Consider the following 68,853-nt stretch of genomic DNA (forward strand, 5'->3'; position numbering starts at 1 on the left):
ATGGTGTTCCCTCTGCTTGAGGTCCCTCAGCCCTGCGCTCCCCTGGCGCCTGGTACTGCCCCTCTCTTCCACTTTGTCGTAATTGCTTGTTTTCCGTGGGTGCGGGGACCACATCTCTCCTGTTTGCCCCGGACTCCCTGTGACAGTTCCTGGCACAAAGTAGTGAGAGAAAACAGGCTCACCAAGTTAGATGTTACCAATTTGAATGATCTGTATGCTGCCTTTATTTTTTTTTTAAGTTTATTTATTTATTTTGAGAGAGAGAGAGAGAGAGTGCATGTGAGCGGGGGAGTGGCAGAGAGAGGGGGAGGGAGAGAATCCCAAGCAGGGTCCCTGCCGTCGGTGCAGAGTCTGACATGGGGCTGGATCCTACGAACCCGTGAGATCATGACCCGAGCCAAAATCAAAAGTCAGACACTTTACCCACTGAGCCACCCAGGCATCTCTGTATGCTGCCTTTAAAGCCTGGAATATACTGAGAAATGAAGACCAAAGAATAACAGGGCAGGAATGTGAGAGAGCCGCCTAAAAGGAGTGGAAATCTTACGCCCCTGCTTCCTTTCTCTTCAGCTTACCCAGCTCCCAAATTTATGAGCAAAATCCATGGATTTTTTTTTTTTTTTTGCTGACCACAGTAACAGAAGAGACTATAAAATCCAGCTTTCCATCTGGTTCTTCATGGTCCAAGAAAATAGAGCAATTCCAAACTCCAGGGAGACGAGCACTCAAATCACGACAGCTTAAACCAGCCTGTTACGCACTCCCCTAAAGAGTAGCATGAATTTGACTCTGGAAGAAAAGGAAAGAAAGCCTCATTTACTATGTAAGGATGGATTCCCTGGGGGCCCTCAAAGGGGGATGCGTGTGACGTTTCCCCATAGTAACATTCCCCTCTGGCCTTCAAAGCCAATGCGCTCAACCCAACAGCTGGTCCTGCTTTTCTCTCTCTACTCACGCCAATGTCCTTATCACGAGGCCAGTCATCAGTTAGCGCTTCGCAGACTGGGCCGAAAGTGGAAGCGGGCCTTCCAAAGGGAACGCTTTAACATCTGTCCTCATCCACTGTCCAATGCTGGCTGCTACTTCAATGCAAATATGATGCGTTTGCTTTTTCATGTTTTATGTTAGAACCAGGGTTAGCTGAGAATTGCTGATGAGGGACGAAATAAGAATCGGCACCTCGTTAATCTAAAAGCATCATGGGAGACACCGAGGCGTGCTCCATTCCCCTGGCCACGGGCACACCTCTGCTCCTGGCAGGAGGAAAATAGGGCAAAGGTTCAGAAAAGCCATCAGTGGGCCGGTCCCCCGGCATTTGGGGCCCTACTGGAGGAGGGAGTTTTCAGAACTATGCTGGACATGCCAGCTCCGGAGAGATGACAGCCAGTTTGAAGGCTTCAGGCAGTTTGGATGAGCATCTAGACTCTGGGTACATTTCTGAGCCTGCTCTGTGATCCCTTTGAAGTTTATCCAACTTAAATAAACCCTCCAGAAAGCTGGGACCAGTAAAAAGGCTTTCTTTAGAAGTCCCTCTGGACGTGCCCTGTTGCTTTCTCACAGGGCAGTCAGCCCATCAGCACAAGAGATGTGAAAAAGACAGAAGGAAGAGGCTTGAGATGGAATGTTTCCATAATATTCAACTTGCTCTCTCTCTCTCGCTCTCTTTTTTTTTTTTTTTGTCTTCTTTTCTTCCTGGCCTTTTTATATATTGAGAAGGAGACGGCAGATAGATCACCAAATTCCCAGCGGACTTTGAAGACCCTGCGCTTAGATCTGATCATGGCTTGCCCATGACCCCTGTGCCCTTTCCGCCGATGCAACCTGTTTCTGAAGGCCTCGGCTGAGACGTGTGGGAAAAGCACCACACGCGTTAGATGAACAAGGTTTAACAAAAGATGCCATTTGGGGTCCAGGAGAGCTGGTGACAGGGCCATGCACCGGTACAGGCAGAAGGTTCCATTTCATTTCCCGGAGAAGCGGTCCCTGGTTGCCTAGGCCGGGGGCTGCAGCCTAGCTTTCCGCGCTGGGTGGCATTTCCCCAGGGGCAACGTGGATTGGCTCTGGGCCGCGCTCAAGAAGTCAGAAGGGTGGGCAGAGGGTGGGTGGGGAACTGAGCACTGGTTTCTCTCAGAAGCAAACAGGGAGGGGCCTTTATGAGCCATAAGTTGGGCCTTCATATCTGCTTTTGGCTCATTGGTGAGGACAGGCTGAGTGATGCCCCCACTCTGACTTTGAGAGGTGCGCCACGAAGGGCAGGACCCGAAGTCCACAGAGGACCGAAGCATGACTCGAAGCATCTAGAGAGGAGAGCTGAGCTGGGGGCACCCTATACAGCAGCATCCCACAGCTCCACGACTCCACTGGTTGGCCACAGACACGTGGGAAATGCCCTTTTTTGACCCTGGGACCACACGACAGAAGGGGGATGACAGAGAGGCAGGGGCAGCACCAGAGAACCCCACTGGAAGTGGGGTTGCATGTAGTTTTATTTATTTATTGGTAAAAAAATATTAATAGCAATTAAGGAACACAAAACATTCACAACCCATCACAGAGTCCTGTACGTGTCGGCCATTTATTCCCAATGGAATCCTTCATCTGACGGAGGCCGTGATTTCAGCCGAAAGGCCCCTTCATGTTTTTCATGGGCGGGTACTGCTCCTCCATCGGCATGGCCCCAAAGCAGTCAGAGGGGTTACAGTGGCCAGCCTTGCCTGGCTGGCCCATGGGACCCGGAGGGCCAGGGATGCCCGGAATGCCTTGCTGGCCCATGGGTCCGGTCGCGCCCATCTTACCATACCCTGGAGGGCCTTGAGGACCTAGGGAGGGAAGAGTCAGAGAGGGGAGGTCAGGAGACCCAGGCGACAAAGAAGAAATCATGGTCACGGTACCTAACACCTTGCGTTTGATAAATATTTGTCAGGCTGTAACAGGTTTTCACGGACACCTGATCTGATCCTTCCGTTAATTTAACAGTAACAACATTACTGGCTGGTTTTATTGGGAGCTTCCACGTGCCAGGCACCAGGCGAGTGCTTCTGATGCATAATTCGATGAATCTTCACGACCATTCCGTGAGAAAGAAACGATTACCTCATTTCGTAGATGAGGACACCGGCTCAGAGAGATTGCACACTTGGGAGTTCGAGTGTTCAGGGAGGCCGGGTCTCAGAGCCAGGCCGTCGGGCTTTGGTCACTTCTCTTTTAGGCCATGCAGCCTGACTCAGCGACCTTCTCAAGGTTCGACAGCCAGCGTGGCGCCGAGCAGGACATGAACTCTCATTCGCTGGCCCCACCATATCTGGCTGTCTTCCCCTGTGTCCTGCTAGCCCAGTTTAGGACCTGGGGACGGGCCCTGGGCCTCCTGCTCCCCTCCCCCCCCCCCCGCCCCCGGCACACACTGGCATTACCGTGATAGACCTGTAGTTATTTGAGGTTCTACACAACTATATTGTGCTGTAGAAGGAACATAAGGAAAGCAGATACCAGCTGCTTGAGATTCATGCTCTCAGATTCTGGCTCTTCCTACCTGGGGGGCCGGGGAGACCATTTTCGCCAGCCATGCCAATACCAATGTCCCCCTTTTCACCTTTGGTACCGGGCAATCCTGAGACAAAAGGAATAAAATAAGTCCTATTCCTGAGCGGAGAAATGACACCCCAGTGAGATTATTTGAAACACACACATACACACAAATATCATATTCGCAATGGACCTCATGCAATGCTCTTGTCTGCCCCAAAGAGTCACATGTGCACCTCGGGGGCACCGGAGGGCAGAGCTACCTCTCATTCCTGGCACACCCTGGCGTCCTTCTCTGCCGATCTGACCAGGAAGTCCTGGTGATCCCGGAGCGCCTGGCCGGCCCGGAGCCCCATCCTTTCCTGGGGGTCCTGGTCGTCCCGGAGCTGCGGCCATCTCCATGGGGAACTGCATCCTGGAGGTGTAATAAGCCATCCTCTCTGTAAGAAAGCACAGGGACAGGTCCCAGGGTGTCCCAGGGACGCAGACGGATGCAGACGGGCCACCAGCATGGAGTCCAAAGCCGCCTTTCTTCAAAGGGCAGTCAGAGCAAGGAACACGCCTCCCGTGCCCTCGCCTTCACTATCCTTTGCACGCTGGTCTTTCGACAGCACAGACCTGATCAGGGCCTCCCTCTTCTCCAACACCCTCATCAGTCTACCGCTGGCTTCACAAGAAGGTCCGGACTCCTTGCTTTGCATTCAAGGTCTGCTTCCCAAGCAAGATGGCTAGCACCATCAGGACAGGGGCCACGTTCTCCCCAGGCCCTAGCACGGCCATGCCGGATGAACAAGTGCACGGGAAAAAAGCTTAGAAGCGAAACCACACCAGCTAGCCTATGGCTGCTGCTTGCCCCTCTATTTAGAGCTCGCTTCATGCAGACTCGTTTGATTTCAGCTTTCCTGTCTGTCTCCTCTGCTGCAGTGGGGGCTCGGGGAGGGCAGGGAGATTCATTGTATCTCAGGGCAGAGCAGGTGATAAGGAAGGTCTGAAGCCTGATTGAACATATGCCTGTAAGTGGGCGAGGAGGGGTCTGGGGCGGAGGATTGGGCTCTAAAGGAAAAGGAGGCCAAGGCAGGGCAGAGAAACAGTGGGGAAAAGCCAGCAGCACCCACCGCCGCCCAGCCAGCTGCCAATTACCATCAAACATTTTAATGATCTCTTGTCTGATGAACCTCTTGATTTCATCATAATTCACCATGTCTCCCTGAGGAAAAAAAAAAAAAAAAGAAAAGAAAAGAAAAGAAAAGAAAACCTGCCTCAATTATCCTTCCAAGCCTGATACTCTCCCCCTGGGAATAGACTTTGTGGAAAGAAAGGATGAGGAAGGGAACAAAGCTTCTAGGAGCGTCCCACAGATACTTAATCCAAGGTCCTAACCGCCACCCCCCCCCCCGCCCCGAATTGGTGCATGACATTTTGCGGATCAGTGCATTTTCCTGGGGAGAGGGTTCCCACGCCTCCCGGCTCTCCCAAGCAAGGTTCAGAACCACCTATGTGGGAGTCATGCTCTTTCCCTCGGGGGCTTCTACAATGGTCTCTGCTCCACCCTGGATGCCTGCTCTGTGCGGCGGGGCCCCTGGCTGCCAGCCGTTCCCCTTACCATGGAGCCAGGCACCCCGGGCAATCCAGGGCTCCCCGCAGGCCCCGGAGATCCAGGGTGGCCTCTCTCTCCTGCAGGACCCGGTGGCCCAACAGGCCCCATGGAGCCACTCTTGCCGGGCCCACCAGGCATGCCAGCTCTTCCCTTCTCTCCTGCCTGGCCCTTCTGTCCTGAAGGTCCCGGATCACCCTACAAGGACAGGAAGCCATAACGAGCATTGCCAAGGACAATCAAGTCCACCTTATTATGTCTCAGCAATCAGCCTCTCTCTCTGTCTCTCACCCTCTCTCTCTCTCCCCATCCCCCCAGCCGGCCCCTGGCATCTTCTTCTGACTGTGGTCACAGCATCCTACAAGCTTGCCTGGCCTCACAGCTCCCAGAGCAGTCCGGGTCCTTCGAAAAGACAGAGTTCTTCATGCTGTTACTCCCTGTTTAGAAATTCTGATGCCTCCCAGCTGCCCTCAGGCTAAAGAGTTGATTCCTTGGCCAGGCATTCAAGATCATTCACGATGTGGTTCCCATCACCTCTTTTCCAGGTTCATCTCCCTGCCCTCGAACCTACAGCCATGCCTCACTGCTTATAAGTCTCTGCTTCAGCCACGCTGTCTTAGCCTTCCTTGCGTGGAATGCCCTCTCCCTCCTTCTACCCGGCTCACTCCTCCTGCTCAGCTGAAATGCTCCTGTCCTATGCACAGCCTCCCTGACTCCCCGGGCTGACTTGGGTGCTATGTCTAATCTTCCGTAAAGCTTGCCATGCCCTAGCATAAGTGTGGCTGGACGAAGTGAGTGGCTACTGTTCAGAGACCTCTGTTTAGCCAAAGCTGGGACAGAGGACCTGGAACATGAGAGGGAGCAGGTGCCAGCAGCATGAATGAATCAATCAACTGGTCAATGAGTGAATGAACTTGAGATTTCCACCCTCCCGATCGTAGCTAAGAAATAGGCCCCCCCGTGAGAAACTTTCACAGGTGAGGTTGCTGCAAATTCTGAGTTCTGCCCACTTTTTTCTTCCTGCCCACTGGCCTTCCTGCGTCTCCTCTCCATGGCTAAAGTCGTAGCTTGGAGCTGGCCTTAATCACTCGTGAGTTTTTCATCTCAAAACCAGCCAGTGCCCACTCACCTTTGGACCGGGGGGTCCATAAAGTCCCTGTTTTCCAGGGGGTCCCTAGAGAAAAGCAAAAGTCAGGGGTCAAATCTAGGCAGCATCTCTGAGCCGTCCTGGGGAGGCAGGTGTCATGAAAGGAGCACCTGCCACAACCCTAGGGCCCAGGCTATGTCCAGCTGAGCTCTGGGTGAGGAAGGGCGACAGCCTCCCTTCTGTTGGCTGACAGCTAGAAGGTAGAATGATGTCCCCTAGGCCATCATCGTGTTGGTTGGGTCCCTTGTCACAGACAAAAAGAGGTGAGAAGTCAGAATGAAAGGGCCAGCGCATGGCATATTGGAAGGCGTTCAGGGAGTGATTACTGAGCGAAGGAAGCAGGGTGGGGGCAAGGCGAGGGGCAAGCAGCAGCATCCCCAAGGGAAGGAGAAACCCAACACAACAGTACCTCTTTGCCAGCTGCACCGTCCGCACCAGGCTCTCCCTGTGGAGTAGAGAGCGGTAAAAAGCCATCAGCACCACCCCAGCATGGCATCTGGCTCCCCTCACCCGCTACGCATGCCCAGCCCCTGTGCCACGAAGGAACCATGATCCTCTAGCCCTCACCCTCAGCCGCTCTGGACACAGGCCATGGAAACTTAGAACCCCACCCCACACTCCGGCCTGTCCCGGAGCCCCACGCTGGCAGCCCGGGCCGCCTCCCTGACTGCGCTATGCAAGGGACAAGCAGACCGCGCCTGCCTGGCTCCTGGCTTGAGGTCCCAGAATCTCGCGGGATCCCTAGCTGTGAGTTTCTGTTACACGTTTGCCAAACAAAGGCGGTAATTGTGAACCTCTGTCCTCAGTGAGGTCCCGGAGACAGGCCAGGGTGGCCTGAGCCTGCTCCCTCCTCAGGACAGGACAGGCCACACACCCTGGGCCCAGCCTGCTTCTGGTATGATTGTGGGGAAGAGGAATCTGGGATTGCAAGGCAACTGGCAGATTCAGCTAGGGACCCTGGAGGCTCCTGAGCCTACAGGCAGGGAGGGACAGAGGCTTGGAGGGACCCGCCTGCCCCGGGGCCCTGGCGAGAATCCGAGTGAGTAGGTGAGACTCGACCCTCTAGGCGGATGCACCAACCATCACCCCCCGCACGGGCAGGAGCCGTCCGCCCCATTGAGGCCACCGGCTCCAGGGTCATGGCCACTGCTCCCAGAAGAAAATCCCCCGACCCGGGGGCTAGGAGACCTGGGCTCCTGCCTCAATTTCCCCAGGAGAGTTCATCCCTGAGACTGGCAATCCATCCACCTGATGTGGGTCAACTGTCTGGAACCTTGGAAAGAGGGAGTATTGTAGAGTGGCTAAGGACGACGCAAGTTCAGGAATCCAGCAGGCTTTTCCACTCGCTAGCTATGTGACGGTGGGCAACCTATTTAACCTTGCTGAGCTTTGGTTTTCTCATCTGTAAAATGGGAACAATCAGACCTACTAAACGGGATTGCGGGACGGATTAAATGACCAAATGTCAAGCACTTGGCTCACCATTCAGTGCATTGTCGGTGACCAACATGTCATAGGTCTTAGTACTAAACACTAGCTGAGACCAAGGACCGGTTTGCGAGTTGCCGAGAGGGCTGTGATAACGGCTCTGCATTTCTGGCTCCTGACATGCACAGATTCTCTGCGGTTACCGGAGAGCTCCCCCAGGGAGGGGGCAGGGCAGGGGCAGAACAGGCGCCAAGTCTCCCCGGCCTGACCCCTAGGGTGATGCATGGTCAGAGGCAGCGGCCTGGGGTGCGCTTGGCAAGCGCTGGCTACAGGACTTGTCCTTTCTTCCGGATGTGATGTGATCTCGTCGGGCTGCCATCTTCCCTGCTAACCGCCTCTCCTCCCCTGGAGACCCCAGATGCGTGGGGCTGTGCTCGACTGACAAAGCCAAATGTCCCTTTCCCTCGGGGCTGTGCAGTAAGATGTGGGGTCTTACCGGGGGGCCAGGGTGTCCAGGGGTCCCAGGCTGGCCTGGAAGGCCTAGCATGCCCCTTTCTCCAGGGGCTCCCCGGTCTCCTTTTAGGCCCTGGAGAGAAGGGAGGTGGGTGGTGAGAGGGGACGGGAGAGACGGCAGTGAACCCCACAGAGCAGAGAGGCAGGCGTGATTGTATGCCAGGGACCATGCACCCACCCCCCAGACCCTGTGGGGCAGGGTGGCGTGGCCTGAACCTGAGGCTGGGGCCTGTGATGGCCTCCAGCCCTCTCCAAAGGCCTTTACTGCATGCCACCTGGGGAGACCCAGGAGGTGGGAGAGTCTGAAGGCAGGGAAGGAGGGGGACAGGCACAAATTGTTCTCACCACCCCCCTCTGTGAAAGAAGCCCCAGCCAGAGTCCTGGGAGGGAGGGAGGGAGGGAGGGACGAGGGGAGTAGATCACTCACCACTGCAGAGATCCCAGCTGGGCCCGGCTGGCCTGGAGGTCCCGGTGGCCCCTAAAGAAACATGAAGACAGCGGGATGGAAAGAGTCTCCGATAATAAGGCCCCCCCAGGAGGCAGCGAGGGACCAAAGGCAGTAACAGGCCCAGAACTTCAGCAACTCCATCCCTCTTCCCTCAACCCTCCTTCCCTTCCGGTCTTGCACTTGAGCTTCTCCCAAAAAACTTGTGCCAGAGCTGACACCCGGGGGGGGGGGGTCCCCGAGCTCACAGGAACTTCACGCCTGCCGTGCACTGAGTGGTTCATCTTGGGCTGTGCCAAAGGGATGATCTGGAAACCACAGCCAGAGCCGAGGGTGGGGGGCAAAGGCCTGAAGGTTAACTATGTGGGCCTGAGGTCTTCGGAGGCCCTCCTAGCTCCTCTCCTCCTGTTCTGTGGGAGAAGCAGGGGCTCAACTTGAACCCCAGAGACCCAGTGGGTAAGCCTGGCCTCAGGCCTTGGGTCTCCCACTCTGCTGTCCCTGGAGAGCAGTGGGACTCAACACACAGAGTGCTGTCACCCTGCTGGGCTGGGGCGGGGCTGGAATGCCATCCCCATCTCTGAGTCAAGTTCAAGTTCAAGTCAAGTTGAGCTCTGAGTCAGCTCAAGTGCCAGCTCCCTGGCCAGAGCTACTCCTCTGAAGCCCAGGGCACACAGGTCTCTCTCCCAGCATGTCCCTCCACACTCCCAGATGGAAAGTTCTGGAGGCACGGACTCTGTTCCGCTCATCACAAGTCTTCTGGGGGCGGGAATGCCCGGCACTGGGACTGGCACGGAGCAGGGGCTGAAGCTGGGCAGACGGAGGTGAGAGGAGGAAACTTGTACCCCCTCTCCCCAGCCCCCCGATGAGTCTTCAATGGGATCACAAATCAGTGTGTGGCTCCTTTCATCTGCAGTGTGAACAGGGACTAGGCTGGACCTGGGGTCCCTAATCCGGGGCCGCTAGACCCCTTGAGATCCATACACGCACTGATGAGGACCCGAGAGTTCCTCTTTTTGATCATGAGCTATTTTTAACACTTCCAGAAGCCTCCTGGAAACTGTACATCTGCCACAACAGGGCTGCAATCAAACGCCAGAGTGTTTCCTTTGCTCAGGAACCCCATCAGCTCTAGCTGTCACACTGATCAAAGGCGCCCATAGGCAGCCATCTATGTTACTGAGGAGTAAATTCAGATGGGAAACTCATTATTGCTTAATAACTGTCCTCTCCAAGTCGTCTTACCTTTGTAAGTGCACCACCCATGCACCCAGCCGCCCACCCACGCGCAGGAGTCATCCCTGGCTCCTCTCCCTCCACCGCTCCCCCCCCGCCCCTCCCCCATCCAAGTCGGCAGCAAGTACTCCAAACACAGCCCATCTGCCACCCCAGCTCCACCCGACCATCCACCATCCAGGGACACCTCGGCTGCCACCCGTGCCCCTCGCCTCCTGAGGTCCTCCAAGGTCCGAGGTCGTCACCAGGTCCTCTGGAAGCATAGCTTTCTGGCTCCCACTCATGCCTTTCTCAAACTCCATTCCAGCCACGCTGACCTTGGAGCTCCCCGGACACACCGGGCCCCTCCCTGCCTCGGGCTCCTTGCGTCAGCTGCCCTCCCCCGCCCCCGCCCCCCGACTCCTGCCTGGACGTTCTCCCCCCAGACTGCTGGACAGATGGCTCCTTCTTGTCATTCAGGCCTCGGCTCAAATGCCACTTCTGCAGTAAAGGTTCCTCTAAAGGCGCCTCCCAGGCCCTCCCGGTGACATCACATGGCTGCCTGAAGCTTTCGCATTAATTTGTTTGTTTGTTGGGCCTGCGTGGAAGCTCTGGGATCAGGGGACCTTGTCTGTCTCGCTCCCTGCCACAGCCCAATGCTTGGAACAGTGCCTGGCATGGAGCAGGTGCTCAATTATTGTTTGTCGAATAACTGAATGATCTTTGTTTGATCAGTAAACTCAAATGTGCCCAGAAAATAAGAAAATGGCAGAAAGCCTGGGGACCACTGGATTAGGTGAGCCCAAGGCCCCTTACTGCTCTGTAGGGCTGCCCCTGTGGTCAGTTCTTTCAGGCCATCACCGGCTTGCCCACCCCAGCCCCAAGAGGATCCTAACTCTAATAGAGGCAGAGGCAAAAATGGTTTAACTCACAATATGGCCAGGGGGGCCGGGTCTTCCCTGAGGTCCCATGGCACCAGGCTCACCCTATAGGAGCCAGAAAAAAAAAAAAAAAAAAAAAAAGGCAATACAGAAACAGACTTACACACACAGGGTTGTTAGTGGGAAGGAGGCTGAGCAGAGCAGGTAGGACACCGATAGAGGAGCTGAGCTGGGTCCTGGCCTCCAGGCCCACGCTTTCTGGGGCCTCAGGGACCAGCCCTGCCCACGAGTATTGTTGGAGACAGATGTCAGAGCCCCCAGCCTGAGAAGGCCAGGCCTTGGTTTTTTAGGTGAGTGATCCAACAGCCTGCAGGGAGGGGAACCAGTTGCAGGAGGAAGGAGGAGGTGAAGGTGTGTATCTTGGGGCAAAACCTCCCCCAGAAGGCCCAGGAGGGAAGGCAGCCCCTTGGCCAGTAAGTCTTGGACTCAGCAGAGCCCCAAAGGCTGCCCGAAGGTAGCACGTATGGACCTCAGCCCTTACCTCTGCTCCTGGCCGGCCACTGCTGCCTGGGGGCCCTGGTTTCCCACAGTCACCCTGCAAGAGAGAGGGCCAGCTGGAACTCGACAGACCTCTACTTGGCTCCCCCAGCCCCAAGGCGACCCCACATCCGAGGAGTCCTGCCCCCTGCCCAGACTCTGGCCAGCAGCCCTCGGATGCTCTCGGGCTGGTGGACGGCAGAGCCTGACCCGATCCGCTAGGCCCCCGTGGTCTCAGGAGGCTTGGATGCTGGAATGGCGTCTCAGCCCACTGGTGCCAGGCTGCCATGTCTGCCCGGGGTCAGGCCTTGGGTATGGCTGAGAACACCTGCTTGGCAGAAGTCGCCAGGCCCTTCCTTACCTTCGGTCCTGGGAGGCCAGGGTGTCCCGTTTTTCCCTTGAAGCCCTGGAAGGAAAAGTGGGAGGCTGCCACGGCCCTCGCCTCAAGCAGAGGCGACTTCCCTTGCCTCCTTCCTCAGGTTGAAGGAATCAGACCCATCCAAAGTCACAACCTGGTCCCCAGCGGATCTGGATTCGGGCTGCCCACCCTCTAAGGCAGAGCCCGCACCCGTCAGCTTTGGGACCTCCCCGCTCCCAACTCCTTCCTGCAGCTCAACTTACCGGGGGTCCCATGAGTCCAGGAGGGCCAGCGGGGCCAGGGTCCCCCTGTGGAAGAGACCAGGGGCATTGAGACAGGATGAGCACTCATTTCCCACTGTCTTCCCTCTCGGCAGCCCCTCCCCCGGCTATCCCAGGATGGAGGGAATGTCACGGGAGGCAGAGGGAAGAATCCAAGCTGGGCTTGGTCTCTGACTGGCTGTGGACCCTGAGTGAATCCCAGCCCTCTCTGAGCCCCGAGTTTCCTTCTTTTGGGTACAGAAGGGGGTTGACTCTGATGCTCTGCCCTTTGCCATGTCGCATCCCTTTCACATTCCCCAGCAGCACCAGACCCAGGGATCCAGGGCTGCTCAGGTCCTGCCAGGTCTGCGGCCTGTTTTTCTGACACCCGGCCTAGTATCTTTAGTATCCTGAATTTCTGGATATAAACCCACCCCCTTTCACTGCCTGCCTTTGGTGAGACCCGGCTCATCCAACCTGGTTAAGGCTACCAGAAGAACCAAGGAACCAAGGCCTCCGGTGCCATCAGAGAAGGGGGTGTGTGGCCAGGAGCAGGTGGAGGGAAGGCAGGGGTGTGGGGGAGGGGATTCCGTTTCCTTCATCGGGGTTCCATTGACTTTGGCTCTTGGAGGAGGAAAGAGAAGGGAAAGGGTGCCCATCCTCTCACCCTCAAGCCAGGCTTGCCGTCCTTCCCATCGAGACCATCCAGGCCGGCAGGGCCCTAGAAACAGGAAAAAGGAATGTGTGCATGCCTGCCGGAGCCCCAGGAGGTAAGATACCTGACCCAGCCCCTCCACCCCGTCCACCGCTCACCCAGCTCCCACCCGGATTAGACACACACACATGCAGGCATGCATACACACGCATGCACGCCGCACGTACCTGGCAGGCCAGGGGGACACACACTCACCTGGATCCCAGGCGACCCTGGTGGCCCAGGGGGACCAGGCATGCCTGGTGGGCCTCGGATGCCTTCACTGCCCTGGAAAGCAGCCGACCCCCACAACACAGTCAGCAGGGCCTTGCCCACCACCACCCCCCCCAAGCCCCCACCCCCGGGGGATGAGGCCCTAGGCGCCGGGTTCTGATGATTACTGAAAGTCAAGACCACTGGTTTCCAGCCCCAGTTCTGCTGGATGTATTCCACACCACTCCCCCAGAAGGATCTGTCTTTGTCTGCAAAGCATCCATCTTTCTGCACTGTGATATGAGGAAGGGACAGAGCCTGTTCGGTCTAGCACCTTCTTCAGGGTTGACCCAGGGACTGGCACAGTGGGTGTGCAGGAACGTGTACTGACTGAAGGCATACATTCAGCGCGCGACGGTCCCCACAAAGTGCCAAGCACTATATAGCCTCTGATTCTTCCCTGTCCTCAAGGAGCTCACGGTCCACCTCGGAAGAGGGGGCCGCTCACTCTGGCCAGGGGTCAGGGAGAGTGTCACAGAAGTGTCACCAGATGCTAGACTCTGAAGGATAGGTGGGATTCGGGCAAGCGGACAAGTAGAAAAGAGCCTGCCGGAGGGAACTTCAGAGAACGATGCAGATTTGGAAGTGGTCACATGCCTGGCCTGGCCAGGATGTCTGGGGAGCCAGTGTGACAGGAGGGGTGGGAGGCAAGCCTGGAGGCTCTAGGTAGAGCCTGACGGGGGGTGTGCCCGGAACACCGTGCCAGAGTCTATCCGACAGACCAGTGCTTTTCACACTGTACTCCTCAGAGCCCTGGGGGTTCCTGGAGGAGCGTCAGAGATGGGGGCACAAAGTGGGAGCCCAGAGGGTGGGACCCAAGACCCTTGCTCCCGCCTCAGTCAGAGCAGCTCCACTCATATCTGATTGAGAGTTCACGGGAGCTTCTGTGTGATGACAGGGCTCAGGAACTTCAACATAAAGTCTGGGAACCACTGCGACAGGCACTGGGGAGCCACTGATGGTTCAAAGCAGGGGAGTGATGAGAACCAAGGTGTGAGCTAGAATGTTCACCGGAGAAGGGAGGAGGCAAGCAGCTTGGTGTGGAGGGCTGCTGGGTACCCCAGGGGAGAGAGGGTAGCTGCCCCGGAGCAGTGGCTGTGGAGCTGGCCAAGGGGAAATGATCTAGCTAGAGACACCCCTCACCCTCCCATGGTGGGGGGGGGGGGGGGGGGGGGGGGGAAAGCCCCCCGTGGCATTGCAATGCCATCGGCTACCAGGAGGGGTCAGCACAGCCCCAGAAAATGTCAGTCCCACAGGGAGTCAGGACAGAGAACCGCTGGCCAGAGGTTTGGGGATTCTCTGCAGTGACCAGCCTAAGGAGAGCAGGCAGTGCTGGGGTACAGAGCCAGCACGGAGGGCTCTGGCAGGGGCTCCCACTGAGAAGGGAGGTGACACCCACCACTGCCTCTAACGCGGCTGATAGGCGCGCTGGCTCTGGGGAGGCGGGGAGGCTCCTGGGGGGCTCACCTGGGCTGGGAGAGAAGTCTCAGCTCTGTTCCTATTTTGCTGTGTGCCCCTGGGACGCCCCTAACCTCTCTGAGCCTCGTTTCCTCACCGGGACAGTGAGAAGTTAGACCAAGGTGGCCCTTTCAGCAGTCCCTTCTAGCTCTGAGAGCTGTGCGGCGTGTGTTTTCAGAGGAAAGAGGCTCTGTCTGAGGTTGTAGGCCTCTTGCCTCTCCCTTTGGGTCATAAACGCCCCACCCCCACCCCAAGCTTAGAAGTCAATTTGGGGCCTCATTACACTACCCGGCCATCACATTTGGGGAGCCCAAGGGTTGGGCGGAGACAGGAGTGCCAGCCCCCAGGCCACGGCAGAGCTAGTCTCCAAACCCAGGGCAGCCAGCGCAGGGGCTTCTCAGGCTGCTGTCCTTCTGACCCTTGTCATCAGCTCATAGGCCATGCCTGGCCCCCCTGGGCCCCTGGGGACAATCTGAGCATGCTTCCTTCCTGCTATTGTCAGACCCAGAAGGCAAATGGCCAAGCTGCTCTGGCTTCAGGACTGTGGGGTTTCCAGTCTGGATGTGCTCCCCTCCTTCGCTCAGCTCCTCCCCCTCCCCCTTGAGCCCCCGCCTCTGACTACGCCCCCTGCCTCATCCCCACCAGGCGGGGACTCTGGCAGCACAAAGGCCAGCGGGTATCTTGGGCTTGGGGGCCACTGGTCTGTTGCCTAGAGGCAGCTGATGAGCCGAGGCTGGAGATCTCTCTCCCCACCCTCGACGTAACTGAGCCACTCCTTGAATTTCCAAAGGGCCGGTAGTGGGGGTGGATCGGGGTGTGGGAGCTGCATGGCTCAGACCTGCGGCGGCGGCCACCTCACCTTGGGGTCCTGCTCACCTTCTCCGCTTGTGGGCCGGGGGGGCCAGGTGCTCCAGCTTTGCCCGGGAATCCAGGAGGACCCTGTATCAACAAAGGAGCAGGCGAGGATGAGAGTGGGGCTGGGGCGGGGGGGGAGCTCTCCTTCCTTCTTCCACCTGGGTCTGCTTCACTGTGGTTAATGCGATGCATTCTGACTTCCTAGAAACACCACCCAGGAGCAGTACTGCTGGCTGGCCTGCTGGTCCGGGGCCCACCCAGGAGGCTCTGCCCTCCAGGTCCCGGCTCCTGGAATCAGGCCTGGCCACCCAGGCCGTTCCTCCCGTGCCTCTTCCCTCCCCTCCCCAGGCCCATCCTCGCCCAGCCTGGCCTGGTCAGGCCTACCCCTCCCAAACAGGATCACATCAGACAGAACTGGCTTTGTGTCTCCACTCACCGGTGGGCCGGGAAAGCCTGGCTGGCCTTGAAATCCCTAGAGGAAGAAGCGAGGGACAGTTTGCTGAGCCGCCCACTCCCTCCCGCCTGGCTGCCCAAATGGAAAGAGTGACAGGGTGAGGCTGCCTCGAGCCATGGGGCCTTGCCCTCCACTCTGCCCAAGATGACCGGCAGGTGAAACTCGAGCCATGAGCTGGGAGGTTGCAACACAAGGGCGGGTGAGGGCTGGAGGCTAGAGCTGGTCACCCCTCCACACATGAGGGTGGCCATCAGGGAGAGGACCCAGCCTCTGGGACCCCTTCCCTGTGCCCACCCCCACCCCCCAAGCCATCCCTCATGGTCAGGACAGCCAGCCAGGTCCTGTGGTCACTCACCTGGTCGCCCTTCTCTCCCGAATTCCCTTGGGGTCCTCGCTCTCCTCGGGGACCCTGTCGCCACAGAGAACAATGAAGCTAGAACCCAGTCTTTCTGCCCTTAGACCCCAGGGCTGGACCAGGACCAGGGGGCCCCATGGCCACTCTCCCGTCTCCTCCTTTACTCACTGCTGGGCCTGGGGGACCTGGGAGGCCTTCAGATCCTGGTGGGCCCTGGGGACACAAAGGAGCGGAATCGGTCACTCTGACTAGGGTAAGTGGGAGATCAGGGGACGGGGCAGGGGACAGGGCAGAGAGTAGATGCAGGGGACGTGGTGGGAGGTCCCTCCAAGCTGTCGGGACACTTCCCCCTGGTTCGCCCCGACTTCCTTTCTCTTGCCTGAGCTATTGAACCAGTCTTCTAACTAGTCCTGCCACCTCCTGGCTCACGTCAATCCGGCCAGCAACTGGCTGCCATCTTTTCTTCTCCAACATAGTTCTGATTATAACACTCTACTTGCTCCAAAACCTTCCATGGCTCCCCTCTGTCCCACTGAATGAAGTGCCCAATTTCCACCAGTGCTGGGTTTTGAGGCATCCCGTGATCTGGCACCAACCACCCTTTCCTGCTTCACTTCCCTCTCCCTGTCTTATTTTCTGCCTTGCTTGGTCAGACCGCTGTTCTCTAAACATACTCTATACATTCATACCCCTGGGCCTTTGCACAGCTGTCTCCTCTACCTAGAATGCCTGCCATTACCCCCATCCTTTCCAGGGCCTTTAAAACCTTACCCAGGGATTAGATGGCTCCAATCTCTTTCCGACGTGCCCCCACCCAGGGCCTCCCACTGTGGGATTCTCCGGGACAGATAGCCACGTGTCTTCCCCGCCCTCAACTCTATTCAGGGCTGTGCTCAAACACCACCTCTTCGCACAGATCTCCCAATCCTCTGCCTACTGGCGCCCCATACACCAGTCCAGCCCCTTGCCCTGCTCTATCTTCTCTATTGCTTTCTCATCATTTATGTGTATTGGCTTATTCATCGGTTATCTGCCTCCCTCGCTGGAATGTGAGCTCCCTGCGGTGAAGGGACACGAGTGCCTGTTTTGTTCACGGCGGCACCCTCACAGCAGAGCCTAGCACCCAGAAGGCCCATGAGAAATGTCCGTTATTGCATAAATGCACGTGGGGTTTGCTGTATCCCACCGGGCCCCGATGTGTGAACAGAAGATAAGACTAAGGTTTGGCAGGTTGGCCACAAACAGACTTGGGTTCCAGCCCAGGCTCTGCCCTAACTCGCTAACTAGCTGCAGCATGCTGGGTGAGCCGTGCCACTTCCTGAGCCTCAGGGATACCCTCATGGATGTGATGTCGTCGCCTGATAACAGCCCCAGCTCCTGCCCTCACCCAGGCTGGGAAGGGTCGCTCAGGGCTTGCGGGGTCAGGCTAGGCTCCACGCTGGATCTGGGGTTCCAGGCCTGCCTCTCCCCAGGCTGTCCTGCCCGCCTGCCTGCCTTGGCGGGGCGGGGCGGGGTGGGGGGGAAGGAGATTCTCCTGCCCACCGACTCCAGGCTCCCTGCCCCTTGGCAGCCGCGGCCAGCCAGCCCCCAGCCCGTCTCCGCGAAACCTGCCGGGATCCTCCTTCCAGCCTCCCCTCCGCCTCCGCAGCAACCAGCCTGCGCTGCCTGCTTGAGCTGCAGCTGGAGGGACTCAGGGGGGCAGGGAAGCAGGGGTCCTGTCTCCCCCCTTCACAGGCTGCTGGGAAAGTCTCCTCGGGTGGAGGTGGAGGCGGGGCAGGGACTGCTCCCTTCGGATCCCTTCCTCCTGCCCTGAGCTGAGACTCACCGATTCTCCTTTCTCTCCCGGGGGCCCGACGTAGCCCCGCTCCCCCTTGATGCCCTGACAAGCAAGCAGAGAGAGAGCTGAATTAGCCCCGTGGCCCGCCCGTCATGGCGCTAATGCGAGGGGTGGAGACTGCAGCTGGCACAGGCTGGCACTTACAGGCAGGTGGCACCAATGACGACGGCGGGGGGAGGAGGAGGGGGGCTGCTTCCCACCCGCCGCTGTGGCCCCCAGTGGAAAGCGGGACCCACCCACCCAGCAGCCTCCTGCATGGGTTTGGCCTCCCCAGCTCTCCTGCCCCGCCCCCACCCCCCAGGGGCAGATCTCAGGGCTGGGGTCTGTGTGCTCTGAGAATCTGGCCTTCTGTGTGCAGCGGCTGCAGCAGACTCGCAAAGTGGAGGGGCAGGGCCAAGCTGCACTACCAATGGGACTTTGGGGACCTCTCCAGGGACAGCCTGGCAGAGGGACAGGCTGGTATGCTTGGAAGGGAGGGAGCTGCTGGGGGATGCCCCAGCCTGGTCCTGTCCTGACCACCATCCCCAGGCTCTGCTACCTCCAGAGCCAGCATCCCCTTACTCACAGGCAGTCCTGGGGGGCCCATGGCACCTGGGTAACCAGGCTGCCCTGGAGGACCCTACAAAGAAAGGTAGACGTTATGAACCCCTCCCCGGGCAAAAAGCGTAGCCGTAGCCAGGATGCCTGAGCTGCCAATTCGGGAGGCACACACACCCACCCCAGGACAGCCACCACCTCGGACCAGTTCCCAAAGGCCCAGGTTTCTTTGGTCGAGACCGCCACTGCAAGGCTGGGGCTGGATGACAGGTGCCAGCCTGGCCAGGACCCTGGGAGCTGAGGCAGAGGAAAAGGCCCAGAGCAGGGAGGATGAGGACAGGGTGGTGGGGGGGGGAGGGGGGGGAGTAGGGTATGGAAGGAACAGCTAAATGCTGCAGGAGGAGGGAGGGAGAAGAGCCCCCAGGATGCTGCTAGAAGCCAGGGGGCAAGTCTGTTTGCCCCTTCCGGGGGGAGTCAAGGTACAAGGAGATCAGCCTCCTTTGATCCCAGGGTGGGGGGTGTGAAAACCCCCCAATCTGAGGGATCAGGGGCAGAGAGTTTCAAAAGGAGACCCCTCCCCTCTTCCACTCATCCCTGGGGGCCCAACTTTTGTCTCCCCAGGGTTCCTGATCCGTCTCCTTCCCCTGTCAGCCCCCTCTTACCGGTTCCCCCTTCTCTCCTGTCAGGCCCCTGAGGCCTCGCTCTCCTTGAAGACCCTTGGGGAGAAAAATCATGAGAACCTACAGGGGAGGGCAGTCCCCACCCAGCCCCCGACTCCTTCTCCTTGCCCTGCAGCCTTCTGTCCCCGGTCCGGGCAGAGTTGGGCTTTCCTGATGCCCTTCCTAGGGTCCCTGGCAAGGTGACCATGGGGTGTACCCCAGAAGGGTAATTGTGAGAGGTATAAACTCCCACCTAGGGGTGCCTCTCAAGAGCATACCCCCAAGACAGGTAACTACAGAGATATGCACCCCCCCCCGGTAGGTGACCCTCAGGGGGTACCTGTCAGGCAGGTGACTGTCATCGGTATGCCCTATTTTGGTAACTGTCTGGGGTGTACCTTTAGGAGGCTGACACGTGTGTGCTCCCCGTGAGGGGCAGCTGTCGGGAGTGGCGTCCCTACAGTGACGTTCCTCTGCCAAAATGTATCACCGGATACCCAACACTTACCTGTACGCCCCCCAGCCCCAGCCCCAAATCACCTTCTTTGAGGGGTACAGGGGAGAGGCACGGGAAGGCCCCCCGAGCACACTGCTCCCTCCAGAGCAGTCCCTGTCACTTTTTAGGGTGGAAAGGGATGTCACTTTCAGTCAAAGCCAGAGCCCCCACCCCGACCCTTGTGGGTTCGCCACAGCCTTAAGGGGCTGCGTCTGCCCCTTCTCCCTCACGCCCTCGAGAGACGGTGCCCACACCTTTCCACAACACAAGACAGATGGCTAGACGGACAGATGGCCCCTTCACCCAAGCAAGCAGAAACAGACAAGGTCCGGCCAGGATGAGGACATGGGGACAGATGGAGCTGTGACAGGAGGGGCCCCGCTCCCTGAGCCTCCATCACCAGGCCCGGGAGGAGAGGAGCCAGGCCCCAGGAACACCAAATCTGACAAACAGGAGGTTAGTTTCCGTGACCCAGGAGGGAGCAACAGTGACGATGGGGACGATTTAAACACACTCGTGACGATGACGGAGGCAGGGCAATTAACGACACCTGGCGGGAGGGGCAGGCCAACGCACCGGGCACAGAGGGGCAGGGCCCCACGACACCCAGAAACCCAACCGGCTGGCGTCACCTGCCCAGCCTTGGAGCAGACCGGGCCCGGAGCCAAGGGAGAGGAAAGGAAGAGGAGGAAGCTGAGAGTTTCCTCTAGGACGCTGGGCGAGGTGCGAGCGTGGCTGCCTTCGGATCCCCGGGGCGCCTCTGGACGGCCCTGCCAAGCAGCGGGGTGGCAACCTGTGCCAGCCTGCGATGTGAAGCCCTAAAGCTTTGGCATCTCTGCCGGGCTCTGTGCCAGGCGCCTGGCAGGGCCCCAAGAACTACTTCCAGCAAATCTTCAGCCAACAGCAAAGGTGGGAGAAGCAGGAGGCAGAAGTGGGAAGGGAGGCGTAAAGAGGCCCCTGGAGGCACCGGCTTCAAATAAGAAGGTAAAGCAGGCCTGGGGGTGGGGGGTGGGGGGGCAGTGACGTGGGACTAGGGGAGAGAAAACGGAGACTGCAGGGGAGGCGGGTGGAAGAGAGAAGATGAAAGAAAGCAGGAGCAGGGGGAGAAGGGAAGAGGGAAAGGAGTCAGAGACTTGGGAGGATGTCCAAGCCGCTGGGACCTGGCGGGGGGGGGGGGGGGGGAACCTGTGTCGTTACGTGCCTGCAGGGGACGGAGACAAACATGGAGGAGGGGCAAGGCCTCAACAGGAAGGGACACAAGCAAAAGCCACAGAGACCTGGCTGGCGGGGGGAAGGGGAGGTCGAGCAGCGCTAGGTTCTTACAGGCAATCCGGGGGAGCCAACAGCACCAGGAAAACCTGGGGGGCCCTGGTGGGAGAAACAGGCAGGTCACAACTCACAAGCACAGTAACCCTGGACATAGTCGGGGGCAGGGGGTCATGGGGAGAGGAGGTCACAGGAATATTTCCAAGGCAGCTGGAAAAGAGACTCAGTGAAGGCAGCCGCTCCTCCCCTCGGCTCCAGGAAGAATGGCTCCGCCGTCGGCAGAGACGAGAAACAGCCCCCAGAGTCCCCCCGAGTCTAGCTGGACACCCTTGCTGGAGAGCAAGCCCATCATGCCTGCCACCTGACCTCCACAGGCCCCCCGCCGGGTGGCTCCCTGGTTCTAAGGTGGCTCCCACCAGCCACTTGTTCTCCAAAGAAAGCATTTTCGGTTCTTCCAGACTTTTCCTGGTCACTTCTATTTTCCTGCCATAGCGACACCAGACATCCCTGGTCTGGCCTTCGTAGACCTGTCCTAGAGATGGCCCCACAGAGCAATGCAGCGATGCTGGCCCCTGTAGTGACTGGTGTCACGGAGGCATGAAGAGATCTGGCCAGGTTGCCATACACTTTCCTGGCAGCCGAGACCATGAGCCAGAAGCTCATGCCAGGGCAGCCTGGGTCCGTGGTGCAGGACACTGCGGGGACGGGGACAGGGAGACACGAGTGTGCCCTTGAGGGCCTCCCCTAAGCAGGACCACAGGCAAAGTGGGACGGAGCAGGTCAGTTCCAGGGGATTCGATGGTGGGGGGGCCACAGTCCCCACAGATGCTCTGATGAGGGAAAGGAGTGGGCAGCAGAATCCCCCTCTTTCTGCCCTGCCCAGTTTCCCGGATACAAGGCAGTAGAATGGTGTCTGGGCGTGGTGACCCCTTTGAGAGCTTCTCAAGTGGGCCAGGAAACCACGGATACTTACAATAGGGCCTGGAGGACCCGGGGAGCCCCTCATGCCAGGCGGACCCTGCAAAGGAAGCCAAGGGAAATGGACGGAGAGGCCCGGGCCCCACCACAGAGCCCCAGGGTCTCTGCAGCCTTCCTCCCAGCTCACCACGGCCAGAGTCAACAGAGGCTGGTAGATTTCAAAGCGGGGCCATTCAGCTGACGTTAAACCTTTCGTTCAGTTCATTCAATCATCCAACACACACTTACTGAGCAGCTATTATGTCCCAGGCACTAGTCCAGGTGCTGGGGACACAGCAATAAAAGGAACATAAAAATCCCTGCCTTGTGGCACTGACAACTCTAGGGGAGAGGTAGGCAAGAACAAACAGAACAGGGGCTGACTCGTGCTCAGTGGATACGTGTGGACTGTTCCTAAACGAATGAAGCACACGGTATTCCGAGGGTGACACGTGCACTGCACGAAGGGGACTAGGGTTTCTAGGGACGGTGTGGGGCATGGTCAGCTTTTTGAGAGGGTGGTCAGGGAAGGTCTCCCTGCAAAAGTGATAGTTGAGCAGAGGGGGTCGGGGGGAAGGGACGAGCCCTGGAGAAGAGCTGCGGGCCGAGGAAGCGGCTGGCAGGGGCGGAAGGGTGTCCTACGGGCCAAGAGCAGCCAGCGTGCCACCAGGGCCAGGGGCTCAGAGCCGCAAGAGGCACCGGATGACCTGACGCTCGGAGACCCCTGAAGGAGCCACCGGAGGGCCCAGGAGGACATCTGGCAGGAATGAAACTGCCCCTAGGAACTGAGGGCCGCTTACATGGAGACGCCAGCCCCCTGGGGGCCCTGCCCAGATGAGGGCCTGGTCCTACCTCTTCTCCTCTCTGGCCGGGCAGTCCTGGAGGACCGGGCAGGCCAGGACTTCCAGCACAGCCAGGATCCCCCTCGCCGTTGTCTCCCTGGAGTGGGATGGGGACGGTGAGCTGAGCGGCCAGGGCCCTCCCTGTGGGGCCCGGGGCACGGGCAGGAAGCGGGCACGGGTGCACTCACCCGGGCCTCCTCGGCTCTGGGGCGCTCCCGCTCTGTGAAGCACTGAGGACAACAGGAGACCCTCCGTCAGGTGAGGTGGCCGGGCGCTCTCCCCTCACCAGGCCGCCCCTGAACCCGGCCTCCTACCCGGGCACAGCTGTCCAGGCCTGGCACGCCGGGAATGCCCTGGTCTCCCTTCTCCCCTTTTTCCAGGAGCGCCACCGGGTGGGCCGTCCGCCCCTGGACACAGTCCCCGCAGAGGCTCTGACAAGAGAGAGGAGAGGGCAGTGGGGCGTGGGTCCCAGAAGGCCAGGGCGGGCCGAACGGGGGAACCCCACCCTGAACTCAGCCAAGGCGCCCTGCCCGGCAGTCGTCCCCCACCCCCCCGCCCACACTCTCTCTTTCCCCAGCCACATCCCTGTGGCGGCTCTGTTCCATCCTCAGGGGACCCAATCCCAACACTGGCTTTGAGTTTTCTCCAGGAAGCAGCTCTGTGGGGCCAAGCCAAAGCCACTTTCCAGACAGGCGTGTGGGAGGAGGCGGAGGGGCCCGCAGAGGGACCATCTGTCCCGGCTGTTCCTGCAACCTGCACCCACTGTGAGGACACGCCGTGAGGATTCAGGCTGAAAAGGCCGGCCCCAAACACCAGCCTCTCTGCCCAAGGGAGCAAAGGAGCGGCTGCAGGAGCCAGGCCCTCTGCAGACACCCCGCGGGATGGGGTCTGCCCTCCTGCCCCAGCAGATCCCGACTGGCACGGGCTCCCCAGTTCGCCCACCCCTGGGGGGGGTGTCCCTGGACCCGTCGTCAGGAGCCCCCCGCTCCACCTTCACTGTTCGCTGCAAAGCCCGGGGATGATGGTTGTCACTGACTCAGCGCCCGTGATGCCAGCCATCGGAATAGGCCTGTGCACATTATCACATTCAACCCTGACAGTGCAATGAGGCAGGTAATCTTATAAGCATTCCGGAGATGAGAAAGCCGATGCTCAAAGAGACAGTGTGACTTGTCTCAGGTAAGTGGGAGCCTGTACTGGGCATTGCTGTGCTGAGGCCAGAGCTGGCACTCTGTCCACGGGCCTGGGTTTCCTCCGGGGTGGCATCTGAGCCCTTCTCCAGACCACACACGGTTCCGGTTTGGGGTCCTCCACAGAGCACGTTGACTAAGAAGCCGTCAGGTGACATGTTACACAGAGTCGTGCAATCACTTGCCCGGGGGGCAGGACTTGGGGGAACGCTGGGCTTGCCAGGAGCCTAAGGGAGAAGAACTGGGGTTTCGCTGCCACACTCCCCTGTGGTCAACCTATAGCTGCTGTCAGGAGGTTAACTGCAAGCTGCTTCTGGAGACATCTGCTGTCCAGAGCAAGGGCCGGCCAGGCAGTCCTCATGCTGTGGTCTGACCAGGACCCACGGGGGGAAGTGGGAGGTCCAGGGCACTGGGTAGTCAGTGCTAGAAGGGAGGGGCCCCAGAAGTTGCTGGGCTGGAGGAGAAAAGAGACCAGCCCTCATCTCCACAGGTGACTGAGCGAGGGAGGCCCGCGTCACCCTCGGTCCAGCCCAGCTTGGGAGGCCCGGCCAGAGCCCCCAGTGAGATCCTGATGGCCTGGCACAGGCCAACCCTGCCAGGACCCCAAGTCCCCTCTCTTGTGCCACTGGAATTGTTCCTGAAATCCCATCACCTCCCTGAATTCTTTCTGCATTGACCAGAGGACAGCTGAAGCCTTCTTCCAGGCCCTCAACCCAGTCCCGTCCAAACATATGCGACCTTTGCAGCTCGCTGCCTGATGACCCTTATAACTGCACTTGCACCCTCCTGCTGTGCTCTAGAAGCTGCTGGACCCTGCCCCGGTATGACCAGGGTGGCACAGGGCCTCACTGGTGGCTCCTGTGGGCAGGCTTTGCGGCAGGAACTACCCACAACATCCATCACGTGGGTACCTTCGCGGGATTCCTTCACACACTCATCCAGCAGGTAAAATGGAGGGTCTGGCAGCAGCCAGGCGCCGTGCTAGGCCCTCGGAGACGGGTGCTTGGAATGCACATTCCCCACAAACAGCTCCGTCTGTAGCTCCCCTGTGCTGTGCTGAGACTTCCTACGATAATCCCCTCAGGAGACTTCCCTGCCAATTCCTACCCCTCCCCGCCTACCCTCTTACCTTAAGGAGGTGCTGTTCAATTGGTAAGGATCCCTGCAAGAGAGGAGACAGGAGGGCTCCAGGGCTCAGGCAGGTGTGGGGAAGGGGGATGGAGACTTATGGGATCAGGTAGAACCTTGGGAAGCCCTGTGCCACCCCGGCTTCCCCCTGCCTGGCACAAGGGAGAGAAGAGGGTCCCCCTGCATCTAAGGGAGCTGGCATGACAAGTCAGCCCCGGGAGGGGCAGGGAAGGGCAGGGAGGGGGCTGCCCAGTGACGCCTGGCTGGGACCTACCAGTTCGGCCGTTAGCCCAGGCTGTCCGGGCAAACCGGTGTTTCCAGGCACTCCCTGCAGCCAAGAAGAGACACGAGTGAGCGGGCTCTTCTTTTGAGCCCGAGGGCCACCCTGCTTCGTGCCCGCCACCCCCACTGCCTCTTCTCTTCCCGCAGAACCGGGGGCCTGGCTGGCATAAGGCTGGCACCCATTCTTAGCTCAAAACCTCCAGACTGTTCGCAGGGAGAGCCGAGGAGGCCCAGAAGGGTGACCCCCAAAACCAGTCCGATGGGAGTTTTTCCTACATGTTAGAGGGGCATCAGAAATCAGGCAAAGGGGCTTCTGCACAGTAAGTAACGGCGTTTCTTTCTTGCACACGTGTCCTCTGTATTCTCCTTAATCACGGTCTTCCTGGCCAGCTAGGTGCTATCACCTCCAACTTGGAACCAGAGCAACGAATTCAGAGAGGGCAAGTAACTTGCCAAAGGCCACAAGACGAGCAAAATGCAGAGGTGAGGCTCAGAGTCAACCCCTCCCTTAAGCGTGATCCCAGCACCTTCCTCAAAAGACATTCCCTGGAACACAGCAAGGTGGAGGCTTGGGAGCCAGTTGGTGTGAACCCCAAAACCGCCTGGGTAATTTCTGGAGGGCTACTTGGGAAAAAGAAATCTCTGTGCCTCAGTTTCCTTAGCTGCGACACAGGGACAGTTTCTGGTGAGGCATAAAGGAGCTCACACGAGAGGTTTGCCGCCCAGACTCCCTGTCGCCCCTGCAGGCTCGCGGTGCACATTTGCATATTAAATACCCCGTGGAGGCCAGGAGAATGTTCCCTTTTCAATCCCCAGTGCCCGCCCGGCACAGAGGAGGCATGCATTAAATACGTGTCGAGTGAACGCACTGCTGCTCGCCCTGCTCTCCCCACACCGGGATTTCCTTGGCCCGTCCTGAGAGCTGGCCTGCCTTCAAGTCCCGGCTTCCGGTGACAGAATGCACCGCCTTCCCCGGCGAGCCCGCCCTATTTCAGCCCAGGCTCTAGCGAGGCCCGAGGCAGACTGGGGTCGGCCTACCTCCGGCAACCCCTGTGCCACTCGTTCTGCGTCCTGAGTGAGTTACCGGGGTCATGTGCTTAGGACAGGGCCTGGCGCGGGGGAAAACACCTCGAACCCATTCGTGATCATTATGCACCTAAATCATTCACCCCTGCTCCCCTCCCCACTGCCCGTGTGTTACTTCAAGCCGGATACTTGGTGATTTTCTTTCCTTGCCCTCCTGGAACCAAATGTCCCACCTGTTGTCCTACTGTTAGGAGCCAGAAGCTACGCACTCACTAGCTACTAACTGTATGGCCTCGGGCACATTGCTTGACCTCCCTGCCTCAGTTTCCCCCGCTGGGAAACGGATGGGGATTACGTGGGATTACATTACTTGGGCAAGTACATGCTGTCTATCTCTGGGCCCGCTTCTGGGCCTGAAGACAGGAGCTGCCGGGCCTCCCTTCCCTGAAAGGGCTGCAGGGCCAACCTGGCCAGGAAGACTTGCACCTTGCCTGGCACGGGGCAGGTGCCTATTAGTGGCAGCTTGGCTTGGTCTACGGCACTGGCACCAGACGAGGACTCCGGTGCCTGGGACCAGACTCTGCAGTCACTCTTTCTGCCTTGTTCCCCCAGCGTGGCTTGGCAGGGTTCACACTCCATCAGCGTGTTAATGGGTCACTTTGAAATGACTCTCATGCTTCCCCAAGCAAACTGCAAAAGACCCCTGCGGACAGATTCCTGTTTCCTGGTGGTGCCGCAGGATGCGGGGACACTTGGCAAATGTGTGGCTGGCCCGTGGGGGACTGAGAGTTGGCTCTGGTGCTGAGCTCTTGATGAGACAGAGAAAATTGGATCCCGGCAGAGACTCCCATCAGCCATGGGGACTCACCAGAACAGATTCTCACCCCAGGGTGGCAGCGGGGGATGTATAAAATCTCCAGGGCAGGGGGAGTCGTTTGTAAGAAGCTTCCATGGGATTCTGCTCTGCATCCTCAGCAGAAGCCTAGGACCTTCAGGAAACGTGACCTGGTGTGCAAACCCTTGGGGAACCGTCCTGCGGGGCAGCGGCAGGGGGAAGCAAATGTTCTGTCCTGGGAAGCCCTGTCCAGCGCGGCCGGTTCCTAGCTGGATGACCTCAGACAAGATATTTCACCTCTTGGAACCTGTTTGCCTCGCTGCGACTTGGGGATAACACCACTTGCCTGTTGGAGTTGATGTAAGACTCAAACGAACGAGACTACGGACGTAAAATAATAGAAGTCATGGTCCTAATGATGGCTAATGCCTTCTAAGCATTTACTATGTGCTAGGACATATGGTCCCACACATTTCGCGTGCATTAACTTGCTTCACGTTCACAAAAGCCCCATGAGGTACTTGCGGTAATTATCTCCACTTAACAGATGACGGAACTGAGACACAGAGAGGGTAAGGAATTTGCCCAGCATCACACCACAACTAGCACAGAGCAGGGCTGGCTTTCAAGGTCAGGTTCATTGGCTCTGGAATGCACGCTCTCATCGCAGTGCCACACGGATCTCCCCTCCCACTGCTCTCCCCTCACTGTCTCTGGCCTCCACGCGATTGTCAGGCACAGTCCCGCCTCCGAGCCTTTGCACCTGCTGCTCTCCGCTGTCAGGAACACTCTCCCTCACTCATTTCCGCTCAGTCTGGATGCCTTCCAACACGCCTCTCCAGCATCTTCCTTGCCCTCCTCCCATTTTCTGACCCCACTCCCTGCTTTATCTTTCTCCTTAGCACATACCGCTCTTTTAACATGCTATGTTGTGTTTTATTTTTATCTTGCTTATTGTCTGTGTCTCTTACTAGAATGCACACTCTAAAAGGGGAGGGGTTTTTATTTTTGCCCACTGCTATAGCACCAGCATCTAAAATAGTGTCTGGAAAACAGCAGAGGTGCAAAAAGATTTGTTGCATGAATGAATGTTGGACACCGTTCCTAAACAGGGGAGCTTCACACGATGTACGGAACTATTTGACCCGGATCCTGGGTTCCTGACAGCTGACCAAGGCCTGAGGTTGGCCCGGGTGTCCATAGGGTGTCTGGGTCAGCACAGAGCAGGGTATTCCCTCCTCAAGAAAGGTCCAGGACTGCCCACAGCCCGTGCTAAGGGCTCAGAGCCTCGCCCCCCCGCTCCATGCCGCACTGGGGAGCAGGAACACAGAGGAGCGAGGATGGCACGCGTCGGTGTCGGGCGGAGATGCGGCCCACTCAGGGGCCCACACAGACCCCGAGCCCTGCCACCCTGCCACCGCGCCTCCCAAACTCCCATTCTCTTCTCCCCCTTTACCTGCAGCCCCGGCATTCCAGGGGGTCCAGGGGGTCCAGGAACACCCGGGGGACCCTGAGGGAGAGGAGAAGCAATCAGACCCAAAAGAAAGCTCTGCCCCACCGCTGGGGGCAGCGGCATCACGGTGGGCAAGCCACAGGGCGCTGGCGGGCAAGTGGAGACACAGAGGAGACAAGCGACACACACCTGCGGGCCCGGCTGCCAGGAGCTGCCCATCCAAAGTCCCGGAGCACCCTGGGTGGGAGTGGGGGTCGCAAAAGAAGGGAGAGGTTATAGGCAACGTTCACACCAAGCGCAGGGCTGCGTGGGGAGGCAGCTGGCTGGGGCGCAAAGCCCTGCGGGGCCCTCGCATGTTGAGCCAACACAGGAAGCCAGGCCTCTCCCCCCCGGCCGGGGGGAGAGCTCTCAGCACCACTTACCGGCATGCCAGAGAAGATGGGGTCCCCTCGAGAAGGGCAGGAGCACTCCCCTGGCTCGCCCTGAAAAGATAAGAGCCTTTGTCAAAGGGGGGCAAGGATGGGGGACCTTTTGGAAACCAACATCCGGGAGGCAGCACGGGCTCTAAGATGGAGAGAAAGGGTTTAAATCCAGAATCTGCCTCTTACGACTGTGCCCTTGGACACCCTGTTCTCAAGCCTCAGTCTCCTCATCTGTAAAATGGGCAGCATAGCACCAAACACATAGGCCATCAGGGGGATGGAATGGATGAACGCATACAGAGTTCCTGCCCCATGGAAAGCACTCAGCCCTCAAGTTCTAAGCGCTACTGTTATTCCTGTTGGAATAGTAGCAAGGAGACCAAAATAACTCCTCAGCTCCTGTCTTCGAGTCCACCACCGGGTGCATACATTCCCCCGGGGGTGGGGTGGGGGGCTATAGGGGTTGTTAATTTCTCCACGGTATTGGCCACAGGGCCTGGGGACTTACCTTCTCTCCCTGAGGTCCCTTTTCACCCTGCAGGGAAGAAACACAGTGAGGTGAGTAGATAGGGGTGTGGAGGCGAGACCTGCTGGGGCTTCCTGCCGCCCTGAGGCACTGTACTCACTGGAATCCCTCTGGCTCCTGGAAGTCCTTGCTGCCCATCAGGGCCCTGAGGGGAGAGAGCCCATGGTCAGTGGTGAGCCAGGACAGCAGCCAGCCATGTGGCCCACCGGCAGGGGAGGGCAATGGGACAAGCAGAAGCCTGCACCCCAGTGCCTGTGTCCTAGAGGAGGGGACTCTGGCGTAGGAGACAAGGAGAGAAAGAAGGAGAAAGACTGGCATTTCCTGAGCACCTTCGGGGGGTCAGACACGGGGCCAAGCACCTGTCGGAGAACAGAGTGGGATCCCCACTCCCATCCCTGCAGGACGGTACCGTTCTGTCTTCCAGGTGAGAAAACTGAGGTTTAAAGAAACTTTGTAATAGACCCACCAGAATCACTGCACCCAGCTATATGCGGCCCAAAGTCCCTGCTGGCGCCCTCTCTCTCCCCCTTTAGTGCTCGCCACACGTTCCATCACAAAGGTCATCTCAACTGACTTAGCAGGAGATGGGAATTTCTGCCCTTAGTTTATCACCAAGGATTTGAAGACTCTGAAAGGCTGTCACTGGCCTAAGGTCACACAACTTGCACGGTGTGTGGGGCTGGGGGGGGGGGCTCCCGGCTGGGGTTCAGCCTGAGGGAAGAAGATCTGGAGACATCTGCCTGGCTGTTCAGGGGCATTCTGATGGCTGCCTTCCTGTGGGACATGCCACCTTCACACACGGGACTCGCAACTCCACGAGAATCGGGACTGTCTTCACTTTTACCTCCGCCTTTACCCAGGGGCTCCCTGGAACAGCCAGGGACCCTGTGTCTGGGCGACACAGACTGGTTGCATGGATGTGGGCGAGTCCCTGGCCCCTCTGGGCTTCAGGGCACCCTCAAGAGGACCCCATCAGTGATATTGCCAAACCGGAACTGGAATTTCTCTAGGGATCCATAAACACAGAAAAGATATCTTTCACTGGGCTGTTTTCAACATTCCCAGAAACCCAAGAGAAATTACACACTTGCCCACGACCTGGCTTGGCACAGCCTGGCTGCAAGGTAGCACTGCTTTGATTTAGGCTAGAATTATACCATCTCGTAAAATTCTAGTGGGTTCATGTGGAGTAGACGCTGACTATTATACAGGTATTTGATGAATGAAAATAAGGAAAGGCATTTATTATTACTTAATCTATGCAATTTGTTCAATAGGCACATCTTTTAAAACATGGGAATGAGGGGCGCCTGGGTGGCTCAGTCAGTTCAGCGTCCGACTTCGGCTCAGGTCGTGATCTCATGGTTCGTGAGTTCGAGCCCCGCGTCGCGCTCTGGGCTGACAGCTCGGAGCCTGGATCCTGCCTCGAATTCTGTGTCTCCCTCTTTCTCTGCCCCTCCCCTGCTCTCTCTCTCTCTCTCTCTCTCTCTCAGAAATAAATAAGCATTAAAAAAATAAATAAATAAAACATGGGAATCGTGGGTGGGACAGGAATAGAGAGGTCTTTGAGGGTAATGAGGTTGCTCTAGATAGATCTGTGCTGGCCAGTATGGTAGCCAATAGCCGCATGTGCTTATTTAAAATTTAAATGAATTGAAATGAAATGAAATGTAAAATTTAACTCCTCGGTCACACTAGCCACATTTCGAGGGCTTGAAAACCACGTGGCTACCGGCTACCCTCTCGGGCAGAGCAGAATAGAACATTTCTATCATTGTGGACAGCTCCATGGGGCAGCACCCATTTAGATGAGCCCCCAAGGACCAGGCTTTGAAGTGGGGTGGGTGAGTTAACATACGGGCTTTGAGTCAGACAGACCTGGGTTCAAGGCCTGACTCTGCCTGCTCATTCTCTGGCCTTCCGGGGGACAATGATAGCCAGTCCCTTACAGGGCTGTTGTGAGGTTTAAGTGAATCTCTGTTGCTTTAGAGCTCAGCACAAGGCCTCAGCGCAGTCACTGCTCCAGAAATGGTGGTGATCAGTGATGTCATTCAGGTGCCCTCCCCTCCAGACAGTGTGGCTTTCCTTCTCGGAGGCTGGGACTCTCTCCTCCCCTTCCCCACGCTGTGGGGCCCGGTCAGTCAGCCCTGTGCCCTCTTCCCAGCAGCACCAGCCCGGCCCCAACAGGGCCTCCAGCACAGAGCACAGACAGGACCCTTACCGGAGGCCCAGAGACACTGGCACCAGGGGGCCCCATCGGCCCGGCAGCTCCTTTCAGCCCCGGAGACCCCTGCAGAAGAGAGAGCACAGAGGCTAACGGCGTCAATCGGGCAGGTGAGACGCATCAGACCAGGTGTTGGGTGGCCCACCGTTGGGCATCACTCACTCCCATGTCCCCGTCCCCCCTGCCAGGGCACTCAGAAGCACCGCAGGTCTAGCGCCCTACGAAGCAGAGGCTCACCTTGGCACCTTTCTCTCCGGTGGGGCCAGGTGGTCCCCGAGGTCCCGGAAGCCCCTGCAGACAGAAGGAAGCACAGTTCCTTAACCCTTGGCCCGAAGTGGCCCCTTCCCCCGCCAGACTCCTCTAGGCCAAAAGCAGACGTACCTGAATGCCAGGCAAACCCTGGACTCCAGGTTCCCCCTGCAATTTAGAAAAGACAGACTGGGCCACAGGCCCTGCCCCACTGGCAGACCTGGTCTGGGGTGGGGTATCTGCCAGCCCAAATTCAAGAGAGCTCCCCGGCAAGACCGTGAGGGTCAGAGAGGCAGGGGTCAAAGCCAAGGTCCCCCGCAGGAGTGATGACAGGCCAGGGCTACAGCCCAGTTCTTCTTCCCAAAGCTGTGCCCTTGAGCACTGGAGGCCAGGCAGAGCCCCATAGTTTTGGGGACAGATAGGAGGGGGCAGATGGTTAATAGAAGTGTTGGGAGGCTGGGGGCAGGCAGGCCAAGGGAAGGCTAGAGACTCACCTGCGGCCCCTGGATTCCCCTTCCCGGAGGTCCAGGCTCTCCCTGAAGAGACAGAAGGACAAACCTTGGCTTGGGATTCCCCACTCACCCAATAGCCTCTTCCCCAGCCTCTTCTCCTTTACCCCCGCACCTCCACCTTCTCCCTTCTCTGGGGCTGATCTTCCCCACTCCAGGCCCATGCCCCCCCCCCCAACCCTCACCACACATACCTGCAGCCCAGGCTCCCCGTACACACACCTACCTGGGTGCCCTTCAGTCCTGGGGGCCCTTGAACTCCAGGTAGACCGGGCTGGCCCTAAAAGATACAGGTGGCCCATGGGTCCCACAGGGAAAAGGGTGCAGGTGGGAGAGAAGGCAAAGCTCAGGCAGGGAAAGACCAGAGGGCAGGTAGCCGCAACTCACCGGTTTCCCAGGCCGGCCCACACCTTCTGGGCCCGGCTCTCCTTTGGGGCCCGGCTTCCCAGGCAGTGCTGCCGTGCTCGGCACCGCCCCCTGCAGGCTGGGGCAGGCAGTGCAGCCATCACCCTGGTCAGAGAGAGGCGCAGCCAGCAGTCCTTGAGCCAGGGCTGACAGGCGGGCCAGGAAGAGGCACCGGAAAAAGGGGGGGGGGGTCCCTGCGCCCCTCTGAGAGCTCTGCCCCTCCACTGCCCCCACCTCGGTCTGGGAAATCAAGACACGCCCCGACCCTCCCTGCTCTTCCCCTCCCTGCCTTGCAGAAGAGCTGAGGCATCATCCAGCGATTCCGGTACCCCACGAGGCTTGCAGCCTGACTCCGCAGTCCTTCACCTCATTAGCTCTCAGCCCCATTTCTTTTTGTCCGGGCAACAAAGTCCCCCCTACCCGACTGACCTTTTCTCCTTTCGGGCCCATGGGGCCCCGCACGCCAGGCTCTCCCGACAGTCCCGGCCGCCCTGTGGTGCCTGGCACTCCGGGATCTCCAGGGTTCCCAGCATCACCCTGTAAGGAGCAGGCTTCAAGGAGGGCAGAGGTGGCCCAGCTTGGGGCAGACTGCCTCTTGGGAACTAAAGGCACTCAGAACCCTTTGCTGGGGCCTGGGGGCTGCCCAGGGAGTGGAGAGCGGGCACAGGGCGATCAGGAAAAGGAGGTGGAAAGCACCTCAGAGAGGCGGTGCCCGCCCGTGCCCACGAGGCTCTCTCACCTTGTTCCCCTTCGGTCCACGCTCTCCAGCCTTGCCCTGGGGAGAAAGCATTTCTAGTACCCACTCACTCATAGCGGACACCCCTAAGCGTCTGGCACTGTGTTAGACCCAGGGAACTCAACAGGGCACAAAAGAGTCCAAAATCTCTTCTCTCGTCCTAGCAAAGCAATGCTGGATAGATTAAGAGAGGAGCCGAGCCAGAGTCCTGTCTGGGTGACCCCCGGCAAGCTGCCTAACCTCTCTGTGACTCGGTTTCCTTACCTGTCAATGGGAAGGATAAGAATGGCGTTGGCTTCTACCCTGTAGAGTCCTTGTGACATTAGACGAGCTAACGTGTATGAAGCGGTGTGTGGCACCCAGCATACGCTATGGCAGTGCTCGCTGTGACCAGTAGAGCGAGGACAATAATAATCAGTCCCGTGGTAACCACGGGTCATCCTGAACACCTATCGTATGCCGCGAAGTGCTTCACACACACGATTCCTAGGCCCTAGGTGTCGGTGATTGCAACACCACCACGCAGAGGAAACAGAGGCACAGAGAGGAGAACAGTAACTTGTTCAAGTCAAAGCATGAGTGAAAGGCAGAGCTAGAATCTGAACCCAGGCCCTCCTGGTCCCGAGTTGGTGCTCTTTCTTTCATACGCCCTGCCAGGCCGGGTCCCAGGATGAAGGGCTGAGGCATCCTCTGGGGACAGAAGCACCGACCCTTCCATCGACTCCCACCTACTCCCCACCATCCAGGGAGCCAAAAGACCCGGGCAGGGTTCGCCCCTTCCTTTGCGCCTCTCCTGCAGCAACCTGGGAGCTCACCTGTTTCCCTGGCAAGCCAAAGCCCGGGGGCCCAGGCTCTCCCTTCTCTCCAGGAGGGCCGGGCAAGGCCACTGCGTAGCTGTCCCCATCCTGAGGCTCGGACAGGGCTGGGCATGGCCCACAAGGCTCCCCCTGCCAAGTGAGGACACAGGGTTGGGGGATACCAGGCCGGGCCTGTAATCGGGGGCTGGGGAACGGAGCCGGGCCTGACACAGCGTCCCTGCTGGGCGAGGGATAGCTCAGGTGAGATCGCGGGAGGACAGGCAAGAAATGAAGGTGGGGGCCAAGTCATCAAGGGTCTTGAATGCCATGCTAAGGAGTAAGATGTTACCTTCAGGCAGTGGGGAGCCTTGTGGGGATTGAATTAGAGCAAGATAAGTGTGTGTTTAGGAAGTTCACCCTGGCTGCAGAGGGGAGAGTGTCGCCAGACTCACCTTCTCCCCTTTGATGCCTGTGGATCCCACTGGCCCTGGTGGACCCTGTGTGATTAAAAAAAAAAAAAAAAAAAAGAGGCCACGTGTGAGGCCCAGCACCTGCCTGGGCTATGCTGGGGCACAGTCCAGGTCTGTCGTCCCCCCCCCCAGTAGTAGGTAGCACCTCCCGTCTTGCCCTTTTCCCAAGAGCTGTTGTGTCTAGAGTACTTACCGGCCGGCCAGCTGGCCCTGCCTCCCCAAAATTACCCTGTGCAAAGCAGAGAGCAAAGGGTCAAAGAGAGGGTGCTGGGTCAGTCCCCAGCCACAAACCACAAAAGTTGCCTCTTAGGACCTCTAGACTACCCCTCTCATCTCCTGGCTAGGGAAACTGAGGCCAGGGATTTCCCCCAAGGTCCCCAGGAGAGTCTGTGGCATGTTCCCCAGGCTCACTTCACAGAATCCTAGCCCCGCATGCAGCCCTCACCCAGCACACGAAGATCATTAGCTCATTCATTTGTTCACTGGATGCCTACATGGCTGTGCCCTGGGGCAAAGTACTGGTGGGTCGCAGTGAACAGCACACCCAAACACCTTGTGCAATTTACACACGTGTGGGGGACAAGAAGTAGTTTTTAAGTCACAGTAAGTGTAAACAGCCAGGAGGGCTATGAGGGGCACAGACACGAGGGAGGCCATTTTGGACAGGGTGGTCGGAGAAGTGTTGACCACAATTATTATCAGAAAGACGAGAAGAAGGCCATCCAGTGAAAGAATAGGGGGAGGGGGGGAAAAGAGGGAGAACGTACGAGATGGTGGGAGCCACGAGTACAGAATCTAAAAGGTGGGGACATTTCTGGTTCCAGAGCGGAAGGAGGCCAGCACATCCACAGCCCCGGAAACGGAAAGGGAAACGGAGGAGAGGAGAGCCGGAAGAACCGGGAAGGCAGGCAGGGTCCGGCCAGGGTCTTGTTAAGCACAGCAGGACTTTGCTACAGAGTCAATCATGAAGGATTTTAAGCAGGGAAATAATGAAACCCGAGTTCTTTTTGCAAGGGCACGTTATGTTAGCTGCTGGGTGGCAAACGGGCTGTGGATGAGCTACGGTGGCCACAGGCAGGCCAGACTGGGGGGCTGCCACCAGAGTCCAGGTGAGACTGGTCGGGACTCAGATGGCGGTGGCGCTCACAGAGGTGGAGAGGAGCGGGGGAAGCTGACAGAGATGCCTGTTGGCAGGACTGGGGGAGATGACTTGGGGGAAGGAAGGGATCCAGGCTGCTGCAGGTTTGGGATCTGAGGAGCCGGGGACGTGCCATTTACTGGGACAGAGACATCTAGAAGAGGAGGCAGCTGTGAAGTGAGGGTACAGGGGCCCCGTCTTGAGAAATGACGGGTGTGGTTTGCCTGACAGAGCAGAGTCCGAACATATATTTTGGTATTTCTCACGCTTGGACACGCATCCACCCGTGGAAGCCCTCATTTGGGTAACACCGCGTTATAAGTTCAATGCTGTCATTTGTCCCCAACACAATCATAAATACAAATGTGAACACGGGCCCTGAAATCGAGTAACCCAGCTGAGCAGCGAAGATTACAGACTCTGGAGCCAGATTCCTAGGCTCGGATCCCAGTTCTACACCCGAACACCCATGTGACCTTGGGTAACTGACTTGGCCTTCTATGCCTCTGATTCTTCATCCGTAAAATGACAATAATGGAGTAGCTCCCCGAAAAGGTTTTAGGGGGATGAAACAAGTTAATACGTGCCTAAGCACTTGGAACGGTGCCCGGCACATCGTAAGTGGTAAAGGAGAGGCAAATATTGTTATTTTATTAAAAGGTAGTCTTAAATGTGCTTAATTGTTTTAGATTATCAATAAAATAAACACACGGCACTAAGGAGTTCTCTTGGAGAAGGCAAGGGCTCTTCCAAATAAGCTCATTGACTCCAGTCTGCAAAGCACGGATGAATTCATTTCACTGTGGGTTTACAGTTTGATCTCTCGTCTGTATCGTCCCTATTCCCTGCCTCCCTGCCAAGAAACCGTGGTGTCACTGACAGCTAACCCAGAGCTCACCTTCTCTCCTTTCAGCCCTGTTGGCCCTGGAGCCCCAACTTTCCCCTGAAAAACAACCAAATCACAGTTAGAGCACCTTCCCACTCCCACACCTGCAAAACCCCATGGTTCCAGTGTCCCCCAGAAAGAGAAAGGCCAGCTTGGAATTACGAATGCCACAACTCCAGCGGTAGCTGGGCAGTTACTTCTTTTATGCAGCCGGGCACTTGGAGATTCTAAGAGGGAACTCCGGGGCAAGCAACCCGGGGGGGCACAGGGGTAGAGGGAGAGACCAGGCTGCAGGCCTGGGACACCTGCCTCAGGGCCTCCTTCCTGGTCTCTACCTTGAGACTCGGGGGCTGTGGGGCCAGGGAAGCCACCAGTGTGGCAAAGATGGGCTGGTCACTCACCGGAAGGCCGGGCAAACCGAAGCCAGGGAGGCCCATGTCTCCTTTGGCCCCTGTAGAGGGCCCAAGATGCTGGGCCCCTACTGCTAAGCTGCAGGACAAGCAGGAGTCCCCCTGGGGAAGGAAGTGAAAGAATTGGAAAGGTTCCCAGGAGTCAGAGGGGGGCAGCCAGGGGACCAGTGTTGCCTTACCTTCTCTCCTTTGGGACCTTGGATGCCAGGGTCTCCCTGCAGGGGAAAAAGGTTTATTGGCTGAGACTGGGCACGTTGGGGCACCCCAAACTTCCTAGCCATATGCGAGGACAGCAATGGTACATACCACAAACCCTTCAAATACCCAAGGGTCCTGTGGGGTTCAAGATTAGCACCCAGGGCCGGGGCTCATCAACCCATGTAATAGATGGAGGAAATCAGGCCAGGCTAAGCTACCTCACTGGAAAGTTCCTGTACCTACCCTATCACCTTTCCATCCAGCAGATCTCAGGCCCTCCTGAAAGAAAGTGTCAGTGAGGGAGTGGGATAGGGAGTCAAGGCCAGGACCCGAACCCGCCCCAGCCCACTGCCTTCCTCCACCCCCAACCAATCCCCAATCACCAGGAGGAGGGCCAGCCTCACTCACTATAAGGGTGGGCTCCACCCCAGCTTGCCCAAAGGGCATCTTAGAGCCTCCTCAAGAACCCCAGGAGGTAGCTGTGGAGACGTGGGTGACCTTCTAGCCCAGCCCTAAACTCTATGGTTCAGCCCCCCTCCCCTCAAGCTAAGAGCAGGGACCCTCTGCCCACAATCTCTCTATGGCCAAGAGATGTACCCAGTCCCTCTGCCAAGTACCCAACTCCTCTTCACAACCACGCCTGCAGGTTTTTGTGGTGCCCCTCAATGGCACCCCTCCCTGGGCACTCACCTTGGCTGGTGCAGGATCACCTGGTTCCCCCTTGGGCCCTGGTTTTCCAGGGAGCCCTACGAAACTCTGGAACCCTTCAGGCAGCGTTGGGCACACTTCACAGGGGTCACCCTTACAGAAGGGAGAGACCGTGAGCAGACAAGTTGAGGCCGAGACCCCGAGGAAGACAAGGAGCCCTAGACATTGGATGTGCCGGCACCCTACCCCCAACATCAAGGTGGACAGTGGGATCACTGGAGGGGCCTTCTGTTCAACTGACTCATTCACTCCACTTACGGCTCCTGGACATCACAAAACGATATCCTCACAATAAGCCACGAGAAGCCACTGTGTCCCATTTACAGATGTGGAAACTTAGGCGCAGAGGAGCTAATTGACTTGCCACATTCATAAACCATGTGAGCGGCTGAGGCAGGATTCAAACCCTGCTGTCCAACTCCCAAGCCAGGCTCTTGATTTAGTAATTATGCACACACCGTAGGAACAAAGATGGGGTCTGCTAGAGAAGGTCCAGTACCCCTGATGCTCAGAGTGTCGCCTTCAGAGAGGAGATCCCACTCCCACCATACCCTGGTGCAACCCGGCCTGGGACTCACCTTCTCTCCCTTCAGCCCCGGCACCCCTGGCTTCCCCTGTTGGAGAAGAAGCAGTGAACATCAGTGCCGGGCAGAGGGACTGATAGGCCAAGAGAGGGCCCAAGGACCTAGCCCCCCTCTCTCTGGAGGCCTTGGTAGAGCAGCCCTGGGCATGGTGGGCGACAGCACCCCTTCCCCACCGGACTGGGCTTACTTACAGGTTTCCCACCGGGACCTTCCTTTCCTGGCACCCCCGCGCTGCCCTGCGGTCAGAAGAAGTATTAAGGGGGAGGCTCCTGGCCATGACCTCAGCCCATTCACCCCTCCCCCACTTAGTCCTTTCTCAGACTCCCTCTGTATACCCCTGTATACCCCTTCCCTGGTACAGCAGGTCAAGAGGAATCTAGGTGACGCCAGAGGAACCATAGCACACAAGACAGTCAGACGTTTCCAGGGCACAAGATCCTAAAATAAGCCCGGGCCCTCTAGTTAAGGCCTCTCTGGTCATTACTAGACTTAGGCCTATCTGTCCCCATGTCTGGAACCCAGGCCAGGGCTCCCATGTCGGCAAGCACTGGGATGGGGACACTCCCCGCCGAGGGGCCTGGCTGAGTTGAGCCAGCCTCAGCTGAACGCCTGGCTCCTGCCCCCCATGGATGCCTGCTGCCCCTGGACCGCTCTCCTCTCTCCTTCCATCATGCAGGGAGCTCCCCCAAGCGCCCCTGACCCTGCCTGTGCTTACCTTGTCTCCCTTAGGGCCTGGCGGGCCACCCGGGTCCCCCTGAGGGCAGAAAGAGCATCAGCCAGGGGCTTCCTAGGGAGCCCCCACATCACAGTAAGACCAACTCTAGCCCCCTCCTTTCAACCAGGACCCCCAGGCCGAGCCTTATCTCCCCAGCCCTGGCCAGGCAGCAGAAGGGTCTCCGAGGAAAGAATAGCAGAAGGGGCAGGAAGTACTCACCGGGGTCCCAGGAAGTCCTATCCCAGGGGCCCCAGGGAGGCCAGGGGGCCCAGGCTCTCCTGCCAGTCCCTCAGGCCCAACAAAGCCAGGGTCTCCCTGGCAGAGAAACAAGGCAGGTATGAGAGAGCCGCCGCCCTAGCCCCACCTCCCACTCTCTATCGCACAGATACCCACAACTCACCTTCTGCCCTTTGGGTCCCATGACGCAGATCTCCCCTGGCCGGCCCTGTGGGGTCGGGGAAGGTGGAAGAAAAGCCTGAGGCCCTGAGGCAGCAGCCCTGCTGAGAAGAGGCCACACCTACCTGCCCACCCTCAGTGCCCCTCTCCAAAGCCAGACTCCATCCCTGTGTCCCAAGGTCATCAGAGGTCAACCTCTGGGCATTAGAGATCAGGGGCTGTTAGGCTCCTGGGTTCAGGTCCTTTTCTGTCCCCTCTTTGCTCTGCTTCCTGGGGCACAGCCTCCCCCTTTCTGGGGAGCAAGGCTAGCAGGCTGGGTTCTGATGGCAAAATCCAGCATTTCACTGAGAGACACGGGGTTGCGGTGAGGAAGGGTCCCCAGCATCGTACGTCTCGGCCTGGCTTTCCCGGCGAGCCTTTAATGCCTCCGTCTCCCTTCTCGCCTTTCTGGCCCTAGGGAAGGAAAAGGCAAAGTGACTGGGGTTGAAAGAAGGGGCCAGAAGAACCAGAGCAGCTCTAGCTGGAGGAAGGACAGTTGCCTTCTAGACCCCTGGTCTCTGCCTCCCCTGAGACCGAATGGCTTCAGTCACTACAGGAAAGTAGACGACAGAAAGAACTTTTGAACCAGCCAGGCCACTCTCGGGGAGTCTATGGCATTGCCCTCTGGGTCTGGTGGGAACTTGGACAGGACAGGGTGACTGGGAGGGAGAGTGAGTAGTGCCAGCTCTGTGCCTTCCATAGGGGTGGTGGCCTCCTTCCTCTGGGAAGATTCCAGACATCTCTTTCCTCAAGTCTACAAGGCCCACGCACCTCCTTGCCACCCACCCCTCCAAATCCACGCCCATTACCTTCTGGCCTGTAGAGCCCGGAAGTCCTGAGGGTCCCTGAGATAAGGCGGGGACACAAAAGAACGCGTGAGGGAAGGCGGGCGAGGCTGGGCCAGAACCCCACCGCCCTGCCCTATCCCTGGTCCCACACTCACCAAGGCTCCTGACTCTCCCTTCTCTCCCTTCGGGCCTTCTGCACACTGAGCAGGGAGATAAGGCGTTGAGAGGGTCCCGGGGTCACCCTGTGGCCTTCCCCGGGGGCTGACCCCATAGTGGTCTTGAAGTAGGCCTTGCCTCCAGGTCTTACCTGAAGCGGGGCATCCGGGGAGATCCGGACACAGTCACTGCCCTGTGGGTGGGGAGCAAGGGATCAGGGGTGGGACCCTGTTCTGAGAAGGTTGGGCTCAAGAATCCCGCAGTCCCAGCAGTCATTTTCTAAGGACCCCTAAAAACTAGACGTTTCCCCATACTAACTCCTAGAAAGACCCTACCCCTCCGCCCCCGTGTGGGCTGGGCTGCAGGGTTTTTTGGCTGAGCCGTTGGGACGGGTTCACACGCCAGCCCAGCCTCAGGGCACGGCCGGGGAGGGCCCCGGGGTGGGCCCGGCTGGGGCACTTACCCGGGCTCCCTTCTCTCCCTTGGGGCCTGATGGGCCAGGAAGGCCTCGCTCACCTCTCCCTCCCTGTGGACGAGATCAAATCAGGGGCTGGGACCAGAGGGACCACATGGGAGACTTGAGGAAGCTCTCCCAGTCTGAATTCTCTACACATCGACCACACAAGGGTGTTTAAGTGAGCACACTACCCCCCAACCCCCAACCGTGCACGCAGCATATGGATTCCATATGCATTCGTCCATATGGCCCTCCCACCCCAAGAGGCTATATTTGGCAAATCTAGAGTCTCACACAGAGGGTACTCCCCCCACGCCCCTACTCAAGCACGCAAGCTCGCACGCAGCCCGCCCGGGGCCACATGGACACATGTGCGTGGACACGCACACGTAGAATGACAGAGCCGGTGATGGCGAGAGTCAGGCCCCTTCGGTTCAAATCCTGCCCCCGCCACCTACTGGCACGTGACTCAGGGAGGGTCGCAAGTCACCTCTCTGAGCCTTAGGGTCTTTAACGACAAAAAGGGATTCAGGGGGCCGTGGCAAGGACGGAACATGACACCACAGGCCAGGTGCTCAGCGCGGGGCCTGGCACTCACCGGGCCCTCACACGAAGGCGGCCCCCGGAAGTTGTGCTACATACTCTCCGGCTCGCACCAGCACGCTGTCGCACCTTCACGCGTGCACAGCCTGTCCCGTCGCTCACAAGCCGCACGGGGCTGTCGGGCCCACGGGCACACGGGCTCGCTCTCCCCATCACAGCGGGCCATGCACAGGAGAACATGTGTCCCAGGAAGCACGTCGCCAGACCCCCACACGATCACTCTGACACCCCCAGTCCCACACAGGGGCACAGCTGGGTCTCACTCAGTGTTTTCTGAAGCAAAAGGATAGGACCTGTCCCCACTGGAAGCTTGAGGAGGCAGGAAGGCAACGTGTGCACAAGTGGGGCCCAAAGCCCGATGCCAGGAGGAGCCAGAAAAGGGGAGCTCATCACATCCTTACACACGTGCACAACCCCTTACTCTCTCCAACACACACACACACACAGACACACACACACACACACTCACCTCCCACACACATAAGGTTGGGTAGCCCTAATATAAACACACAGCCACAGGGTCACATGCTGTGAGACAGGCTGGGACTGCCAAAGAGGGCAAGAGTGTCCTGTTCTCCATCTTGGACTCACCTTGGGTCCAGAAGGACCAGTTGTGACCTGGATGGGGGGTGGGGAGGCAAAGAGAACATTATACCGCAGCGATGGAAAGAAGACTGAGGGCACAGAGAAGGCAAGCAATTAAGCCAGGGCCACACAGCATTGTGGCTGCACCAACAACAGCCTGAATTCCAGCCCCTGCTCTGCCTCCCAGGCCAAGCACCACGCCGACTTTATATCCCAAGGCTGTCAGACTTGCAGAGGGGTCTAACCTACCTTCTCTAAACTGCCTGACTTTGGCTAGCTCCACCCCCTAGTTGTTAGGATTGCACAGCTGCGCGGTTGCCATGGTAACTCCTGCATACCTGGGGACCATCAGCCTCACCAGATTTGGTGGGGGGCTAGATGGAAAGAAGACCAGGCAGCAGAGGGGGTACTTCCTGATGTCCCCCGAGATCAGGGGGCTTGGAGCCAAGGGCAGCCGGGATTATGCCATTCGTGGACCGACGTGGTACGTCAATTCAGGATGTCAGGCCGTGGGAAAGTAATGACTCACGCTACCCACAGAGGAAGCACAGTTGGGTACCAGCTGTGCTCTCACTGAGCCCCTCTCCCTTGTCTTTCTAGACCCCCAGAGGGAGGCTGGACCAGAGCCAGCTGGAGAGGGATAGGAGGGGGGTCCGGAGTCAACATGTGTTTGGGCACCAGTGCTGGGCTGTGTCACCCTGAGTCAGCCTTCCCCTTCTCGAGGCCTCCAAGGTGATGTAGGAAGCCTTCAAGCAGAACGGCCCTGAGTCCTCGTGGGGGAACGGAAAGCTGGGATCATCAACCAAGGTCCTGATCCCACCAGTCACCACCCTGTCCCCAGTGCATTGCCCAGATCACAAGCCGTGAGGCTTCCTTCCGTGCAGCCCTTGGAGGGGCTGGGGTGGGCGTCAAGGCCAGCTCTGGGGGATGGGCAGGGAGGCGGTGTGATAAGAGCACAAAGATCCCCTTGTGCTTAACCAGGAAGCTACCAGGCCAACCTCTAACCCACTCCCAGCCCCCGCCCACCCCACCCTGCACACGCTCTATTCACTCACATTGCTCTCCCGGGTACCATGGACACAGGGTGGGCACTGCAAGGGAAGAATGGGCCAGGAGGTCAGTTCTGAGAGCCTGGGACCAACCCTCACCACCCCATTCCCCCGCTTACACACAGCGAGCACACAGAACATCACGTGTGTCCTGTGTGAAGTCCAAGGGAGCAGGAAGACAAGCCTCGTCTCCCAACTCCCAGCAACCCAGAGCCATTTCTCACTGTAGCCCAGAGAGGAAGAGCAGTGCGATCTGGGTCACACCGCATGTGGGGGGCAGGGTGAGGCCCAGGATCTGGGGTCCCGCAGCCAAGGCCCGGACTCTTCCCGCGATGTGTATGGCCGCTTGCTGCCCACACAGCAGGAGTGTCCAGGACTAAGCCCAACCCTCCCCCCCACCCACCCACCCAAGGAGAGAGGCAGCAGGCGGACAGGGCCCAGCGTTGAGCCCCGAAGGAATGCTGGGAGCTATGTAGTCCTCCCAAACCCCTACGCCCAGCCTCCAGTGCCCCAGAGCCTTGTCCAAAGGGTTCATGCTGGCACCTCCTCTTTGCCAGTCTAGATGGGAGGCTTACCTCATCGGCCGCTGTCTCCTGACGGGCCTGGGAAGAGGGAGGGCATGGTAATGGGCAGGAAGCAGAGGGTACGAAGCACTGCTTCCAACACTCCTACCCAAGAACTGCCAGGAGCGGGTGCCCTACACAGTGCCAGTTACTGTCTGTCTCGCCCCCAGTCATCCTTCCTTCCCAGAGCTGGCTCCTATACATCCTAAGCTCTGTCCAGGAGTGGGGGCAGGTGGAAAGAATGTGGGAGTAGAGTGGCTTAGTCAAGGGGTTTACAGAGGGCGCGGAGAGCAGACCGAGGACACGGTGAACTCCTCCCCCTATACCCACTGTCTCTACCTTTGTTCCCCTTTCTGCCTTCTGGCTGATGCTTCCTGTCAGCTGGGCATCCACCTGGGCAGAGAGAGCAAACAGGAACTGTTGAAGAGGGGGCAGCGCAGGGGCCCATGCTGGAAAGGGGCACCCAGGTAGGGGCATGGGCCCCAGGTACCCCCTCAGTGGGCACGTCCCAAGGCATCAAGAGCCTGCTCAGGCCCCTGGCACTCCCACAGGCCCCCCCCCTCCTTTTCCCCCCACCCACGTGATGTCGGAGAAAACAAGACTATGAATCAATGGGATCCTGTGTTCCTGCAGCCAAAGGCTGGGCACGATGCCCAGCGGGCAGGGAGGCTGCCCAGCCTGGGGGTGGGGCTAAGGGAGGAACTGGGCTTCCCTGCCACCCTAAAGAACCTGAGAGTGGTAGGGCAGCTGGCCATGGTGCTGGGGTGTAGAACCAGCCTGGCAGTGGCTGGGGCTGGGCCCAGGACAGCGAGCAAGCCCCGAGGGAAGCAATATGGCCGGGCCTCTGATCCCAGGTACCCCTGTCCCGGAGAAACTGCCCCTCGGTGCAAGCCTGGTCCTGACCTCACCAGGAGGGTCTGGGGTGGCATCAGTGAGGGGTTGGGTAGTGGCAGAGCTAGATGGATACATCCCTCAGTGCCAAAAGGCAGGTAGGCACAAGTTCACGCAGTGGGCTCTCTGCTTCCTTGAATCCTATAGGGGGAGTTCATAGATAGGCGGGACTTCCGGTGCCCTCCCTACCCTGGGAACAACTGAACCCAGTGCTGGACCTCAGTCAGGTCAGGGGAGGAGAGTCCCACTTGTACCTACCTGTGGTAGGTGCCACAGGTACCTGTCCACCTACCTTGCTGTTTTGAGGCTCCTCCAGGCAGAAGCAGCGAGTGTAGACCTTGCCTTCGGTCTGTGGATTGATCTCAATGAGCTCATTGCTCTGGGTATCCCGGCGGGCCTTGGAGGTCTCTGGGGGACACTGGCCAGCACAGGGGAAGGGCTGGGGTCAGTACAGAAGTCAGATTGCCCCTCACCCTCTCATCCCAAGATTTCAACGCATCCCCTCGCTGGTTCCCCATCTGTAGCACACTAGCCCCTGGGAAGTGCCCCAAACCCTCCCAGCTGGGCTGGAGCTGGGCCACTCACCCCTCCGGGTAAAATCTCACAGCATCCCTCCTCCAGCACAAGCTCTGGGTCGCAGTAGATGTGTGCCTGCTGAAGGTCAAACTGCAGGGGACACACAAGTCAGTTTCACTTCATTTTACCAAATAGCTCAGTGTCCTGGCTGCCAGGGAGGCACAGAGATGGCTCCACCCCAGGATTAGCCCTCAGAGACCTTCCGGTCTCACCTGGGGAGACCATCAAGAATATGGCGGTCACCAAAAGCAAAACGGAACCGCACACGCAGGAAAGAGGGAGAGGAAGGAGGAAAGTTCACTTTGGCCCAGAGGAACAAGGCGGAGGAGGTTCCATTTAAGCTGGGCCTTGGGGCGCCTGGGTGGCTCAGTCGGTTGGGCGTCCGACTTCGGCTCAGGTCACGATCTCGCGGTCTGTGAGTTCGAGCCCCGCGTCGGGCTCTGGGCTGACAGCTCAGAGCCTGGACCCTGTTTCAGATTCTGTGTCTCCCTCTCTCTCTGCCCCTCCCCCGTTCATGCTCTGTCTCTCTGTCTCAAAAATAAATAAACGTTAAAAAAAAAAAAATTTAAGCTGGGCCTCGAAGGACCAGTAGATATTCCACAGATGGGTCTGCACGGAAAAGCATTCCAGGGGGAGGTGACAGCAAAGACAAAGATGTGGGGGTGGGGAAGTAATAGGTGACATGTCCAGCTAGGAAGGAACTGACCAGAGCAAACAGTATGGAGAGATGTAAAGGAAGGTAATACCATAGACATTTCTAGGGACCAGATCATGAAGGGCCTTGCATGCGAGGTTAATATGTTTAGGCTGCATCTGGAGGGCAGTGGGGAACCACGAGAGGATTCTGGGCAAGGGAAGGACCTGGTCAGATGCAGATTCCCGGGAGCTCACTCAGGCTCCCAGAAGGCGGGAGCAGAGGCCAGAGCCCGACCTCGCACTCACCGAAACGGGTTTCCCCTGCTCGGCATCCAAGCCCAGAAAGACATGGCCCACAGGCCGCATGGGTCGCCGGGGCCCCAGAGGCCGAGAGGAGGCTGACGTGCAGTCCACATGCACGGAGGCCACGCGTCCAGCCACACTCAGCACCAGCTTGTGCCAGCGCAGGTCAAAGAGCTGGGGCACCGGGAAGATGCAGGACACAAAGTCACCATCTTGGCCGCGGGCCCGGAGCTCCAGGCTCCGCTCTTGGCTGTTGACTTCCAGGGAAATCTGTGCGGAATTGAACAAGGAAAGGACAGAGAATCAGAGCCCCAGAGCCCCCGGTATGGCAAAGTTCGGGGCCCTCGAGGTCATTTCACAGGAGGGGAAACTGAAGCCCAGAGAGAGAAGGAAGCTGGTGGGGGTCACAGAGCAGTTCGCCCTGAAAGAAAGGCATAGGTGTCGCTGGGGCAGGGCTAGCCTGGAGGGTGGGCGCCGGGATGGAGCAGAGAGGCCCCAGAATTCACAAGCTGGGTCAGAGGCTGGGCCGGACTGGCATGCTAGATGCCCCAAGATCCATGGGGGGGGGCGGGGCGGGGGGTCCGGCTCACCTGTGGGTACCCGTCTCCATCGGTCACTTGAAATAAATACCACGTGTTCTGGCGGGTGTGTTTCTTCAGCAATAGTGTCAGCACCAGGGCAAACTCATCAGGGAGGCCCCGAGGGAATACTCGTCTGGGGGGAGAGCAGGGAGGGGACCCTGAGGCTCAGGTGAGAGGCCAGCTGCTGCCCACCCTGGGCCCTCAGGACCGCCGAACCTGCGTGGGACACGCACCGGCCCCCTCCTCCAAACCGACAGCCATGGGCATGTCACTCTACCGACAGCTATTGGGTGCCTACTATGTGCCAGGTGGGTCTGGCTGCCGGGGATAACAGTGGTGAAAACACAGAGAAGGTGCCTGCCCTCGCGGAGCCTTCAAGTCTGATGACGGGGTGGGGAGAGGTAGGGCCCTAAACACAGACTCCCCAGGATGGCCATGCCACCATTTCATTACAGTTGTACTTAAGTTCTTCCAAAGAATCCAGGATGCCCTGGAATCCAGAATAACCGGGGCTGGCCTAGGAGAAGAGGTTTTGGAAAAAGCTAAAAAGCATGCAGCCCGACGAGAGCAGGAAGAAAGAAAGAGGGCCATTTTGGAAGATAAGGCTGAAGAGGGAAGGAGGGGCCAGACCTCCCTGAGACTTGTAGGAATTTGAACTTCACATGTGGGCACATGTAGGTGTGTGTGGGCACACACACACACACACACACACACACACACACACACACACAGCTCTTGCCAGGTTCCCACACACATCCTGGAGTCCTCACAGTGCCCTTAGGGTACAGACCTGTCCCCCGACTGCTAGCCAGAAAGAGGGGAGGGACAAGAGGAGAGGGTGGGCCTGCCAGGCATCTCCTCTGTGCCTATCCTGTAAGCCCCCGGGGGGGGAGACCAGGTCGACCCCTGGCAAAGGGTGGGATAAAATGACCCACAGGGGCCTCTGGGTTCAGGCCCTCACGTCCAGAGTTGCTGGGGAGCATTGATTCCCAGTGGTCATACTGGGGCCTTTACCGCATGGGCTGGGTGAGGGGGGCTGCCCCCAGTCGCAGGATGAGGGGCCCCTTGGGGTTGCGGATCTTCTTGATGGCAGATGCTTTCATGAGGTTGAGTCGGCGGATGAGATTAAAGCCTTTGGGGGGAGACACCAGATGAAGAGCTCAGCTGGGCAGGTGAGGAAGGGGTAATAGCCACTCCAGGAAGACGTAGAGGAGGGACGGCTGAACGAGATGGGCACTCACCAGTCACGTTAGTCGATACATGGCTTCTGTGTTCTAACCTGAGTCCCTCCTGGTGTGAAGGTGGGCATTGCTCACCTGGAAGAGAGTTGGCAGTGGGGCACTCAGTAAGCTCTGGCTGAGGTCGCTGTACAGCCAGGCCCTTGGGAAAGCTGGAGAGAAGCAAGTGTGTATTCCCCATTCTGGACCTTTAACCAGGCCCCGCCTTGGGGCTGTTTTCACCTCTTGCCTTCTGACCCTGGCCATCCCGGGAGCCAGGAGGACCCCCAGTATACAGATGGGAAGACCGAGGCCCAGAGATTGAGGCTGCGCTCAGGGCCGCTGATTTCACAGCAGAGCAGGACGAGAACTCCCGGAACCCAAACCCCCGAGATTTCAGGAGGCAGGTCAGCAAGAGAGAGAGCAAAAGAAACTCGGGGCAGCCCTAGAACTCAGACGGAATGGGGGCTGGATATATACATGTGCTCCCTCCTTGATATACCCTAGTCGGTGTGCGTGGGGAGGGGGGGGTGCAGAGAAACACTTCGGGGGTAAAGAAAGCTCACATTATGCATGCCTGTGTTATATACGAGTACATTTGCATGTCTGCACACGTGTGACTTGGGGATACCCGTGCCACCAGAGATGCCACGTGCAGCTGGTACACGTGTTCTCAGCAATGGCTGGGGTTTGCTTCCTACATCTAAAGCAGAAAGGCAGGCCAGACAGAAGACTTGAGTCAACAGAATGACTTTTCACCTAGATAATAACTACCTTATGAAACAGTAAGAAGAGACTGAGGGCCTCAAGAGACCACAAGCTAAAGGGAACCACTAGGACCTTGGGGGTCCAGACGGGGTATGGTAAGTGGGTAGAGGCTCCTAGAGAAGGAGATAGCTTAATTAGGGTCTTCAGAACCCTGAAGGGACAGATGGGCAACGATGAGGCTGCCTCCTCTCCAGGCTGACTGAGCAAAATGTTAAGAAAGGTGCTATAACAGGAGTTAGAGGCGAGACTCCAAAAGGCCTTCCCATCAGTGCAGTTGCGGTAGCTGGGACAGGATAATGAGGACAACTCCTAGAAGCTGGGCACTGGACTCCCTGGCTGCCTAACTGGAGGAAGGAATCCTGGATCTCTAGGCCCAGTGACCCCACTGGAGTCTCCCTCCCCCAGGTCTGGCCAGAAGGACTATCACTGTCTTGAGCATCGGCAGCAGCAATGGGTGACTCACCCTTGGCCATGGGCCCAGATTCCTTACAGATGTTGAAACTCTCTGCCCCATCCCCCAGGCGACCCGGTAAGGGAGAGAGCAAGGCACTCGCGCATACATGCAGAAACACACATGTACGCACACAGCCCTGCAGGCAGTCACGTGCACCCTGGGGGCACACCCCTCTCACATCTGCACCTTGGTTTTTCTGCCGCCCTCAGCTAGATGAGGGTTCTAGGAGTTCTATTTCTGCTCAGCGAGGCAGCTAAGCTACGAAGCCCAGAGGGCACCCAGCAGGGCAGGGCAAGTTGCCCGGTCAACTTCCTCTGGCTTTGGGCCCTGGAAAGCTGCACCCTCTGTCCCATCCAGCGTCTGGGCCTCGAGGCGGGCTCTTTATCCAGGATCCAGGGCCAGCCGTGTGGAGGAGGAACACGTGGGCTGGAGGACGGATTCTCCTCCATGAAAGGCACTGGAAGGGCTTGGGCCTCTCTCAAGATGCAGCTTCCTTCTGCAGGAACCTCACCGGCCCTGCCAACACTCTGTGCACACGGTGAGTTTATGTGCCGGGAGGAGAGTTGTTCTCTCGTACACGGAGACAGAGGGATATGTACAGATGCACAGAGAGACTCTGCGATGCTCAGAGATACACAAACATGCAGACAGAAACACACATACATACACTCTAGCTCACACTGCACAGGCTCACGGGTGCAAACACCTCAGACCACCCTGAGCCCAGCCTGGGACTCTTATAAATGCCCACGTGATCGAGGCACGGGGTCACATATGTACACAGGGCTCCTGTATCTCAAGGAGCCGGTCATAAGCCTATGGCACCCTGAGCCTCCTGTGTCATCTCACCTGTATCTGCCCCATGGCTGCAGGCGGCCCAGAGACTGAGCAGCCACAAGCCAGAAACCCAAGGTGCCCACATCCTGATCCAGAGAGGTCGGCCACAGCTGCAGCACCTGAAAACCACAGAGACTGTGAACACGGATTCCTGAGTTCACGCAGCATCATACATAGGCGAGTAGCAGCCGGCCCATGGGGCCCAGGCCCTAGTACTGGGGTGGCAGGAGGTCTGGCCAGGCATCCATCCCTCTCAGAGGCCCGACCACAGGCCTTGGGCTAGGCTTTTCGCCAGGGTGATATTCAAAATATTTAACCACCGGTATGGCACGGACACCGACCAGCCAGAGCAGAATGCTGGCCGGAGCATTGAGACTGGGTCCAGGCGGTATCTGATGGCGCCAGTGGATAGTTGCTGCATAAAGGAGAAATCTAGAGGGTCCTAGAAGGCCAGGTGAGTTGGGATAGGGAGGGGCCTCGAGACAGAGACTATTTGCGAAGCCACTTGGAAGTATTTCAAGATCTTAACCGCCTGTGCATATACTAGCCTGGTACCTGGCTAGCTGCACCCAGCTCAGCCAGGCAGCCCTGCCAGGCACCCACAAGGTCAGAGGCCAAGTCTCCTGGAAGGTATCACAGAGTTGTGTGCTGGCCAAGGAAGCTTCCCCCCTGGGTACAGTGGGTGGGAGAGCAGGTCGCCGGGCTCAGGACCTTGTTGCCAACCTCCCCTGCTGATGGATGCTCGTCTCTTAGTTTTATTAAACCCTGATGGATGGGCCCAGATAAATCAATGCAGGCTCAGCGAGCGGCCAGGAGAGCCATACATCATCCGGCCTCCCCTGAGACGGGCAGCTCGCGCGGGCACACCCGGAGTCATTCGTGTGTCAGTATGACACATGCTGGCACACGGGCACATACACACACACACACACACACACACACACACAGACACATCTGTGCCAGTGCACGCATGCATCCAAACCTACCTGCACACCGGCATCCTCCCCGAGACACATGTTCACGGATACACCCTGACATACGCATGTGCCCATAGCCAGCCTGTGACCGTCCCTCCGGTCGGCCCTCCTGCCGGGAAGTTCTTGTGCAAGTCTGACCTCGTCCCCCCCCCCCCCCGCCCCAGCTGTTATGGAATTCTATCACCCTTCCTGAATAGGGAGTGAGCACAGGAAGAACCCCTCACCTCAATACTTTTGGAGATAGGACCCCAGACCCCTTGTTCCTGGGGCAGAACTGTTTCTCCGCCCTACTCATCCTTCCTCCTAGTGGGGTGCACATCCCATCGCTGAACCCTGTTCCGGCCTCCTAGTCTCGCCAGTCAGTGGAAGAGCTACCAACCGCGGGAGGCATGTGAACGCATGTGGAGGCGGGAATATCAGTGTGCCTGTGTCCCCCTCCGACTCCTCCTCTCTAGCCTCCACTCCCCTGGGCCCCAGCCACGGCAGGGGCTGCGGGGACAGGAGAGAAGCTTCCTGAGGATGTGATCCCATCCCAATACAGAGGCGCAGGTTTGGGGGCAGGGAGCGAGCAAGCGAGCGCAGACCTGGGATGGAGTTTAGAGCTCCCCTACAGAGAAGGCGACTGAGGTCCAGAGAGGGGATGCCATTTGGCCCAGGTCACACAGCACGTTGGGGGCCGCCGAGTCCCCAGCCCCCCACCGGAGGCAGCCCACTCCACCCCCACTTACCGTGGCTGGGGATCCCCCACCTCACTGAGTAATGCAGGCAGCCCAGGGCAGCCAGCCAGGGGAAAAAGGGCCTGGGATCCTCAGGCCCGCTGCGAGGGTCCTCGGTCACTTCTGGCGGCGCGGGGCCCCGGCTTCCCAGGTCGCAAGCTCCTGGGGCTGAAGGCTGCCCCGCGGGCCAGCGCGCGCCTGTCTGCCGGGGACCGCCGGCCACTCCGGGTGGGGGAAGAGGGGCGGTTCCAGGGGGCTGGGGACTTGCCAGGGCCGCTAATGGAACACAGCTGGACCCGCCCGCCGCGCGGGAGGCGGGAGGGAGGGCCGGGAGGGGGCTCCGGCGGTGGCAGAGGCGGCCGGCGGGACGCAGAGCCCCGCTCCCGGCCTGGCCCCGCGCCCAGGCCCGCCCCGCCCGCCTCCCCGCCAGGTGAGCGAGCGAGCGAGCGAGCGGGGCGGGGACCCTGCGTGCCCGGAGCTGCCCGGCGAGGGGGGCTCCGCAGCTGGCGGGGGCTGGCGGGTGGGCGGGGAGTCCGGCCCTTTAAGGGCCCGGCTGGACGTGAAGGTCCTCCCCGGTGCCACCCCCTTCGCCTCTCCTGGCCGGCCGGGCCTTCAGAAGGCTGGGGCGGGCGGGGGGAGGGGAGGGGAGGAGTGTTGCGGGAGGGGGGGGCGGGGGGGTGTTGGAGACCCTCCTCCCCAGTTCCGTGGCAGCGGTGACGTGGCTGCTGCCCATGCCTCCTCGGTCAGCTTTTTCCAGCTTTTCAGCCTCACAGTCCCAGTTAGTCGGTTTCTCTCGGTTGGAACTGGGGGGAGGGCCCCTTCGGGTGTGGGAGTGGGCGCTTCATTAACCCCTTCTGCTCTAGCTCGTCCCCGTCCCCGGGGAAGTGGGACCCAGCCAGCTCCCTTATTCTTCCTGACTCTGTGAGGTTAGAAGGGCTCCAGTCTCTGTCCTCGGCTCTAGCTTTGTGGCTTGGAACTTACTATTTGACTCCCTATTTTCATCTGTATGATGAGATAATGACCTGTATACCGTTAGTCTGTGAAAGTGCTTATACAGGGTCTGGCACAAAAGAGCCCAGTATAGGGCGCCTGGCTGGCTGCGTCGCTGGAGCATGGGACTGTTGATCTTGGGGTGGTGAGTTCGAGCCCCACCTTGGGGGTAGAGTTTACTTAAAAATAATAAAAAAATAAACAAACATGCAAGAATAGCTATAACCCCCCCCCCAAAAAAAGAAGAGCTGTAAGAAACTAGGTTTGTCAGCTAATAAAAATGGTATCATACAAAAAAAAAAAAAAGAAGAACTCAATAAATAATTCACTGTTATTATGACTGTGAACACCAGCCAGGGTGGGAGTAGCGGGAGAGAAGGAGGTCGGGATTCAAGCATCTACACAAGCGATGGGACTTCTGAGCAGAAAGGAGCAGGTACAGTGTCCCTTTCCATCCAGAGGCAGGGATGATCAAACCCTCCCAAGGGTCCCCTGCCCAAGGCAGCAACCAAATTTCTGGGCACCAAGGCTGAGGAACTACCCAGAATTGGGTTCAAAAGACACATGAGTGGGGCGCCTGGGTGGCTCAGTTGGTTATGCGGCCAACTCTTGATTTTGGCTCAAGTCGTGATCTCACGGTTTGTAAGGTCAAGCCCCCGCATCGGGCTCTTGGGGTCTGTGCTGACAGTGCAAAGCCTGCTTGGGATTCTGTCTCCCCCTCTCTCTGCCCCTCGGTTCCCGAGTCCTAGGAATGGATATGGGGGGAGGAGGGAGCAACTGGGGTGTCCTGACCAGGGGAGACTTCCTGTAGACACAACATGGTTGAATGGTAGCCCTGTGGCCCCATCTAACCCGGGAGAGCGGGGAGCAGGCCTGGGATTTCCCGCCTTAAGAGCCAGAGGTGCTGAGTCAGCGGAAACCCCAACCAAGGCCACAAGAGGAGCCCCACTGTGGTCCCAGCCCAGGGAGCCGTCCCAGATGTGGCTACGACAGTGGTGGGGCCTGGGAAATGCTGAGCGCAGCAGGCGGGAAGTGGAGGGGTGGGGCTTTCTGGGCACTCCCCGCCTGAGGGGTGGGTAAGCTCTGGCTCTGCCTCCGGGTAGGGTGCTGTCCCAGAGCGGGGCACTTGGGAACTAACAGGCAACACAAATAGGTCAGGGTCTGTGCCAACTGAACTTCACAGAGGCTAACTCCTTGACTCCTCACAACCACCCCAGGAGGGAGAATTCTATTCTTGTTTTTCTTTTTTTTAAATGTTTTCAAGTTTATTTATGGGGCGCCTGGGTGGCTCAGTCGGTTGAGTGTCCGACTTCAGCCTAGGTCATGATCTCGCCGTTCCCGAGTTCCAGCCCCGCACTGGGCTCTGTGCTGACAGCTCAGAGCCCGGAGCCTGTTTCAGGTTCTGTCTCGCTCTCTCTCCCTGCCCCTTCTCCACTCACGCTCTGTCTCTCTCAAAAATAAACATTAAAAATAAATAAATAAATAAATAAATAAATAAATAAATAAAGTTTATTTATTATGAGAGAAGGAGGTAGGGGAGAGGCAGAGAAAGAGAAAGAAAGAGAGAGAGAGAGAGAGCAAGTCCCAAGCAGGCTCCGGAGCGGCCAGCGCAGAGCCTGACATGGGGCTTGACCTCACGAAACCGTGAGATCATGACCTGAGCCTAAATGAAGGGGCGGGTGCCTAACTGACTGAGCCCGCAGGTGCCCGGGGAGAATTCTATTCTTATCCCCATGGTACAGATGGGGAAACCTGGAGCATAGGAACAGCACAACTTGCCCAAGATCACATGGCTAGTAGGTGGTGGAACGGGGACCCACACCCAGCAGCTAGTCTGGACTCCCAGCACACGTTCTTAACTACTGTGCCATCCCGGGCAACTCCCAACTTTCCCCCATTCAGAGTCGACTCTCCCAGGCAGGAAGGGAGGGCTGGACCCAGATCAGCCAGAGCTGGAGGGACCAGAGAAGGTGGAATGCACATAACCCCTCGTGGCACCCCAAGGCACTCGCAAGAACAGCCAAGCCTGGAGATACTACAGGCACAGTCTGGAAACGTACCTATGCCCCTCCCTCCCTCTGATGCGTACGTGCACATATCCGGGAACATACAGATACGCTGTCTCACAACACACGTGTAGACGTCGCACGCAGATGTGGGCACTTATGTTTACACAGCCACATGCACACACATACTCCACATAAACAGACACACAGAGACGCGTACGTGAGCACGTACGAACCCACAGAAATGTATCCCTGGACGTACTCGAGCACAGGTGCGTGCGCACGGCCCTGTATGTACTTGAACGTACAGATACATGCAGGTACGCACAGATATGTATGCACATACACAGAGAAACACAAACCCGTGCCCACAGGTATCACGACTCACGTATGCAAGCCGAGAAGCCCGAGGATCTACGGGGCACACACACATGTGCACACGGACACGGGCAGCTCCCACAGAAACCCCCCACTCACACACCGACACATGTACACACATACAGGCACACAAGCGTTGCTGACACATTTATATGCTTCAGCCCCAGAAAGCTCTACACGCCAGCAAGCAGGGTATCCTGTGGGGCTGGGCTCAGTGCCCTCACCCCAGATGGCATCGCCACGAGATAATCAACGCTGCTAATCGCCACCAGCTGCCCTGGAGCCTGCCTGCCGCTGCCGGGTGGGGCTACCAAGGCCTCCTGGGCCCCGGGTAGGATGCCCAGATGTCAGCTTGTACCCAAGGGCCACCCATCCCACTGTCCCAGCTGGCCGTTGGGGAATCCCCATCTGGCAGGGGCAGTACATGAAGCCGGAGGAAAGTGAGAAGCCAAGATGGGGCCTGGTCCCAGGACAGGCCCCAGAGGCTCCCACAGCCAAGCAGAGGTGGTCTGAGCTCCACAGGCACAGGTGCACACACGTGCGCGCACACATGGCCACAACAGACCAAGCCACGCGCTCTTCTGCCTGGACTGTTGCGGGAGACTCCCAACCCCTACTTCCCACCCAGCAGCCATCCAGGCCGTTCCAGATCTGTACCTGTTGGGTTGACGCTCCCGCTCCAATTTTCCGGTTCTCATTTCACCTAGAGTAAAACCTCAGATCTTTTCCTTAGCCTCACCCCAGAAGCTGTGGACCCCACCGGCTTCCGTTCTCAGTCTTGAATTCGCCAGGTTGATTTTCCCTTGTACCAACCCTTCCCTCTGCCTGAGTTTGCCCCTGATCTTTAACTGGGCTGGCTCTTTGACAGGCCTCACCTCGAAGTCACCTCCTAGAATGGCCTTCCCCGTCCACCAGATCCAGAGGAATCCCAAGGCGCTCCTAATCCTGAGTCTGTTTCAAATCTCTGCATAGCTGCGGTATTTGTGTGTGTGTGTATGCATGTGTGCGTACCGTCTTTCTCTACTAATAAGCAAGAAGCTCCACGAGGGGTCATATCCACTGGTACCCTTCACCGACAGCTGAGCCTGGCACCCCAGAGGCATCCACTGGGGAAGTAGCGGGTAAATGCACACGGGCACCCTCCAGGCACTCAGACACAGACGCGCACCCACAGGAGGTATCCCCCACAAGCGTAGGCATGCAGGTACACGTGTGCAGAAATACCCACACGCACGCAGCTTCTGGGCCGTAGAGGAGAAACTGAGACCAGAGCGCCAAGGTCACTCTCTGCCTCCCTTGGTTTCTCTGGGTGTCTCTGTCCCATCTCCTTATGACGCTGGCTGTCTCCCCCTCTCTCTGTCCTCTTTTCTCTGTGTCTCTGTCAACCTCTGGTTCTCTAGCCTGCCTTCTTCCCTGTGACTCTGGCCCTTCTGTGGCTCTCTGGCTCTCTCTTCTTGCCTTTGCCTCGTTGCTTCTAACTGTCCTGTGTCCCTCTGTTTGGGGAGCTGCCTCCCTAACTCCGAATCTCCGTCTCTCTGTGTCTCTGGTCTCTGTCCTTTTCCTTACACTTTCTGTATCTTTATGTCCCTCTCTCCTGTCTCTCTTTATCTCAGAGTTGCCCTGTTCTCTGCTTCTCTTCACCCAGCCGCTGTCTCTGTCTCTCCCTGTCTCTATCTACCTGCGTCTCTGTTTCTGGCTCTGTATCTCTGACTCTCTGATTCTGGTTTTCGTTCTCCCTCCCTCCGTCTTAAATCAGCCCTGCCTCCACATCTCCACGGCTGTCCACATCCCTGTGGCAGAGAGACCCATCTTTCACCTCTGGTGGCAGCTTTATGGCCCCAGCGGCTGGGCCAGTGCTCTACTCTGCCGATGCCCACCTCCCCTGCAGGGCCGCGGCAACCTCCACACAGACAGCCCTGGCCCTGGCAGCATTTACAGATGCCCAACCAGGGGGCCTTATTTCAACAGCGCATAGCACCAGGCACCTGCTTGGTCTGACCACCCTGGAGCTTCTGGAGAAGTACCTGTACCTGTACCTGGAGAAGTACCTGTTACACAGGTACTGACGGGCACTGATGCAGATGTGGCAACGGCCAGGCAGGTGGACACCTGAGGGAGGAAGGGAGAACATGCCAGGCAGTCCTGGGCCCCAACTCGGTTGTCCCCTGGGCTCAGCGCACCTGTTCCGAGGGATCTTTGGGGAGGCAACAGGCACACAAGAGCCCTGGATTCCGGTCCTATCTTGACCCAGACCCTAGGCTCCTGCCTCCCCAGCGTAGCACTGTAGGATCCCCCATCAACCCACCTAACCTGGTGTGCAACAGCACCTCAAAGCACCTCGCCTGACTACTCTACCTCAGTCGTTCTCTACCGAGCCAGTTTTGCTCCCCAATTTTGCCATGTCTGGAGACGTTTTTTGGTGGTCACAACTTGGGGCCGTAGAGGCCAGGGATGCCGCTGAACATCCTACAAACACGCAGGGCGGTCCCTTCGTAATAAGAGACTTATCCGGCCAGAATGTCAGCAGTGCCGAGGTGGAGGACCTCTGCTCTACGCCACGGGGAAAATTCTGCTTCTCAGAATTCCCGCGCTCTCTGACCGCCCGCGAACTCTTCGTGCTCTGACCAGGGGTGGGGGCCGTGAGAAGACACCAGCGTTGATCCCGGCTCGGCCTTTAGTGGCGGCAGCTAAGATTTATTGAGCCTTTCTAAAGCACTGGGTGGCACCAAACGTAGAGAAACTCATCTCAGTCTCACAATCATCCACAGGAGGCCCAGGCACTATTGCGCTGCCCGTTCTAAGTGTGGGGACGCAGGCAGAGAGCAGTGAGTCATCAGCTCAAGGTCACATAGCTGGCAAGGGCAGAGATGGATTCGAACTGGTCATTTGGGGACAGACCCACAGGACAGAGCCCTCGCTGGGAACACTCCTGGGCAAGTCCTTTTCCATCTCTGAGCCTCCCCTCCCTTCTTTTTCCACCTAGCACGTGGGATCTCACTTAACCCAGCCAGCAGCCGTTGCAGGAGGTAAGGCACTGTCCTTACCTCTTCGTGGGCTAGAAAGCCAAGGGTTCGAGATTGAAGTCTCAAGGTCCTGGGGCTGGGAAGTGGTGGAGCAGAGATTTGAACTCAGCTCTGCCTGACCCCAGGGCTACTGATCCTAATCAGTCACCTGCAATCTCCCCAGGGCTACAAAGCGGGAGGGCAGAGGTCCTTCCAGCTTGGAGGACTCGTCAAAGACAGCAGCCCCCCAGGGTTTCTGATTCAGTGGAGTTTGCTTTTTGAGTAAGTTCCCAGGCCATGCAGATGCTGCTGGCCCAGAAACCGTATAGAGAACTCCTGCAGGAGAGCCTGGGATTAGATCTCCTGTCCCTGGGTTCAAATCCTGGCTCTGGCTGTTGCTTGCTTTGTAACCAGGGGATGTCGCCTAACCTCTTCCTCTGCAAAGCAGAGATAACGGCAATATCTATCACTTAGAGTTTGCCGAAAGGATTAGGGAGATAATGACAAAGAGAAAGGCACTTTTATGGTGCCGGCTATCTAGTAAATGCTCATAGATGTTCACTGGTAAAAGGATCCCCAAGCCAGGCAACTCCCCGCCTCCCCAGACAGACTGGAAGCTCCCGGAAGGTGAAGGACACTTCTTCTCCTGACTACCAGCCACCGCCCCAGGCCTGCGTGGAGGGGACGTTTCAGAACAAGCACCGAAGGGGCGGTAGACGTAGCTTTCATTGATCGAGGCACCCCAGGGGCACCCGGGTGGCTCAGTTGGTTAAGCGTCCGACGTCGACTCAGGTCGTGATCTCGCGGCTTGAGACGCGAGTTCGAGCCCCACGTCGAGCCCCACGTCGAGCTCTGTGCTGACAGCTTAGAGCCTGGAGCCTGCTTTCCGATTCTGTGTCTCCCTCTCTCTCTCTCTCTCTCTCTCTCTCTCTGCCCCTCCCCCACTCGTGCTCTGTCTGCCTCTCGCAAAAATAAACAAACATTAAAAAAAAAATTTTTTTAAACAAAGAAAAGGCACCCCAAAGGGCCTCTACCCCACAGCACAGGGCCTCCAGGAACATGGTGAGGATAGGGCACAGGCAGCATTGAGGACCCCAGGCCCACCTGGCCCCCAGCCTTCCTCCGAGCTCTGCCCCACCCCCAGTAATCCCTTTCAGGGAGGGTGGTGGGGGGAGAACGTTGGCCTCCCAAGACCCTGGTGGGAGACAGTTTGGACCAGTACCCGAGCCTCCCTTTGGCCACCAACCAAGGCAAGTCAATCGTGCTGTGCTGTGTGACTCTTAGCCAATCCCTAGTCCCCTCTGGATCTTAGTTTCTTCACTTAAAAATCAAACAAGAACTCAGCATAGTAGGTGAGGATGGGGTCTCCAGCCCCAGAATAATTGGGCTCAAACCCCGCCTCACCACTTACCAGCTTTGTGACTTGTGGCAAATCACCCCACCCCTTGCGGGGAGCTTCGGTTTCCTTGTCGGTAAAACAGAATTGTTGGCAGCTCACAAGGGGGCACTGAAAGCTATGTGAGACGACGCGTCGCGTCGAAAGTGCCGAGCTCGGTTCCCGTACCTCCGTAGATGACAGCTATTCTGTACACACGATGAGAAAGGGTAACCCTCACCACCACGACACGCGCGAGCTCTTGGCAGGCTCTCCCCCCACCCCGCCCCCCAGCCCTCTACACTCTTCTTGAGACTGTCTTCACCTTCTTGCCCACTCTGGGGTGGGGGCCGGTCTTTCAGAAGAGGCACATCTCAACAGAAGCTTGGAAGAGGGAGCGGTGTCATCAGTTATCCGCCACCGATTTATCTGAGTGTCTTTGTGCCCTTCGAGACTATAAGCCATACAAAGAGCTGCTTTGCTACCATTTTATCCCCCAGAGCCTATGACAGACTAAGCCGCCTTATAAATATTTGCCGCATGAATGAAAGAAGGGGCCCAGCCCCTCTAAAGGACAAACTCCCCGCCCTGGAGGGCAGGCCAAGGAGTCTCCTGGGGGAGGTGCGGTGAGGAGGAGAGCATCCAGGGACTCCCAGATTCTTCCTTTCCATGCAAAAGCCTCAGACATTTGGACTCGTAAATTCCTTGAATCCTGGAATCTCTGGGTGGAGAGAAGCTTTGCTGTTTTCCAGCCCCACCTCCTTCCAGTGGTGCCCAGGGCTGGGCTGGGGGGGGGCTGGGAGGGGGGCGGTGCCTGTCAACCCTGGCAACTGGGCCAGGAAGGGAACCTAAGGGATTGGGCAGGGGCAGGGGAAGTTCAGGGTGAAAATTCAACTTTTTCATCAAGGCAGAAAATAAAATCAAAGGTTGGAGAGGGTTTGATCCTGACTCTGCTACTTCCTGGCTTTGTTCTCTTAGGCAAATTCCTTCACCTCTCTGAGCCCTTGGTTTCCATATTTATGAAATGGGGTTTTAATGATAACCCTAACCACATGGAATTGGGGGGCGGATTAAATACGCGCATGTGAAACTAAGCCAAGCCTATAGTAAACACTCACAAATGTTCATTGTTAACATTATTATTATTGGGGAGTGTTAATAATTCATTCCTGCCCTGTAGCTCACATCCATGTTCATATCTGACCCCCACCCTGGCCCCTTCACTATTTACATAGCTGATTTCATGTCATCTTGAGAGGTCAGTGACATTTCTGACCGATATAAGTCAGGTTCCCCCCGCCCCCGCCCCCTCTCCCCCGCCGCCTCGAAGCGGCCTAAATAACAAGTAATATATAAAGAAATAAAACCGACTGGAGGGCTGTCAGCCTTGACCATTCAGAGAAGGCCTGACAAAGAGGACAGGTGGCTGGAAGTAGGTGGATTCTTCCAGAGAGCCTAAGATTGTGGACCAGGGTTCAAGGCCAGGGCTTCCTCAATGCAGGGGGGGCGGGGCGGGGGAGGTGTCCCTACCCTTTGGCAACGAGGTAAAACTGAACTTGGGAACTCTTGAGCCCGTTCATGCCCCCAAGTCTGCAGGTTTTAAACCTGGATTGACCCAAATATTCCCCCTCGTCAGATCCGGAAACAGGGTCGGGTGAGCCAGACCTGTGCAAAGCCCAAGGTGCAATGCCGCCTCCCCTTCCCCCCTCCGCACTCAGAGCCAAGTTTTGCACGTCCATCCCAGCGTCCCTGTGACCATGCCCACACCACCTTAGCTGAGTGGCTCCAAGGAGGGGAGATCACCCACTCATCCGCCTCTGCACATCCAGAGGGGAGAAATATAGGTGCCAGTGATGGCAACGAACTTGCTGGGCTGGGGTTGAACCCAAGTGAAACTCCCAATACGCCTCGGCTGCTTTCTAAAAAGTAATTTTAATCATCAGGACAATCCTACATATCTATCATCTATTCATCCTCAGCTTGAGCACTTTACAGTAAGGAAACAGTGGCTTGCTAAGAGGCAGAACTGGATTTGAATCCAGGGCTCTTACAGTACAGTCTGCTCTGTGATAGACTCCTTCCTCTCTTTGGGACTCAGTTTCCTCATCTGTAGAATGGGGTGGTAGCTCCAGAATCTATGAGATCCACATTGAGACTTTTTGCAGCTCTGAGCTCAGGTCCCCACCCAGAAGCCTAAAACAGCCCAGAGGGCCTGGGCGGGAGAGAAGGGCAGGTGTAGACCTGACTGTCCCGCCAGGGAGGTGGGGGAGCACCGTCGCCAGACGCACAAAAACAACTAAATAAATCAGGGCCGAGAACTTCTAATCCTTCCCGGCTGTGGCTGCTACCGCTACGCCCAGCCTGGCCTGCCATCGCCTGGCCAGTTCCCGGGGCCTGGGAGGGGGACAAGGCACAGCCAAGAGCGCAGAGTGCAGCCAACAGAGTCGGAGTGATGCCCGGCCATCAAGTTGGCCTCGGCTCCCAGAGATGAGGGGAGGCCCTGCCGGCAGGGTGACTCAGGCATCCCAGACCCCCTCCTGGGTGGGCACGTTAGGCGCCTAGGTCTATTTTTAGAGCCGGCTCCAGGCCTGAGCTCGGAGGGGCAGGAAAGGGGGGCCTCGTAGGGGCGCAGGGGCCTGACCAACTCCTCCCCGCTCCCGGCTCAAGCCCCAGGCCCTCCAGCGGCCTATCTAGAAAAGAATGGAAACACGGCGTGGGGGGAAGTTGCAGGGATTTCGGCGCAGGCCCGAGAATGCAATCCCCCGTCCACCCTCCTCCCTGCAAGGCCTGGCAGTTCCAGGGAGCTGGGCGCGGCCTCCCGAGAAATGACCTCTGCTAAGCAGGGCCAGGAGCCTCCCGACGGCGGGTCTGTCTGGCTATTGGACTGGGGGCCAGGGCGGGCGGGGCTCCCGGGCGAGCCAAGAGGCTAGGGAAAGAGAGGAAGAAGCTTCCAAGTTCGGGGGATCCCGAACACACCCCCACTCCCGCCCGCCGCGCCTCCGGACCACTCAGGCCACGCCCCTCAGGCCACACCCACGGTCGACTCCACCCTAGGCCCCGCCTCCTATTTGGCTCTGCCTGGCCCTGGTCAACCTTGCATCACGTCTGCAAGGTCCAGAAAGGCCCAGATGCCGGACATCTGACGGCCTGGGACTGGACGTAGGCCTGCCTCTGGGGGCCGGGACGTAAGTGAGAGGAACGGGTGCCTCCTCCCTCAGCGTGGGGTCGGGGAGAAGGAGAGCGTCGCGGGGTGGGGGTCAACCACGGCGCCCTTGCCAGGAAGGTCTCTAAGCTGAGGGCGTATCTGTGGGAGCCCGCCGGTTTTTGAGGCCCCTCGGAACACGGAAACACTGCTGTATTCGCGGGCACACGGCGGTATGCCGAGGAGGCTGGGGCAGAGGTCACTGGGCTGATACCCCCACTACTGGACCGTACAGGTTGAGGCCACGGTCCTGGGGAGCGGGGGCAGCTGAGGGCCCCAAATACTTGAGCTCTCGTGGCGAGTTCAGGGACGCGGGGTTTGAGGAGGCCCAAGTGAAGGCCCATCCCTCCCAGGGTGAGGTGCAGAGGATGGGAGGGGAGCCGGTCTCTTAGCACCAGTCCTCCATCTAGCGGGAAGTTTGGGAATCGCAGGGGGGATGCCGAGGTGGGGTGGGGGGAGGGGTCCATGGCACCCCAAATCCTTCTTCTCCCTGGGTGTCCTGCTGGCACCTACATCCCAACCCAATCTGCTCCATCTCAGGGACTGGCCCCAGATAGTCATTCGAAGGCCTGTCCTCCCCTAATCCCAACCCCCAGCCCCAGGTCCTGCCCCTTCTTCGTAATGATCTGTGGACGGTGTCTTCTTCCGCCGTCCCTCAAGGCCACTGCCCCAGGTTCAGGCAGCCACTGTCGTTGGATCTCTGCAGCTCCTGCCAGCCGCCACCCCTGCCTCCAATTTTACCCCTTCCCCCATCCATTCTTTACTGCCAGCAACGTGGTGTTTTGTATCAGAAATCTGGTCTTGTCACTCCCTTGGTAAATATCTTTCAAAGGCTTTTTATGGTCAAGAACTCCAAGCCTCCGCTTTTCACCACCTAGCCCCACCTCCTTCACGAAGGCCAACGGTCAGTTCTTCACACACCCCTGCTGGCTCTCACCAAGAGGCCTTCCCACCTGCTGTTCCTTTCTCCTGGAACACTTTTCCTCACCATCTTCAGGGCTCAGTCTGGCAGAAACTCTGCTCCTTGGGAGGAGACCCCCTAGGAATGAGTCCGGTGCCCCTTGTCTGAGCTCCCTCCTGTCCCTGGTGTGTCCCTTCAGTCTCGGAGCTGTCTCAGAGCGTCATTGCTAGGGTCACTAACCCACTCCCTCGACAGGATAATGTATTGATATGTTAATTGTTTTGCTCCCCTCCCCGTTCCAAGCTGGTAGCCCAGCTCTTTGGTTTTCCTAGCCCCAGGGAACAGTGTGGGGCTGCTCACAAAAGCTGTTTGAAGTCTGATGGCTCATCCTGACTTTGGAAAAAGCTAACCTTCTGAAAGTGACTGTGCTAGGTGTTCCCACGTGGAGAGAAGAGGGTGGGAGCCGACGGGGGAGGGGGAGGGGGGAGAGAATGGAGACAGAGCAGCTAGCTGCAGAGTGGGCAGAAGGGGGGTCCTGGGAGTGGTGGGGACATGTGTCCAGCAGCCCCACCCCTGACTGGTGGTGGGAGTTGTGGAAGATGGTGCACCTGGGGAGGCTGGAGTCCAGGTGGGGGAGGGGGGAAGGTCTAGCCTCAGTCACAGAAGAACAGCTAAATAGCCGGAAACTTCAGCGACCATGTAAACTAAGACAATGGGCATCTCTGTGTGATCAAAGACAGGTGACCCCTCCTCCATGCTTAGGCCCAAGTGAGACAGCAGGTCCTTGCACGAGACTCTGGAGAAGGTGGCAGGGGACCCCGGTGATGGTTGAGATTGCATTTTCTGCCAACTCGTAGGAAAGGGCTTAGCGTGAGTCAGACTGGAGCTGACTTAACAAGAATAGAGAACTGGAGTATTTCTGGAGTTTGTGCACCAGGATCTCTACCTGCCACACCTGTCTGTTGTCGCACCGCGGGGCCGGGACTGGGCACCTCGCTCCAAATTGAATCATCAGGACCTAGCGGGGTGTCTGGCACATAGTAAGTGCTCAAAATGCATACATCGAGTTCGCTTTTCCTCTGTAGCTACAGAAATCTTTCCAAAACCCAGGTTTGCTTCCGTGATTCCCCAGCAACCCTCAGAATAAAAGCCAAACCCCTAACATGGCCCTTCGAGGCCCACTGTGATCAGAACCTGCCTCCCTCATGGACTCATGTCTGCAGCCCAACCCCCTCCTCTCCTCTCCTCTCCTCTCCTCTCCTCTCCCCTCCCCTCCCCTCCCTTCCCCTCCCCTCCAGCCAAACCACATGATTCACAGGGTTTCCCAGACTTGCCAGGTTGTTTCATGCCTCCATGCTTCCTTTGCTTACATGGCACCCTCCTCCTGGAGTGCCCCTTCCCCTTTCTCTGCCGGCTGAGCTTTCAGTTTGTCTTCAAAGCTCAGCACATGTGCTTCCTTTCTCTAAGAAGCCTTCCTGGATACCCTTCCCACAAAGGCAGAGGAGCCCTCTCCCGCTCTGGAGCCTACTGCTTACGTCCATATCTGACTCCCTCTTCCCCTAGCCCCAGCTCCCAAATTGCGGCTTCTCTAGCGTGGGGAGTCCCCAGTGTCCCGCACAACACCAGGTATACCAGAGGTTTTCCATAAATGCTCACTATTCACTCAACATTAGCCCTGACCCTCCATGGACTCATGATGTGGCCTCAAGCAACCTCTCTCCCCTCTGTGGGCCTTACTTGTCCTCTCTGCACAATGCAGGGGAGGGGGGAGGGAGTGGAACGCAATGGTCTCTAAGGGCCCTTCCTTCTCTCGGTTGAGCTTGGAAGGGATGACATGTAAAACGCCATCCACCTGTGTGCACCGCAGGCCAGCTAAGGGCAGGGCACGCTGGGACACGCAGCTGCACACGTAGCACCCATACATGGCCACCTGGGAACAAGCCCCTGCCTATATTGCCACAGGTGACACCCTCGCCCCAAGGTGTATGTGGTCTTCTGGACATCCATACTCTATCCACCCAAACCCCACCCCCAATCAACCCCGGCCCTGACCGTGAAAAGCTCAGCAGGAGCCAGAGCCGCCCGTCAGGCAGCAAGTTAATATGCAAGGAAGGAGCCTCCTGCAATATGCATGCCCTGAGGCTGGTGTCCTGTGGGGCTTTCTCCTTTCCAGGCTTGTGCATACAATACCCTCCCCCCACCCCCAGGTCCAGACACAGACACAGTCAGCCTGTGGCAGAGCAGGAAGGGCCAGAGCTTTAGCTCCAGGTCCCCCACTTCTTGCTGTCCTATGGGAACCTTCAATTCCACATCCATTCAGCAATATCTATTAAGTTCACATCATGTGCCAGGCAATGGTATGTATATCAATGAATCTCACCCTGTGCTGTGCTCAGAGGTTCACAGTCTAGTTGCGGGGTGGGGGGGGAGGGGTGGAGACAGACAATAAACAGGTGCTGTAATTTCATACGGGGGGGGGGGGGGGGGAAGCAGTGCTATGGAAGGATTAGGCTGTAATATAAAATGTCATACAAAACGTGATGTGATACAAAGGGACTCGGAGGGGCGAAGGGTATGGAAGGAAGGCCTTTCTGAGGAGATGGCTTCAATCAGAAAATGAGGAGCCAGCAAAGCAAATCACTGGGAAAGAGCCTTTCAAGTAGAGGGTGTAGCACGCGCAAAGGCCCTCGTCTAGGAGAGAGCATGAAATGTGTTTGAGGAGCAGAAAGGAGGCCACATAGCTAGAGCTCCATCAGTGAGGAGAGAGTGGCAGGGGACACATTAGAGCTGCGGACAGGGACCAGATCAGTCCCCACCTCTCCGGCCACAGTGGGAAGGCTTAGCTTTATTCTGAGAGCAAAAGAAGGCCCCTCGGAGGTTTTGGGCAGAGGAAACAAAATCCGTCCTGCTTCCCTCCTCCTTGGTATCCTTCCTAGGGACGTTGTCTTCCTCATCTTCGCACTGTCAATGCCCAGCTTGGGCCTGGCATGAGCTGGCAGTGGACAACGTTTACTGACTATGTGAACGACCACTTCAGGCTCTCCTGACTCCAGGCTTGACTGAGCGGCTCAGAGTGGATGAGCTGGGCCACTGAGGCGTCCTAGAGCAGCTCCGGATGGGAGTCACCTGGGCCAGATTAAGATATTCAAGTGCCCTGCCCACTGAGAAGAGTCTGGCATTTTTCATACATAACTCGTAATAGAAATAATGCTATTCTGTGAAGCATAATACTTACGCATATGCTGAAACGGAAACAACTTCTTTTCCAATTTTTCAACCGCGAGATTCTGGATAAGCTTATTGAAGCAGAATTTCTTTCTGAACGTGTGTGTATGTGTGTGCGTATGTGTCTTGCTGTCACCTTCTGGTGCCCCAAGCCGGACCGTTCGGTCAACCAGTGCTAGAAGGCAGGCCTGGCCCAACTATCCCCTCAGCGATGTGGTCTCAGCTTGCGGGCTCTGGCTAATGAGGAGTGCCAAGGTACCACGGTGGCCCAGGCCTAACTGATAGCAAGCGGCCCGTAGCAGCATTTGCTGGCAGCTTCTCAAGGCTGCACCAGAGTTGGCAGGTGTGTAGCGCGAGAAGGCTGGTAACGCCCCCTCGGCCACTGCGGCTTGCCCCTGCCCACTTCTGACCCTCTGAAAACTGTACAGTGACCAAGGCCCTAAGAGACTTCTCAGAGGAAGAATCTAGGGCTCAGAAAGTTTACTTAACTTGCCCGAGCCCACTGGGCAAGTATCAAGCTGCAATTTAAGCACGAGCCTGGCCCCCAAGCCGACTCCATTCCCCTCCTGAGGGTGGGTAGGCCGGGCTGGGCAAGAGTGCCAAGGGGCACAGCCCATCTGCCTGGATCTGGATCCCCAGAGGTGACAAGAACAAACTGTGGAGCAAAGCCCAGCACAGCCTTGAGGTGAGCCTTGCCCTCCCCTCGGCCTCTTTTGCTGCCCAGCTGAGCTCTAAGCTCAAAGCACTCCCAAGCCCCTCCTTGGGCCTAGAGCTGGATCCTCGTCTCAAGGTCTCCATGTGGGTCCCACAGCATTATACAGCCACAGTGCTAGGCACCCAGAGGGGTTCCAGAAGCTCGAATGGAATAGCCCTTGGGCCCTGGGTCCTAGGATTCCCTTCTCACTTCTCTCCCACAGTGGTGTGCTTCGCAGGTTCTATCTACCATTCAATTCCAACCACATCCGCTCTGCTTGTGGACCCTACAGGGAATTAGACACAGTCCCCACCAGGGAGGAAGGTCGACTTCTCTTCTCTCTTCCCCACCTCAGTGCACTCCCTGGGGCCAGGGCTCAGGAAACTCAAACAAAGCAGATCAGAGATTCTCAGGCAGAACGGGAAGCAAGGTGGCTCAGGGCAGCACCCTCATGTGCAAGCCAGTTTTCTCAAGCCAACCTCAGAGTGAGCTCTGCCTCTTCTGCGCTCCAGCACACTCCACCCCCGCAGCCCCCAGTAGGTGGGAAGTGACAAATGAGCCTGAGGAAGCGGAGAAGGGGAGGCAGCAATCGATAGCATTAACATGATGCCCAAATTAAATATTGACTTTCTTGGTGGACTCTAGGGAGGCCTGGATTGATGGCTGGGGCTGTGCCATGCACCACAGGGGATGGGGACATACCAGCCTGGAGCAGGCCCAGTGGGGAGGATTGTGGGGAGGGCTTGCCCCTGCTCCTGCCTGGTCAGGAGCAGCAGGGGCAACGACTGCTGAGAGCCCAGGGCACGTGCCTTTATCTTGTACCCTGGGAACTTCCCCAGGGAGTCCAAAGCTTCCTCCTCCCAGAGGTCCTAGAGCTGAGGTCTTGTTGCGAGCCCACCTCTACCTTCCATCCCCTCTTCAGGAAGTGTGGCTGGCCTGCAGCCCAGCAGATGAGCAGAATCAATCTCCGTGATGATATCCATTTTTCCAGGTCCCAGGACCCTGCCTCCCAGAATG

General features: G+C 58.0%; 1 protein-coding gene across 4 annotated transcripts; it reads right to left on the reverse strand.

Moving 5' to 3' along the window:
- Positions 1–2,451: 2,451 nt before the first annotated feature.
- COL16A1 (collagen type XVI alpha 1 chain) lies at positions 2,452–52,236 on the reverse strand. 4 transcript variants are annotated; one of them, XM_030326855.1, is made up of 72 exons: positions 52,076–52,236; positions 50,383–50,489; positions 48,336–48,410; positions 48,109–48,226; positions 47,104–47,227; positions 46,517–46,783; positions 45,584–45,664; positions 45,291–45,416; positions 44,447–44,500; positions 44,120–44,146; positions 43,551–43,586; positions 42,502–42,528; positions 41,314–41,376; positions 41,002–41,043; positions 40,850–40,894; positions 40,716–40,751; positions 40,258–40,320; positions 39,872–39,916; positions 39,691–39,786; positions 39,472–39,510; positions 38,948–38,992; positions 38,751–38,786; positions 38,155–38,265; positions 37,708–37,743; positions 37,446–37,481; positions 37,258–37,368; positions 36,869–36,913; positions 35,026–35,061; positions 34,815–34,859; positions 34,381–34,512; positions 33,569–33,604; positions 33,259–33,366; positions 32,812–32,934; positions 32,651–32,704; positions 32,410–32,451; positions 32,048–32,083; positions 31,904–31,957; positions 31,664–31,732; positions 29,543–29,587; positions 29,425–29,451; positions 28,917–28,976; positions 28,684–28,731; positions 28,498–28,551; positions 25,173–25,226; positions 24,900–24,932; positions 22,895–23,011; positions 22,769–22,810; positions 22,591–22,677; positions 21,755–21,799; positions 20,839–20,883; positions 19,023–19,076; positions 18,389–18,442; positions 17,812–17,865; positions 16,155–16,199; positions 15,987–16,040; positions 15,614–15,649; positions 15,199–15,261; positions 12,808–12,879; positions 12,565–12,618; positions 11,901–11,945; positions 11,641–11,685; positions 11,284–11,337; positions 10,794–10,847; positions 8,632–8,682; positions 8,188–8,277; positions 6,673–6,708; positions 6,246–6,290; positions 5,126–5,314; positions 4,663–4,729; positions 3,786–3,962; positions 3,530–3,607; positions 2,452–2,819 (listed from the first exon to the last, which is right to left on the reverse strand). In XM_030326855.1, the coding sequence occupies exons 2-72, from the start codon at positions 50,453–50,455 to the stop codon at positions 2,617–2,619; spliced, it is 4,869 nt and encodes a 1,622-aa protein (XP_030182715.1). In that variant the 5' UTR covers positions 50,456–50,489; positions 52,076–52,236; the 3' UTR covers positions 2,452–2,616. The 4 variants fall into 4 exon arrangements, with proteins under 4 accessions (XP_030182715.1, XP_030182717.1, XP_030182716.1 ...); XM_030326857.1 differs by lacking the exon at positions 28,684–28,731; XM_030326856.1 differs by lacking the exon at positions 20,839–20,883.
- Between the last annotated feature and the right edge of the window lie 16,617 nt (positions 52,237–68,853).

This window comes from Lynx canadensis, chromosome C1, assembly GCF_007474595.2.
Source record: "Lynx canadensis isolate LIC74 chromosome C1, mLynCan4.pri.v2, whole genome shotgun sequence".
Lineage (NCBI taxonomy): Eukaryota > Metazoa > Chordata > Mammalia > Carnivora > Felidae > Lynx > Lynx canadensis.

What these genes read in the sequence shown, in the direction of transcription:
- COL16A1 (XM_030326855.1), bottom strand. Translation starts at nt 50,455, where the DNA reads ATGTGGGCACCTTGGGTTTCTGGCTTGTGGCTGCTCAGTCTCTGGGCC. An exon ending in TGGGCCCGAAAGGAGAAAAG is followed by an intron (nt 32,935 to 33,258) that starts GTCAGTCGGGTA and finishes CTCTCTGACCAG; the next exon opens with GGTGATGGCTGCACTGCCTG. An exon ending in CTGGACTCATGGGACCCCCG is followed by an intron (nt 11,686 to 11,900) that starts GTAAGTTGAGCT and finishes TTTTCCTTCCAG; the next exon opens with GGCTTCAAGGGAAAAACGGG.